The sequence below is a fragment of the Anomaloglossus baeobatrachus genome, chromosome 6 (genome assembly GCF_048569485.1).
Source record: "Anomaloglossus baeobatrachus isolate aAnoBae1 chromosome 6, aAnoBae1.hap1, whole genome shotgun sequence".
Lineage (NCBI taxonomy): Eukaryota > Metazoa > Chordata > Amphibia > Anura > Aromobatidae > Anomaloglossus > Anomaloglossus baeobatrachus.
The window spans coordinates 71687134-71759222 of record NC_134358.1 but is presented as its reverse complement, the minus strand read 5'-3'; the positions used below and the strand labels follow the sequence as shown (position 1 = coordinate 71759222).

The 72089-nt window shown below is 49.2% G+C and overlaps 1 protein-coding gene across 1 annotated transcript; it reads right to left on the bottom strand.

The window, feature by feature from the left end:
* Window positions 1-21957: 21957 nt before the first annotated feature.
* On the bottom strand, window positions 21958-67910 carry AZIN1 (antizyme inhibitor 1). Its single transcript, XM_075353029.1, has 12 exons — window positions 67636-67910; window positions 41016-41152; window positions 38984-39179; window positions 38476-38649; window positions 35099-35271; window positions 28715-28849; window positions 28113-28194; window positions 26264-26338; window positions 26012-26174; window positions 25648-25760; window positions 25356-25570; window positions 21958-22605 (listed from the first exon to the last, which is right to left on the bottom strand). The coding sequence occupies exons 3-12, from the start codon at window positions 39083-39085 to the stop codon at window positions 22503-22505; spliced, it is 1335 nt and encodes a 444-aa protein (XP_075209144.1). The 5' UTR covers window positions 39086-39179; window positions 41016-41152; window positions 67636-67910; the 3' UTR covers window positions 21958-22502.
* Between the last annotated feature and the right edge of the window lie 4179 nt (window positions 67911-72089).

The following is a 72089-nucleotide window of genomic DNA, read 5'->3' as shown; positions in this document are numbered from 1 at the left end:
TATGTTGCTACCTGAAGTTTTGCACAGGTGATGAAGACACCTTGCCATGCTGTTTCTATTATTAATTCACTAATCTATATATGCTTTCCCTCCCTTGACCGACTTCATGTTCATGCCTCTGAATGTGTGTGTCTTTTGTACCCCCCCTTACTTGTCGATTGTGCAAAAATTCTGATTAACTTTGTATTTGATTTCTTACTAATTTTGTGTTTGTCCTGGACTTAACCCTTTTATGTCCTGATCCACGAGTCCAAGTGCTGTACTGTAAGGGCTCATGCGCACGTAACTGCTGAATATTCTACAGCGATTTGACAGCACATCTGCGCTTCAAATCGCTGCAGAAACACTGCGTAATGGTTGCAGTTTTTTGTTTAAAAAAAGCCGATTTCATGTGCTATAGCTGCTGCCCCCCACCATAGACAGAGTGGGAGCTGCATCCATAGCGCACTCAGTAATTGACATGCTCATTTTATGAACGCACGGATTTGGGTCAAAATTTTAGCACACAAACCGCTGCGTTCAAAAAAGCAACGTGCACACATCTCATGCACAATCTACATAGATTGTGCAGGGGACGCAGGACGCATGCTTTTACACTGCAGTGCAATACGCAGCGTAAATGCATGTAATTACGCAACGTGCGCATGAGCCCTAACAAGACACCGCTATTCTAAAAAGTCAGTACATTTCTTCCTCTCTAAGGGCACGGGCACACTTTGAGTATACGCACTTTTGGTAACCTGTGTATCAGGACTAATTTTCACCTAGTCTGGGTGTGGGATCATTATTTTAAATTTGTCATTTGCTTATCATATTTGCAAAACAAATGGTAGTTTTGCGAGGATCTTGCTGCCAGAAATCGGAGGGAGAATACAGTGCTGCTCTACCTTTTCTTAGGTTTCACATTTTAACAACAGTGACATCTAGTGGTAAATGAAATCTTTTACAGTAGCATGGAAATACTGACTGCAGACTTCTAAATCCTCACACCTTGTGCATCACCCACTGTCAGGATTCTATGGTGCAGGTTGCAACATTGGATGGTCATGTGACCACAAGTATGAAATTTGGATACTTACAGCTGTGGCGCCCCTGAGACTCTGGTCGTCACAGGGCACTGTACCTCAGTTAAGGTGCGGTATTCATCTCAGGTAAAGGGGGGGTTAATCACTGGTGTTCCACATTCACACACTACATACAGCTTAGGAGCCTTCACACAGGGTGGTTGGCTCAGGAGTGAGAGAGGAACAAATGGGTTGGCTCAGGGTAGGCAGTGGGTGGCCATAACGATCATGGGACTTCTCGGTCACTGAAGCCAGCCACCTGGGGGAGCGGGTTCCACTTGGGTTAGAAATAGTCGCAACACACTCACATTAGGGGCAGACCCATCGGGACCATAGTTCTGGCAAGACATCTCGAAAGAACTTGGACTTTGCTGAGCCCGGGGCTTGGAGTGGGAGATTAGCCAGGGTACCTAACTGCTGAGAGGAGCACTCTAGAAATAGGACTCACTCTCTCTCAAAACACCGGTGGTGTCTCCTTCCCAGATCTGGAATCGACCTGAGCCCATCACGGCAGTGACGAGTGTGACTGGGCTGGCAGCTGAAGTTGAGTAAACTACACACTGCACCCGCAGAGACTGTTGGCTCGTCCTTACTGGCGCCACCGCCCAGTGCTTAGGTACCAACGGCCTTCACCTTCCCTCTTCATCCACCCAGGGCCCGTTCCGCCTGTGGGGAGCGATACCATCCCAGCTGCCTTAACACCTGCCCCGGCGAGGAATCCGGCAGTGGTGGCTACTCCTGGCCGCATACCACAGGTGGCGTCACAACAAGCTTTCCCGCTTCCCCCACCATTTACTGTACGCCTCGGGGCAACGGAACCGGGCAAGGCCACCCGTGACATCGCCTGACCCGACCAGTGACTGCCCGGCGATGAGTATGTTAACCACCTGCCCCGTGGGGCACTATATTTGGTGTCACGAACAGGATATCATGCCCATTAAACCGGGTACTGTGCGCCTACACAAGTGTTAAACTGGTTAATTTGGTGTTGACGAAAAACAAGTCGCCATTATCGGCAAAGCGCGTGAAAAAAGGAGGCGTGTCTTCATGGGCGGAGCCCAGATAAGCACGCAAAGAGCCCCGCTGATGGAAATTACCAGGAAACCCCGTGTCTCCAGCCAAGAGCAGGAACTGGTTTCCCCGGATAGACTGTACAGCTTATTGGAACTGCAACTCTAGATTTTGGAACTGAGAAAAGGCATGGCTGCTCTGACCAAGGTAATGTAGACCAAGCCAGGGACTCAGCAACCAGTGACCATTGACCTGGCTTCCGGTGCTTATCATCTCCCCTGGCGGCGACGCAGAAAGAACCAGCCGCCCCCAGTGACTGACCGTCACGATGTTGACGAGCAACCCATGTGCCGTCGTTGCGGCAAGTCAGGACATTATGCCAAAGGATGTCCAATGATCGTGCCAAGCCAGGGTGTCGGGACCGGCCCTCTGGAAACACCAGCAACCAAGCAAGAATAATTGTTAACCCCTTCACGACCGGCCGATTTTTCGCTTTCCATTTTTTTTTCGCCATTCTTTTTCTGAGACACGTAACTTTTATTTTTCAGTCAATTTGGTCATGTGAGGGCTCATTTTATGCAGAACGAGCTGTACGTTTAAATGAAACCATAGGTTTTACCATATAGTGTACTGGAAAACGGCAAAAAAAGTGCGATAGCACTATTGTTTTTGATATATTTTATTCACTGTATGGTAAAACTGATGTGTGGGTGTGATGCCTCAGGTCAGTGCGAGTTCGTAGACACCAAAGATGTATAGGTTTACTTTTATATAAGGGGTTATAAAAATTCGGACGTTTGTCTGAAAAAAGTGGCGCATGTTTTACGCCATATTCCGTGACCCGTAGCGTTCTCATTTTTCGGGATCTATGGCTCAGTGACTGCTTATTTTTTGCGTCTCGAGCTGACGTTTTTAATGGTACCATTTTTACGCAGATGCTACGTTTTGATCGCCTGTTATTGCATTTTGCGCAAAAGTTGTGGCGACAAAAAACCCTTCATTTTGGCATTTGGAATTTTTTTGCCACTACGCCGTTTACTGATCAGATTAATTGATTTTATATTTTGATAGATCAGGCGTTTCTGAACTCGGCGATACCAAATGTGTGTATATTTTTTTATTTTATTAACCCTTTAGTTTTCGATGGGGCAAAAGGGGGTGATTTGAACTTTTAGGTTTGTTTGTTTTAATTTTTTAAAACTTTTTTTTTTTTTTTTTTATTTTACTAGTCCCCCTAGGGGGCTATAGCGATCAGCTGCACAGCTGTAAACAGCAGATACGTGCACTTCCTGCTTCCCTGGCCTCCGTACAAAGCGAAAGTGAAAGTGGTTCATGTCTAGCACAGGAGTCATCACAAGACCCTGTGCTACCATGACAACGACCGGAAGTCACGTGATCATGTCACGTGACTTCCGATATCGGACGGTAAGTAAAACTTTGCCGCAATCACGTTTCTAATGGCACTGTCACGTATTGACAGCGCCATTTCAGGGGTTAAACGGCACAAGCAGATAACGATTCTGCTCATGCCTAGCAGGCACACATCTCAGCTGTGAAAATCAGCTGAGATGTGCGTCGATCGCGGCATGCTGCCGCCGGCAGACCGCGGGCAGTAACGTTGTGACCACTAGGACGTAATTTTACTGCCCGCGGTCGTTAAGGGGTTAATGTTTTTCATATGCAGAATGTTTTCTCATTGCTGATATTTTCTGACTTGAACTGTCTTGATGACCTGTGACTGGTATTGTTGAAAATGTTTGAAGTCAATGCTGCCTTCCAAAAATGGGAAAAGATGTTGTTTTTTTTGTTAACCTGTTACATGCATATAAAAATTGCGGTGTTAACTGTGCTTTGTTGCAGCCCAGGAGTGCTGTCATTTGCCGTGGGGGAATGTGGCATCCCTGAGGCTCTGGTCGCCACAGGGTACTGGACCTCAATTAAGGTGCGGTATTCATCTCAGGTAAGGGGGGGGGGGGAATTAATCATCGGTGTTACACTTTCACACAGTGTGGGATATTTCAGGGTTGGCGGGGGTGGGGTGGGTGGCCATAACGATCATGGGACTTCCCGGTCACTGAACCCTGCCCCCACAGGGTTCCACTTGGGGGTAGAAAGGCGCAACACACTCATATCAGGGGCAGACCTGTCTGGACCATAGTTCTGGCAAGACATCTCAGAAAGAACTTGGACTTTGCTGGGCCCGGGGCTTGGAGCGGGAGCTCAGTCAGGGTACCTAACTGCTGAGGTGGGAGGGGGACACACCCTAGAAATAGAACGCTCTCAAAACACTTGGTGGTGACCCCTTACCGGATCTCGGATCGACTTGAGCCTATCACGGCAGTGACCAGTGTGACCGGGCTGGCAGCTGAAGTTGTGATTAAACTACACCCTGAACCCGCAGAGACTGTGTTAGCTCATCATTCCTGGCACTGCCGCCCAGCGCTTAGGCGCCAACGGCCTTACCTTCCCTCTTCATCCGCCCCGGCCCGCTCCACCTGTGGGGAGCGATACCATCCCGCCTGCCTTAACACCTGCCCTGGCGAGGAATCCGGCAGCGGCGGCTACTCCTGGTAGCATACCAAAGGTGGCGTCACGACAAAGTCTCCCAAATACCCAGCTTCCCCCAGGCCTCAGGGCGATGGAACCGGGCAACGCCACCTGTGACATCGCCTGACTCAACCCACGACTGCCCGGCGATGAGTAGGTTAACCACCTGCCCCCCATGGGGTACTACACAGCCACATACCAGTTAGACATGCTCGACCTCAGTCAATAGAAGTGAATTCAGAGAGATCAAGAGTGTCTATTCGGTACATGACTATATATGCAAGTCACATACTGGCAGTCAGGCGACCGCCCGCTCTAACCAATCACCGATGAATCCTTACAGTGTGGTGGACACGCAGTGAGGATTCAGAAGTCTGCAATAAAAAGGAAACTCTTGAAAAACTCATTCTTATGGGATCTTCACTTTGCTCTTCATGAGCTTTTTTTTCTTCTCTTGGAGTGTTGAAAAAGATAGGGAAGGGGGTTGGAGTAAGAGCATTAAGTGCAGTAACTTATATGATGTGAACCCTGATGAAATTCTGCATCAAACTAGACAGTCAAATTAAAAGGTTACATAAAAAGCCCAAAACAAAAAAAAAAAATATTAGGTTGTAAAGGTTGAACTCCATGGGCTTGTCTTCTTTTAAGTTTAAGGGTTTATTTACATGAGCAAATAAGTTTGAACAATGCGATTGTATCTCACAACAATCAAATGTCAGACAAGTGAATTAAATGGTTAAATAGCAATAGCTACATTTTGTGCAGTGTTCACACAGACCTATCTATTCAGGTCTTTTGTCATTCAGATCGTTGAATTAGCAAAATCTCTAATTACTGAATGCAATTATCTTTTTTCACCCTCCTTATTTTGATGCAAAGTGGCTCAGTGGTTAGCACTGTTGGCTTGCAGTGCTGGGGTCCTGGGTTCACATCCCATGAAGGATAACATCTGCAAGGAGTTTGCATGTTCTCCCCGTGTATGTGTGGGTTTCCTCCAGGAGTTTTCTCCCACACTCCAAAGACATGCTGATAGGGAATTTAGATTGTGAGGCCCAATGGGGATAGTAATGATGTCTATAAAGTGCTGTAGAATATGATGGTGCTAAATTATGAGGGGAATTTGGACAAATCGTTCAGTTGCTCAAAGTATTCACATTCCACAATTATAGTAAAAGATGCTTTAGGATCAGACTGTTATCGTCCAATGTTAGGGCTCATACGCACGTTGCATAATTGCATGAGTTTGCGCTGCAGCGTAAATGCATGCGTCCACTGCACACACAATCCATATAGATTGAGACATGCGCATGATGCTTTTATGAACAGTAATTTGGGTTCTAAAATTTTAACCCAAATCCGTGCGTTCATAAAATGAGCACGTCAATTAATTTGTGCGCTATGGATGCAGCTCCCACTCTGTCTATGGTGGGGGCAGTAGACATCGCGCATGAAATGGCTTTTCTATACAAAAAAATGTCATCCATTATGCAGTGTTTGAGTGATTTGACACGCACATGTGCTGTCAAATCGCTGCAGAATATTCAGCAGGTACGTGCACATGAGCCCTTAGTGGGACTCGAGCTCTGTAGGAAGTCACTTCGTAAAATAATTTATTGAAGCAGATTAGTCTTGGAAAATTGGCTTTTTTTTTAACCCCTTCACGACCTTGGACGGATCTATCCGTCCAGGATCGTGTCGGGTTAAGCCCCGCCCCCTGCCGCGGGCAGGCGGCGTGGATCGGCACACATATCAGCTGTTTTCTACAGCTGACATGTGTGCCTACTAGCCGCGGGTGGAATCGCTTCCACCCGCGGCCATTAACCCCTTAAATCTTGCTGCCAAAGTCTGGCAGCAAGATTTAAATGCGCGCGGCCATGTTTGTTACTCACCGCCGCCCCCACCGGAAGTCACGTGTGTTATCACGTGACTATCGGTGGTTGCCATCGTAGCACAGGGTCATGTGATGACGCCTGCTGCTACGATGTTTCACTTTCATTTTCCCTCGGCCGAGAGCAGAGGGAAAACCAAAGTGACTGAATCTGCTGATTACAGCGGTATAGCTGTGATCAGCAGATAGCGATCAGCAATCGGATTGCTGATCGCTATAGCCCCCTAGGGGGACTAGTAAAATAAAAAAAAAAAGTAAAAAAAAAAGTTTTAAAAAATAAAAAAAAAAACAAAAAACCTAAAAGTTCAAATCACCCCCCTTTCCCCCCATTGAAAATTAAAGGGTTAAAAAATAAATAAATATACACATATTTGGTATCGCCGCGTTCAGAAATGCCCGATCTATCAAAATATAAAATCAATTAATCTGATTGGTAAACGGCGTAGTCGCAAAAAAATTCCAAACGCCAAAAGAAGGGAATTTTGTTACTTACCGTAAATTCCTTTTCTTCTAGCTCCTATTGGGAGACCCAGACGATTGGGTGTATAGCACTGCCTCCGGAGGCCACACAAAGCATTACACTAAAAAGTGTAAGGCCCCTCCCCTTCTGGCTATACACCCCCAGTGGGATCACTGGCTCACCAGTTTTAGTGCAAAAGCAAGAAGGAGGAAAGCCAATAACTGGTTTAAACAAATTCACTCCGAAGTAACATCGGAGAACTGAAAACCATTCAACATGAACAACATGTGTACCCGAAAAACAACCAAAAATCCCGAAGGACAACAGGGCGGGTGCTGGGTCTCCCAATAGGAGCTAGAAGAAAAGGAATTTACGGTAAGTAACAAAATTCCCTTCTTCTTCGGCGCTCCATTGGGAGACCCAGACGATTGGGACGTCCAAAAGCTGTCCCTGGGTGGGTAAAGAAATACCTCATGTTAGAGCTGCAAAGACAGCCCTCCCCTACGGGGAGGCAACTGCCGCCTGCAGGACTCTTCTACCTAGGCTGGCGTCCGCCGAAGCATAGGTATGCACCTGATAATGTTTGGTGAAAGTGTGCAGACTCGACCAGGTAGCTGCCTGGCACACCTGTTGAGCCGTAGCCTGGTGTCGTAATGCCCAGGACGCACCCACGGCTCTGGTAGAATGGGCCTTCAGCCCTGATGGAACCGGAAGCCCAGCAGAACGGTAGGCTTCAAGAATTGGTTCTTTGATCCATCGAGCCAGGGTGGCTTTGGAAGCCTGCGACCCTTTGCGCTTACCAGCGACAAGGACAAAGAGTGCATCCGAGCGGCGCAGGGGCGCCGTGCGGGAAATGTAGATTCTGAGTGCTCTCACCAGATCCAACAAATGTAAATCCTTTTCATACCGATGAACTGCATGCGGATAAAAGGAAGGCAAGGAGATATCCTGATTAAGATGAAAAGAGGATACCACCTTAGGGAGAAACTCCTGAATGGGACGCAGCACTACCTTGTCCTGGTGGAACACCAGGAAAGGAGCTTTGGATGACAGCGCTGCTAGTTCAGACACTCTCCGAAGAGACGTGACCGCTACCAGAAAGGCCACTTTCTGTGAGAGTCGAGAAAGTGACACATCCCTCAGAGGCTCGAAGGGCGGCTTCTGGAGAGTAACAAGGACCTTGTTTAGATCCCACGGATCTAACGGCCGCCTGTACGGAGGTACGATATGACAAACCCCCTGCAGGAACGTGCGCACCTGAGAAAGTCGTGCTAGACGCTTCTGAAAAAACACGGATAGTGCCGAGACTTGCCCTTTAAGGGAGCCGAGCGACAAGCCCTTTTCCAACCCAGATTGTAGGAAGGAAAGAAAGACAGGTAACGCGAATGGCCAGGGAGATACTCCTTGTGCAGAGCACCAGGATAAGAAAATCTTCCACGTTCTGTGGTAGATCTTAGCAGAAGTGGACTTCCTAGCCTGTCTCATGGTGGCAACGACCCCTTGGGATAATCCTGAAGACGCTAGGATCCAGGACTCAATGGCCACACAGTCAGGTTCAGGGCCGCAGAATTCCGATGGAAAAACGGCCCTTGGGACAGTAAGTCTGGACGGTCTGGTAGTGCCCACGGTTGGCCGACCGTGAGATGCCACAGATCCGGGTACCATGACCTCCTCGGCCAGTCTGGGGCGACTAGTATGACGCGGCCGCAATCGGATCTGATCTTGCGTAACACTCTGGGCAAGAGTGCCAGAGCTGGAAACACATAAAGGAGCCGGAACTGCGACCAATCTTGCACTAAGGCGTCTGCCGCCAGAGCTCTTTGATCGCGAGACCGCGCTATGAAGGTCGGGACCTTGTTGTTGTGCCGAGACGCCATTAGGTCGACGTCCGGCACCCCCCAGCGGCGGCAGATTTCCTGAAACACGTCCGGGTGAAGGGACCATTCCCCTGCGTCCATGCCCTGGCGACTGAGGAAGTCTGCTTCCCAGTTTTCTACGCCCGGGATGTGAACTGCTGATATGGTGGAAGCTCTTTCCTCTACCCACATGAGAATTCGCCTGACTTCCTGGAAGGCTTGCCGACTGCGTGTCCCTCCTTGGTGGTTGATGTATGCCACCGCTGTGGAGTTGTCCGACTGAATTCGGATCTGCTTTCCTTCCAGCCACTGCTGGAAGGCTAATAGGGCAAGATACACTGCCCTGATTTCCAGAACATTGATCTGAAGGGTGGACTCCTGCTGAGTCCACGTCCCTTGAGCCCTGTGGTGGAGAAAAACTGCTCCCCACCCTGACAGACTCGCGTTTGTCGTGACCACTGCCCAGGATGGGGGCAGGAATGATCTTCCCTGCGTTAATGAGGTGGGAAGGAGCCACCATAGCAGAGAATCCTTGGCCGTCTGAGAGAGGGAGACTTTCCTGTCTAGGGAAGTTGTCTTCCCGTCCCACTGGCGGAGAATGTCCCATTGAAGTGGACGCAGATGAAACTGCGCGAACGGGACTGCCTCCATTGCTGCCACCATCTTCCCTAGGAAGTGCATGAGGCGCCTTAAGGGGTGCGACTGACCCTGAAGGAGAGACTGCACCCCTGTCCGTAGAGACCGCTGCTTGTCCAGCGGAAGCTTCACTATCGCTGAGAGAGTATGAAACTCCATGCCAAGATACGTTAGTGATTGAGTCGGTGCCAGGTTTGACTTTGAAAAGTTGATGATCCACCCGAAAGTCTGGAGAGTCTCCAGCGCAACATTCAGGCTGTGTTGGCATGCCTCTTGAGAGGGTGCTTTGACAAGTAGATCGTCTAAGTAAGGGATCACCGAATGACCCTGAGAATGCAAGACTGCTACCACTGCCGCCATGACCTTGGTGAAAACCCGTGGGGCTGTCGCCAGACCAAATGGCAGAGCTACGAACTGGAGATGGTCGTCTCCTATCACGAAACGTAGGAAACGTTGGTGCTCTGTAGCAATCGGCACGTGGAGATAAGCATCTTTGATGTCTATTGATGCAAGGAAATCTCCTTGAGACATTGAGGCAATGACAGAGCGGAGGGATTCCATCCGGAACCGCCTGGCGTTCACATGCTTGTTGAGCAGCTTTAGGTCCAGAACAGGACGGAACGAGCCGTCCTTTTTTGGAACCACGAAGAGATTGGAGTAAAAACCTTGCCCTTGTTCCTGCAGAGGAACAGGGATCACCACTCCTTCTGCTTTTAGTGAGCACACCGCCTGCAGAAGGGCATCTGCTCGGTCGGGATGTGGGGAGGTTCTGAAGAACCGAGGCGGAGGACGAGAACTGAATTCTATCCTGTACCCGTGAGACAAAATGTCTGCTACCCACCGGTCTTTGACCTGTGGCAGCCAAATGTCGCAAAAGCGGGAGAGCCTGCCACCGACCGAGGATGCGGAGGGAGGAGGCCGAAAGTCATGAGGCAGCCGCCTTGGAAGCGGTTCCTCCGGTTGCTTTCTTGGGGCGTGACTGAGCCCGCCAGGAATCTGAGCTCCTTTGCTCCTTCTGAGTCCCTTTGGACGAGGAGAAATGGGTCCTTGCTGGAGCCTCGAAAGGACCGAAACCTCGACTGCCACTTCCTCTGTTGAGGTTTGCTTGATCTGGGCTGGGGTAAGGAGGAGTCCTTACCCTTGGATTGCTTAATGATTTCAGCCAATTGTTCACCAAACAGTCTATCTACAGATAGCGGCAAGCTGGTTAAACATTTTTTGGAAGCAGAATCCGCTTTCCATTCCTTTAACCACAAGGCTCTGCGCAAGACAACAGAGTTGGTACGGCTTGTAGAGTCCAGGACAGCGTTGATAGCGTAAGTCGCAAACGCAGACATTTGCGAGGTTAGGGACGCTACTCGCGGCACTGCTGGACATATGATAGAGTCCACCTGTGCCAGGCCAGCTGAAATAGCTTGGAGTGCCCACACGGCCGCGAATGCTGGAGCAAACGACGCGCCAATAGCTTCATAGACAGACTTTAACCAAAGGTCCATCTGTCTGTCATTGGCATCTTTAAGTGAAGCCCCATCTTCCACTGCAACTATGGATCTAGCTGCAAGCCTGGAGATTGGGGGATCCACCTTTGGACACTGGGTCCAGCGTTTGACCACGTCAGGGGGAAAGGGATAACGTGTATCCTTAAGACGTTTGGAGAAACGCTTATCTGGGTAGGCATGGTGTTTCTGGACTGATTCTCTGAAGTCAGCGTGGTCCAGAAAAGTACTCAGTTTAGGCTTGGGATACCTGAAATGGAACTTCTCCTGCTGTGCAGCTGCCTCCTCTGCAGAAGGGGCTGGGGGAGAAATATCCAAGTCTATTGATGGCCGCTATAAGGTCATTTACCATGGCGTCACCATCAGGAGTATCCAGATTGAGAGCGGTTTCAGGATTAGACTCCTGATCACCCTCCTCTGTCTCATCATGTAGAGACTCTTCTCGCTGAGACCCTGATCCGCGTGATGACGTGGGGGGTCTCTCCCAGCGAGCACGCTTAGGCTGCCTGGGACTGTCATCTGAATCAGAGCCGTCAGGCTGAGATGCCTGGGACCCCCTTGAAGCACTGATTAACTCCAACTGAGGGGGACCGGGGAACATTGCCGCAGCAGTGTCCATGGACTGAGTAACTGGCCTGGCCTGCAAGGTCTCTAGGATTTTTGTCATAGTGACAGACATCCTGTCAGCGAAAACAGCAAACTCTGTCCCCGTCACCGGGACAGGGTTCACCGGCGACTCTGCCTGGGCCACTACCACCATAGGCTCCGGCTGACGAAGTGGCACAGGGACCGAACATTGCACACAATGGGGGTCATTGTAACCTGCCGGTAGATTAGCCCCACAAGCAGCACAAGCAGCGTTCACAGCCTGTGTCTTGGCACCCTTGCGTTTTGCAGATGACATGTTGTCGTCTCCTCAGAGCAATAGGGGTATACAGCCAAGAAGCGACCTTACAGTGCAATATATATAGATATATCTGGTACAGGAAAAAGTACACCAAATAACACTGTGGCACTAGTGGGGCCAGCACGAATGTGCTGCTTACCGCCCGCTTAACGCGGGTGTGTGGTCGCCAGAAATCCCTTGTCTGGGTCTCCCAGAGCCTGTGTCCGTTCCCCAGCCAGACTGCATGCAGGAATGGCTGCCGGCGTCTCTGTGGAGGGGGGGCGGGCCCTGGGTGTGCTCAGACAAAAAAGCGGGAAACCTGCGTCCCACTGTGCCCAGTGAGAGGGCTGGAGCATGTAAATAAGGCTCCAGCCCTCGGCGCTGACGATTGCACAACGCCTGTCCCCTTCCCTGATTGACAGGGAGGGGGCGGGAACGAAGCGGAGCTAGGCCGCAAAAGCCGGGGACTAGATTTATAAGCGCCGCCGTCGTAAAAGCACGGTCGGCGCTGAGTCCCCGGCGCACTACAAGTCCCAGCCGCGCCGCCGCTCCCGGAGCGGCCGGCGCGGTAGTTCCCAACACATAAAGTCACTCAGCCAAGCTGCAGTGACTCAAACCCCAGCGCGCAGCGCTACTGTCCCCGGCGCACTAGCACACCCAGCAAGTCTGGAGTGTGCGCGGCCAGTCCATAGGGGGACACAGAGTACCTGAATGTTGCAGGGCCTTGTCCCTGAACGGTACCCCGGCTCCTTATCCAGCAGGTTCAATGGGTCTGTGGACGGAGCCCGGCCTCAGGGCTTGGAGGCCGGTAAGATCCCACTTCCTCAGAGCCCCTCAGGGGGATGGGGAAGGAAAACAGCATGTGGGCTCCCGCCTCCGTACCCGCAATGGGTACCTCAACCTTACAAACCGCAAGTGGGGTGAGAAGGGAGCATGCTGGGGGCCCTAGTATGGGCCCTCTTTTCTTCCATCCGACAGTCAGCAGCTGCTGCTGACTAAACAGTGGAGCTATGCGTGGATGTCTGACCTCCTTCGCACAAAGCAGAAAACTGGTGAGCCAGTGATCCCACTGGGGGTGTATAGCCAGAAGGGGAGGGGCCTTACACTTTTTAGTGTAATGCTTTGTGTGGCCTCCGGAGGCAGTGCTATACACCCAATCGTCTGGGTCTCCCAATGGAGCGCCGAAGAAATTACGTTTTTTGGTCGCCGCAAGTTTTACGCAAAATGCAATAACAGGCGATCAAAACGTAGCATCTGCGCAAAAATTGTACCATTATAAACGTCAGCTCGAGACGCAAAAAATAAGCCATCACTGAGCCATAGATCCTTAAAAATAAGAACGCTACGTGTTTCGGAAAATGGCGCAAAACGTGCGCCACTTTTATTGGACAAACTTGTGAATTTTTTTTAACCCCTTAGATACAAGTAAACCTATACATGTTTGGTGTCTACAAACTCGCACCGACCTGAGGCATCACATAGATACCTCAGTTTTACCATATAGTGAACACAGTGAATAAAATATCCCAAAAACTATTGTACGATCACACTTTTTTTGCAATTTTTCCGCACTTGGAATTTTTTTGCCGTTTTCCAGTACACTATATGGTAAAACTTATGGTTTCATTTAAAAGTACAACTCGTCCCGCAAAAAACAAGCCCTCATATGGCAAGATTGATGGAAAGAAGGGAATTTTGTTTACTTACCGTAAATTCCTTTTCTTCTAGCTCCAATTGGGAGACCCAGACAATTGGGTGTATAGCTATTGCCTCTGGAGGCCACACAAAGTATTACACTTAAAAGTGTAAGGCCCCTCCCCTTCTGGCTATACACCCCCAGTGGGATCACTGGCTCACCAGTTTTAGTGCCAAAGCAAGAAGGAGGAAAGCCAATAACTGGTTTAAAGACCAATTCAATCCGAGGAAACATCGGAGAACTGAACCATACCACATGAACAACATGTGTACCCGAAAAAACAGAAAAACCCCGAGAAAACAGGGCGGGTGCTGGGTCTCCCAATTGGAGCTAGAAGAAAAGGAATTTACGGTAAGTAAACAAAATTCCCTTCTTCTTTGTCGCTCCATTGGGAGACCCAGACAATTGGGATGTCCAAAAGCAATCCCTGGGTGGGTAAAAGAATACCTCATGATAGGGCCGTCAAACGGCCCTCTCCTACAGGTGGCCAACCGCCGCCTGAATGACTTATCTACCTAGGCTGGCGTCTGCCGAAGCGTAGGTATGCATCTGATAATGCTTGGTAAAAGTAAGTAGACTCGACCAGGTGGGTGCCTGACACACCTGCTGAGCCGTAGCCTGGTGCCGTAATGCCCAGGATGCACCCACGGCTCTGGTAGAATGGGCCTTCGGCCTTGAGAGAACCAGAAGCCCAGTAGAACTGTAGGTTTCAAGAATTGGTTCCTCGAGCCCCCGAGCAAGGGTGGATCTGGAAGCTTGCGACTGTTTACGCCGACCAGCGACAAGGACAAAGAGTGCATCCGGGTGGCGCAGGAGCGCCATGCGGGAAGTAGAACCTGAGTGCTCTCACCAGAACCAACAGATGCAAATCTTTCTGAAATTGATGGACTGGACGAGGACACAAAGAAGGTGAGGTGATATCCTGATTGATATGAAAATGGGATACCACCTTAGGGAGAAATTCCGGAACCGGACGCAGAACTACCCTGTCCTGGTGAAGGACCAGGAAGGGAGTTTGTATGAGAGCGTTGCTAGCTCGGAAACTCTCCTAAGAGACGAGACCGTTACTAGAAGGCCACTTCCCGTGAAAAACGGGAAGGGAGACATCCTTCAAAGGCTCGAAAGGCGGCATCTGGAGAGCAATTAGAACCTTGTTCAGATCTCAGGGCTCTAACGGCCGCTTGTACGGAGTGCTGAGAAGACAAACTCCCCGTAGGAACGTGCGTACCTGAGGAAGTCGTCGTTTCTGAAAAAATACAGATAGCGCTGAGACTTGTCCCTAAAGGGAACTGAGCGACAACCCATTTTCCTACCTAGATTGCAGGAAGGAAGGAAACATAGACGATGCAACCGGCCAGGGAGAAACACCCTGCGCCGAGCACCGAGATAAGAACATCTTTCACGTCCTGTGGTCAATCTTGGCGGACGTTGGTATGCTAGCCTGTCTCATGGTGGCAACCACGTCCTGAGGTAATCCTGACGACACTAGGTTCCAGGACTCAATGCCACACCATCCGGTTGAGGGCCGTAGAATTCAAATGGAAGAATGGCCCTTGAGACAGCCAGTCTGATTGGTCTGGTAGTGCCCCCGGTTAGCCTACCGTGAGGCACCACAGAACCGAGTACTACAACATCCTCGGCCAATTTGTAGCGACGAGGATGGCGCGGCCGCAGTCGGTCTTGATCTAGCGCAGTACTCTGGGCAACAATGCCAGAGGTGGCACCTAAGGTAGCTGGAACTGCGACCAATGCTGAACTAAGGCGTTTGCCGCCAGAGCTCGATGATTGTGAAACCGTGCCATGAAGCTGGCACATTGTTGTTGTGCCGTGACGCCATTAGATCGACGTCCGGCCTCTGTCAGCGGCGCCAGATCTCCTGAAACCCGTCCGGGTGAGGAGACCATACTCTTTCGGCCACACCTCAGCGACTTAGGAAGTCAGCTTCCTAGTTTCCACACTTGGGATGTGAATTGTGGATATGGTGGATGCCGTGTCTTCCACCCACATCAGAACCTGCCGGACTTCCTGGAAGGCTTGCCGGTTGCGCGTTCTTCCTTGGTGGTTGATGTATGCCACCGCTGTGGAGCTGTCCGACTGAAGTCGGATATGCTTGCTTTCCAGCCGCTGTTGGAAGGATTGTAGGGCAAGATACACTGCTCTGTGTTCAAGAACATTGATCTGAAGAGTGGACTCTTGCTGAGTCCACGTACCCTGAGCGCTGTAGTGGAGAAAAACTGCTCCCCACCCTGATAGACTCGCGTCTGTCGTAACTATCGCCCAGGACGGGGATAGGAAGGACCTTCTTTTTGACCAAGAGGTGAGAAGAAGCCACCACCGTAGAGATTCCTTGGCCGCCTGAGAAAGAACGACGACTCTGTTGAGGGACGTCGACTCCTCGTCCCATTGGCAGAGAATGTCCCATTGTAGTGGACGCAGTAAAACTGCGCGAAAGGAACTGCCTCCATTGCTACCATCTTACGTAGGAAGTGCATGAGGCGTCTCAATGTGTGCGACTGGTTCTTAAAGAAGAGCTTGCAGCCCGTAGTGAATGCTGTTTGTCTAGCGGCAGCTTCACTATCGCTGAGAGAGTAAGAAACTCTATGCCTAGATATGTTATCGATAGGGTCGGGGTCGGATCTGACTTTAAAAAGTTGATGATCCACCCAAAACTCTAGAGAGTCTCCAGCGCAACGTTCGGGCAGTGTTGGCATGTTTCCTAAGAGAGTGCCTTGACAAGTAGATCGTCTAAATACGGGACCACAGAGTGACCCTGAGAGTGCAGGACTGTGACTACTGCTGCCCTGACCTTGGCGAAGACCAGTTGGACTGTCGCTAGCCGGAAGGTAGAGCTACGAACAGAGGGTGTTCGTCTCCTATAACGAAGCGTAGAAACGCTAGTGCTCTGGATCAATCGGCACGTGTGGATAAGCATCCTTGATGCCTAATGATGCTAGGAAATATCCTTGGGACCTTGAGGCGATGACATGGCGGAGGGATTCCATCCGGAACCGCCTGGTGTCCACGAGCTTGCTGAGCATTTTTAGATCCAGAACGGGACGGAACGGCCCGTTGTTATAGGTACCGCAAAGAATTTGGGGTAAAAACCGTGACCTTGTTCCTGAAGAGGAACGGGGGTCATCACTCTTTCTGCCTATAGAGTGCACCCTGTTTGCAGAAGAGCAGCGGCCCGGCCGGGAGGTGGAGAAATTCTGAAGAATCGAGTTGGAGGACGAGAAGTGAGCTCTATCCTGTACCCGTGAGACAGAATGTCTCACACTCAATGGTCATTGACCTATGGCAGCTAAATATCGCCAAGGCGGGAGAGCCTGCTACCGACCGAGGCCGCAAGTCATGAGGAAGCCGCCTTGGAAGCGGGTTTTCAGACTGTCGCTTTTTTGGGCGAGACTGAGCCCGCTAAGAATCTTAGCTCCTCTGATCCTTTTGAGTCCACATTGGACGAGGAAAAATGGGACCTGCCCGAGCCTCGAAAAGGCCGAAAACCCCGACTGCCTCTTGCTCTGTTGGGGTTTGTTGTGTCCGGGCTGAGGAAAGGATGAATCCTTACCCCTGGACTGTTTGATGGTTACATCCAACGCTCACCAAACAGTCGGTCAGCAGAAAAAGGCAACTGGTTAGGCAACCTTTTTTGGAAGCAGAATCTGCCTTCCATTCACTTAACGAGCAGACCAGGCTCTGCTTAAAAACACGGAGTAGCGGAGGCTACCGCCGCACGGTTCGCAGAGTCCAGGACAACCTGAATCGCGTAAGAAACAAATGCAGACATTTGAGAGGTTAAGGATGCCACCTGCGGCACAGATGTACGTGTAACCGTGTCAATCTGTGTAAGACAAGCTGAAATAGCTTGGAGTGCCCCAAGGGAGAGAATGCCGGAGCCAACGGTGCGCCGACAGCCTCATAGATGGCTTTCGACCAGAGATCCATCTGTCTGTCAGTGGCATCTTTGAGTTTGCAGTTCCATCTCCCACTGCAACTATGGATCTAGCTACAAGCCTGGAGATTGGAGGATGCCGCTCGGGACATTGGGTCCAGTCCTTGACCAAGTCAGGGGACAGGGATAACGTGTATCCTAAGCCGTTTGGAGAAGCGCATATCTGGATAAGCGTGGTGTTCCTGGACTGCCTCTCTGAAGGCAGAGTGGTCCAGAAAAATACGTGAAGCTGACTCCTCCACTGGAGGAGCTGTGAGAAATAACCCACATTCTATAGATGGACGCTATAAGATTATTTACTATGGCGTCACAATCAGGTGTATCCAGATTGAGAGCGGTCTTAGGATCAGAATCCTGAGCCGCTACTTCCGCCTCATTACACAGCGAGTCCTTCTGTTAGGACCCTGATGAAACCGAGGCCGCTCATAGCGAGCCCACTTAGGCTGTCTGGGACTGACGTCCGTGCAGAGCCGTGACTCTGGGATGCGTGTGACATTCCCGGAGCTGTTAGTTATTCACACTGAGGGGGGCCATGGATCAATGATTCAACAGTGCCCATATTGTGAGAGACATGTCCGGACTGCTAGGCTTCTAGTATCATAGCCATAGTCTCAGAAAAACTGTCAGTAAATACTGCAGACACCGTCCTCATCCCCTGGCCATTAGTGCATACAATGGGAGTCTATGTACCTGCCGGCCGTATAGCCGTACATGCTGTACCAGCTGTATAGAAAAACATGTGGTTCTGCACCTTTGTTTTACACAGAGAATATGCTGATAACTCCTCCGCATAATCCAGGAGGGTATATACAACGTGCGACCAAACAGTGCAATGTATATAGTACAAGCATCTCTATAAGTGCACTTCTGCACTAGTGGGGTTAGCACCACAGGTGCTGCTTAACGCCTGTTACAGCGATTGTGTGACTATCAGAATGCCAGGGTCTTCCACACTTGTCTCTGTATCGTACAGAAACTGACACTAATGGCTGCCGGTGTCCTTGTAGAGAAGGAAGCCGTGGGCGTGCCTGAGAAAGTGCGGGAATCCGGATTCACAGTGCACACAGTGAGAGGGGTGGAGTATGCAAAACATACTCCAGCTCTCAGCTCTGCTCTATGCAGCGTCACGCCCCTACCCTGACTGTCAGGGCTGTGGGCGGTAACGAAGGGAGACTAGGCCCAGAAGCCGGGGACTCGAGTTAACAGCGCGGCCGCCGTAAAAGCGCGGGCCGCGCTGAAGTCCCCGGCGCACCACAAGTGTCAGCCGCGCCGCAGTTCCAGCGGCCGGCGCGACCGATTCATAGAAGTGGCCAGCGTCCCGCCCCTCTCCTGACTGGCAGGTCTGGGGGCGGGAACGAACGGAAGCAGGCCGCAAAAGCCGGGGACTCTAGTTATCAGCGCGGCCGCCGTAAAAGCGCGGGCCGCGCTGAAGTCCCCGGCGCACCACAAGTGCCAGCCGCGCCGCTGCCAGCGGCCGGCGCGACCGATTCCTGGAAGTGGCCAGCGTCCCGCCCCTCTCCTGACTGGCAGGTCTGGGGGCGGGAACGAACGGAAGCAGGCCGCAAAAGCCGGGGACTCTAGTTATCAGCGCGGCCGCCGTAAAAGCGCAGGCCGCGCTGAAGTCCCCGGCGCACTACAAGTGCCAGCCGCGCCGCAGTCCCAGCGGCCGGCGCGACCAATTCCCATAAGTGAGCCTGCTTCAGCAAAGCTGAATGAGGCCATGGCACAGGCGCCGCAGCGCTGATGTCCCCCGGCGCACTACAACACCCAGCATGCTGCGGTGTGAGCGCCAAATGCACGGGGACACAGAGTACCTTGAGGAAGCAGGGCCATGTCCCTGATGTACTCCGCTCCATCCAGCATCTTCTCCAGGGGCTGTAGATGGAGCACGGTCTCAGTGCCTGGAGACCGGTAAATCCCACTTCACCCAGAGCCCTGTAAAAAGGGATGGGGAAGGAATCAGCATGTGGGCTCCTGCCGCCGTACCCGCAATGGGTACCTCAACCTTACAAACACCTCCGACATACAGTGGGGTGAGAAGGGAGCATGCTGGGGACACTATATGTGTCCTCTTTTCTTCCATCCGACATAGTCAGCAGCTGCTGCTGACTAAAAAGTGGAGCTATGCGTGGATGTGTTGCCTCCTTCGCACAAAGCACAAAACTGGTGAGCCAGTGATCCCACTGGGGGTGTATAGCCAGAAGGGGAGGGGCCTTACACTTTTAAGTGTAATACTTTGTGTGGCCTCCAGAGGCAATAGCTATACACCCAATTGTCTGGGTCTCCCAATGGAGCGACAAAGAAAATAAAAATGTTACGCCTCACGAAAGAAGGGGAGCAAAAAACAAAAACGCAAAAACGGAAAGTGCCCAGGGGCTGAAGGGGTTAATTGAGTACTCATTAGAAATGCTGACAAAAAATACAATACTTTGTGTCCGTCACATCCATGTTTATTCTTTCATGAAGACTTGTTTTTTACCCCTTCACCACCAGCCCGTTTTCACCTTCCTGACCAGGCCAATTTTTCCAATTCTGACCAGTGTCTCTTCGAAGTATGAACTCTAACATTTCAACGGATCCCGATGCTTCTGAGATTTTTCTTTCTTTCATCACATATTGTACTTCATGTTAGTGATAGAACAATAGTTTTTGCGTTTGTGAAGAAAATAGGAAAGTTGCAAAAATGTTGAAATATTTATGCCCTTAAACCAGAGTTATGCCTCACACACTAGTGAATAATGTTTTCCACAAATGCACTTTTATGCATAGTTTTTCCTACCAAGAGACATGTTTGGACATACCCTAAAAAGGTACAGTCACACTTTAGCGACACTCCAGCGATCCCACCAGCGATCTGACCTGGTGAGGATTGTTGCTGCGTCATTACATGGTTGCTGGTGAGCTGTGAAAACAGGCAGATCTCACCATCGACCAGTGACCAGCCCCCAGCGACACATGGAAGCAATGCTGTGCTTGGTAACTAAGGTAAATATCGGGTAACCAAGCACTTTGTTACCCAATATTTACCTTGGTTACCAGCGCACACCGCTTAGAGATGACTCCCTGCACTTCTAACCAGAATACACATCGGGTTAATAAGCAAACAGCTTTGCTTATTTACCCGATGTGTACTCTGGCTAGAAGTGCAGGGGAGCCGGCACTGGGGCAGCCTGAGAGCGGCGGCCGCTAGTAACCAAGGTAAATATCGGGTAACCAAGCAAAGCACTTCGCTTGGTTACCCGATATTTACCTTGGTTACAGCTTACCGTAGGCTGCCAGACCCGGCTCCCTGCACAATTCAGATTGTTGCTCTCTCGCTGTCAAACACAGCGATGTGTGCTTCACAGCAGGAGAGCAGCGTCCAAAAAATGAACCAGCACTGTGTGAAACGAGCAGCGATTTCACAGCAGGTGCCAGATCGCTGCTCAGTGTCACACACAGCGAGATCGCTAATGAGGTCACTGCTGCGTCACAAAAACAGTGACTCAGCAGCGATCTCGCTATGTGAGAAGTACCCTTAGTAAGCAAAACAAAATAGAAATAAAAATCCCTTAATATCCTTGTGACCCCCTAGCACAACAATGCAGATAAGTTCCAGGGCTTGCAACAGAGAGGCTGCACAGCTAGCACCAGTGATAGCTAGCTGCATAATGGAGCCTTCTCTCGGTGGCTCAGTGGTTAGCACTGCAGTTTTGCAGCGCTGGGGTCCTGGGTTCAAATCCCACCAAGGACACTATCTGCAAGGAGTTTGTATGTTCTCCCCGTGTTTGCGTGGATTTCTTCCGGGTACTCCAGTTTCCTCCCACACTCCAAAGACATACAGATAGGGACTCCAGTGTGAGCCCCAATGGGGACAGTGTTGCCAAAGTATGTAAAGCGCTGTGGAATTAATAGCGCTATATAAATGAATAAAATTATTAATTATTCTCTGAATGGAGACTGAGCATGTGTATCTCTCCATTCCAGTCATCAGTGGGACTGCTGGAGTATAGTTAAAGTGCAGCATTTTTCTTAAGTTACTTATGGGACACATTCTTGACCCAGAATACCAACAGAGAAGCTCTGCACAGAGCAAACAGAAAATGCAGGGAAACGTCTGTGCTGAAGCATACAGAATTGTGAAGTTTAGGTTCAGTATTTTAGTTTAGTAAATACTTTACCCCTTTGTATGTACATTGTGTAAAGTATTCTACAGGATTAGAAACCGCTTTCTTCCAAACCACAGATCGTGTGTTATAGTGTGCTGTGTTTAGTAACAGGGCTGAGCTGTAATACCACATACAAACTTTGCACATGGGTAGCACTACTTTTGCGAGAAAAGAAAAAGCCATGTTTTCCTAATCCTGTATAACCCTCTAATATGCAACAATACATACAAAAAAAAAAAAAAAAAAAAGTCTATACAGCAAACACCAGCGGGGCCATCACTTGTGAGATGATCGCTCACAATTATCCAGAAACAAAGCCGTGAGTTCTACACAAAAGTTTATTGCGATCATGTTACGGTCAGGTTGAAAGAAAAAAAAGAAAAAAAAATGAAAAAAATACGATGTGATTTACATTTATTAAACTAATGGTCAAAGCACAAATTTACACATTCTACACACACTAGACATGGTCTATGTCACACACTGGTCTTTCACCGACAGGTTTCACTGGAGGAGACAATAAATTTACAAGACTAACAGGAATCCTTAGTATAAAAACTGTGTACTTATGTAAACTTACAAGGAACCCAAGGTCATGGTTTCCATCTCAACTAAGTCATCCATTTTGTTGCATATTTTATTTAGACTGTGCAGGGGATGGAGAAAGCTGGCACATGTATATGAAGACATAACTAACGCTTGCCCCAGTGTCATAATTTAGCTGCTTTTGCCTGGTCCCATTTTTTTCATGTTATTGAACTTCAAGTTTTGAATTGAGGTTAATTCGCGACGCGTCTTTTTCCAGTCTGGAATGTTGACCCGGCAGCTGAAGACTTGTACCTGTAGATTTCTAGTCCGTCTACTACTAAGTTGCTGTGGAGAAGTTGTCATCGCCGTACTGAAAACAAGGCACACACAGGCTCCTCAGCAAGGTGTCTGATGTTATCCCAGCATCTTGGATTTCATACCTAGGAGCAAACCAGATAGCGTTCCATTAATGTGACATCACTAACAAATTGTGACTGGTGAATACAAGGTAACCTAGCAAAATTCAATATAAATAGTACTCTGTATTCTATAAGGTGATCACATACAGTATCTATACAGGGAGATTAAAAAAAAAATGGGGCAAAATGCAAACCTCCGTATTCATAACCAAGCAAACAAAAAAAGGTTCTGTATGTTACAAATGTTCAAGGTAATTTCCATTGGTGACACGGCAGAGGACTGATTCAGTGCACGTTTGCCAGCATTATACATTGCAGGGTACTACATTTGGTGACATTGGAGGCCAGGGAAACATTGGTGAATCTACCAGAGAAAATATCAGTCGGGGATCTTTCAAATGACTATTTTCGGTCTGAGTCCTTTTAGTATAGGATAAAAAAACCAAGACACAGCACTCTTATTCAGTGCGGATGAGTTTTTCAGTGACCAAATCTGTGTAAACAATATAGAAATCTTCATACACTAGTTTTTACGGGTAAACAAAATACATGCAATACCGAGCCACAGCACGCTTTTTTTTTTACAGCTATATTGCAATTCTATAAAGATAGGAAACAACGTTATTCACTGCTGCAGGGGAAAAAATATGATTATATGATTGTTTGAACCTCCTTTAATAGTGGAGTCCATGTGTCAGGACAGAACTGGACCAGAGGCTAGGCATCTGTCACGTTATCAATAGAAATCACCTTGAACATTTGCAGTTTACAGATACAACTTGGATAAGTGTTTCCCATGTTAATAAATGTGTGATGTTCGGTTATGAAAACCAAGGCTTTTTGAAGAATAGAAAATAGATTCTGTAACAAAGGTGGCAAGGCGAGAAGGGTTTGAGAGAAAATGGCATGTGCAGACACTGTATAACCCAAAAACCAAACGTTACATGTAAATAGACTATATTGTCCTGTAAAAGTCCGGATCCATGCGGCTGCAGGCTGAGACTACCAGCACCCATTATCATAGCTGGGGATGAAAATCAGGGGGGACCGCACGTCGGTTTTTTTCAATTTATTTAAATAAAAAAAAAAAAAAAGCCGCATCACCAACAGCCACAAACTTCTGACAGGAGCGTGCATGCGTTTTTAGGTACACGCACGCTCATGCTCAGAACGCAGGCTGTGGCGGCTAATGTCATGTCAGACTTGTAAGAATGACAGCGCATCACTGGCACAGCCGCACACTTCTGACAGGAATGTGCATGTGTTTGTCTACATACACGCTCACGATACTGACCCGCAGACACTTACACTGCTTTCCCCGCCCACCAGCCGTCCTGACGCCTGTGATTGGATACAGTCAGCTGGCACACTGCCTGCCACTCAGGATTGGGGCGCGTCCAGCTGCAAACAATTATACACGCTGGTGGGCAAAACAATGAATATTGAATTGTCTGCTCTGGAAAAAAAAAAAAAAAAAGCATGACCCGGAAGGAGTGTGCCGCCATGACCGCGCCTCTGGCGAGTACACCGCGCGCTTCTATCCCCTCCACAAACGTTTTTAGGCTATGTGCCCACGGGGAAGTGTCCTGCAGTTATATCTGCAGCACATTCCGCAGGAGCTCCCAGAAAACCGCAGCACAACTTTGCCTGAACTAGCTCCAGCTGTCACATGACCGGAGCTCGTGCAGGCCCCGCCCACCAGCTGCTTCCTGCTCCTAGCTCCACTGCAGTCCTCTGCAGCGAGGGCAAGTGACCCGGGTGTCTACTATCAAGGCAGGTAAGTATGGGACCAAGGCAGATTTCCGCAGGTAAATCCGCAGGAATAATTGACATGCAGTTATGTGCGGCTGTGGGACATCCGCAGCCGCACATACCGCAGCGTGGACACAGACACTCCCCATGTCCCATAGAATAACATGGGGAGTGTCTGTACTTGCTGAAACCTGCGGATTTATCTGGAAAATCCAGATAAATCCGCAGCAAAATCCGCAGACGCAAGCTCCTGTGGGCACATAGCCTTAATCTCCGGATTCTGTCCCCATACTTATATGGGCACCAGAATCCAGAGCGGATCCGGATGTTTTGTTTAATCCAGCAGGGATCCGCCAGTTCCGGATTTTGGTGTATTCGATCAGCCCTAGTGCCATATTTATCCAGGATTCATGTAGTTTGATAAGTCCGACACATCCATACACTGGCATTCAATATCAAAAAGTGTCTGGACTTTTACGGTAGAGTGGCAAAATGGTAATTTGACAATTAGCTACATTCTGTATGGTCCTCGTTGACTCAATGCACCACACAGTGCAGATTGTGGATTTTTGGATGAATAAAAAGACCAGAAAAGGTGGTGAGCTGATGTCGCCCACATCTGTAGACTGTATAAAAAGAAGTTAGCCAACTTTGTGCCAGAAATTGGCACCCTAGTTTTGGAAAGTTAGACCAAGCCCTAAACCTGGTGGCAAGTCAAGACATTTTTGTGCAAACTGCTCCAGATTCCTGGCACATATAGCTTGTTTGATTGAGTCCGCTAAAGATGCAAACTCAACGCGGTTTGTTGTAGACTGGTGAATTTCTGCCCATCTGTTGGGCAGCACTAGGTACCACTCCCTCTGGCTAAGCTTGTTGCGAGAGTGGTCACAAATGGTATGCCCCCGAATCGTTCTGTACAACTAAAATGTAAAAAAAAATAAAAAAATGGGCAACTTTAAGAGCTTGCTTTCTTTGCCCGATAAGTTCCCCTTTGACACCTAATAATGCCACAATCTTACCAGTCACTGAATGACATGAAGTTGTACAGGGACGGCCGTTCAACATCTGAAAACACCGACTGTTCATTCATTGTACCAGATCCCATGTTCTCAAACACAATCCAGTCTCCGACATTCAGTTCAGGCAGAAGACAGTGATCCACAATTATGTCAAGTTCATCATAAGATGGGCCCAAGAGGCTGCTGGCAAACAAAGGCTCGTCTTCCTTGCACATCTGAAAACAATGACAGGTTATTAGCGATAGAATGAATGTCCGACATCTGGATTAGGAGGAAAGACGCGGCTGCTCACCTTATGCACTCTGGGGGCAGTGTTTAAGCTTTCAGATAGTTTACTTGCAAAAGAACCATAAACTCCATCATTCATGCAATAAATAAAAGTTGGTCCGTTACTTGTTTGCTTTCCTGAAATGGAAAAGGGAAGATCATGAATCATGATGGAGAAAAATGGATTAATATAAGATCAAGTGAATTGTTAAGATAAAAACCTTCATAATATTTGCGTTTAGCATTCCTCTCCACCACTATTTGGTGACCCATGTGTACGAGACAGAGGACCATCCCCCATACAAGTCTCAACCGTCAAGACAGAGAAGACTTGGTTTATTACACCTAGTATATCAAATTGTGCACTAGAAGTAAACTAATAATATTACCTCCAGGAAAATGTTGATCATGTTCAACTACTTTTTTTGCCATGATATTCACTGCGAGAGTAAATGCAGATGACACGTAATAGCTTCCAGGCTCTGCTATGACTCCAATTCCAGATTCCTCAGGAAAATATGCGTCTAGCACAGGGCTGACCGCCCGAGAAACCTACAAGACAAGCAGCTCAGGCTCAGTCCACAGCTTACACCAAGGGTAAATCTGGCAGAAGTGTAATCACATCCAGCATCACAGCTCACCTCCTGTAGCTGAAATTCATCCCCTGAAAATCCTCCACCAATATCCAGTATACTCATCTTAAAACCAAGCTCTTCCTACAAAAAGGGAAAAAAAAAAAAGAGCTTAAGTGTTATATATCGTATGTTTAGGATGACACCTCCGATTTACAGTTCTTTCAGTTCCTCCTAAAAATCTTTACACTAAACATTGTGTTAAAGAGATTGTGTCCTTACACTGTGGCATTTTCAGTGGTGATAGGGCTTTATTAAGATTAGTTTTTCATGTACACGTTTTCAGTATTCTTTCACGGCTAGAACTTTTACATATTCTAGTCAATGGTGAGATTGACCTGTCCATTTTCAAGTTTAATATTGATCTAAGGCAAAGATCAAACTCATTGATGCAAATCTATGGGTCATTCATTGAACCCCAAAAAAAAAAAACAAAACCACAAAACAGTACTTTGTTAGCCATGTACATCCCAATTTTTACACTTGACAGGAGAAGCTGGAAAAAACCTCACTCAAAAAATGTGTACCCCAAAAATATAATGCAAAAGCAACTAGATTTTTTGTTGGGTGGCACGGTGGCTCAGCAGTTAGCACTGCAGCCTTGTAGCGCTGGGGCCTGGGTTCAAATCCCACCAAGGACACCATCTGCAAGGAGCTTGTACATTCTCCCCGTGGGTTTCCTCCCACACTCCAAATGACATACAGTACAGACCAAAAGTTTGGACAAACCTCACGTCTAGAACAATTAAGAGGAGACTTTGTGCAGCAGGCCTTCATGGTAAAATAGCTGCTGGTAAACCACTGCTACGGACAGGCAACAAGCAGAAGAGACTCGTTTGGGCTGAAGAACACAAGGAATGGACATTAGACCAGTGGAAAACTGTGCTTTGGTCTGATGAGTCCAAATTTGAGATCTTTGGATCCAACCACCGTGTCTTTGTAGAAAGGTGAACGGATGGACTCTACATGGCTGGTTCCCACCATGAAGCATGGAGGAGGAGGTGTGATGGTGTGGGGGTGCTTTGCTGGTGACACTGTTGGGGATTTATTCAAAATTGAAGGCATACTGAACCAGCATGGCTACCACAGCATCTTGCAGCGGCGTGCTATTCCATCCGGTTTGCGTTTAGTTGGATCATTTATTTTTCAACAGGACAATGACCCCAAACACACCTCCAGGCTGTGTAAGGGCTATTTGACTAAGAAGGAGAGTGATGGGGTGCTACGCCAGATGACCTGGTCTCCACAGTCACCAGACCTGAATCCCATTGAGATGGTTTGGGGTGAGCTGGACCGCAGAGTGAAGGCAAAAGGGCCAACAAGTGCTAAGCATCTCTGGGAACGCCTTCAAGACTGTTTGAAAACTATTTCCGGTGACTACCTCTTGAAGCTCATCAAGAGAATGCTAAGAGGGTGCAAAGCAGTAATCAAAGCAAAAGGTGGCTACTAAAGAACCTAGAATATAAGACATTTTCAGTGTCACTTTTTTTTTTTTTTTTTAAAGTATTTCATTCCACATGTGTTAATTCATAGTTTTGATGCCTTTAATGTGAATCTACAATTTTTAGAGTCATGAAAACTCTTTGAATGAGAAGGTGTGTCCAAACATTTGGCCTGTACTGTACACATAGGGACTTTAGATTGTGAGCCCCAATGGGGACAGTGTACCTGACGTATGTAAAGCGCTGTGGAATTAATAGCGCTATATAAATGAATAAATATTATTCTATTGTTTTACAGCTCCTAAAAGCACATACGAAAAATTCCCAAAAATGTATCTGGTCTGGAATGGCAAGTGGCTGTGTCTTACACAGATTACACTAAAATAAAAGTGAATTTAAAGTAATAAAACACTTACTCCCATGTCGCACACACAGCGGGCATCAGATAAAGCATGACGATATGCTTGTGGATCTCGGGAAGAGCTGGAAACATGGAACCTGATGAAGTAAGACACGAGGTTCAACATATGGAATGAAACCGTAACTAATTAAACTAAAAGGACACCAAACATTTACACTGTAGAAATTCATTGTTAGCAGAAAGTTAATCTATGACGATAAACCACCACTGATCCAAAGCAATTACATACATAGAGGTCTATCAGATAGAGCATACAGATGTGTAAAGTGATTGGAAAAAAAACCAAAACATTCCCTACATGCATGATCACATCTGCAAAGCGCTGTGGAATTAATAGCGCTATATAAGCGAGTAAAATAAAAATACATGTAATGGCGGCATAAAACAATGTCATGTAGTAATGGGTGTTTAAAAGCTAAGGTCAACAAGCACAAATTTATGCCATGTGGAACTATGGGAACTTGTAAAGCTGAAACCCCCAAACAAGGCCTCAGGACAGATCCATTCATGCCCATTATCAGTCACAAGGAAACTGGAAAGGGATGTTAGTAACTAACGCCTCCGGCCAGAGATCGTCCCATGTCTAAGTGAACTTACTTTACACCAACCACTTGAACACTGTTTTCCTTAGCACATTCCAGGAGGTGCCTGCAGTTCTTCAGCGTGCTGCCAAACACCATGTTCATCTCTTCGCCACCACTCACGCCTTCTGTTGCAACATGAAGTAAGAGCCTAAGAGAAGGGGAAGATGATTGGGGCACAGTTGGTTTACATCAGCACATGATGTTTTGTAGTATGTTGACAAGCGTGCCACAGCTCGAGCGTCATCCTTGGAAGAGTCAAGAACTTAGTGAGAAATATTCCTGTATAGAGAGAAAACTAGCAATTAGGGCCCAAGACTGGGAGCTGTGAGTGGGACACATGGAATTACAGCAAACCATATTTCAGTACCTAATCATGGGTAGTTGCTGTAAATAAAAAAACAAAACAAAACAAAATAAAGTCCCAATGATTGTCCTAGGAGATGAGTCTGAAAAATACTCAAGCTCACTGGCCAAGACTTAAAGGACAGTATTCACATACTAAACTGCAAAACCCACTGCAAGGCAGCTCACAAAATCCACCCAAAGAGGACAGTTAATAAAATAATTTACTGATATTACAAGCAGAAAGTAAACTCATTACATCTTATGTTTTAAGCAGAAAACTAATTGTCCAGCGATTTGGAATTTCGAGACCAAGACTCTCCTCAGCTGCAATGCCAAACTATTCAGTCTCAACATTTTTCCACAGTGCAGTTCTACCACCCGTACATACATCAGACTAATTTTATTCTTCTCCGGTATTGTGACCTAGTGGGTTCTCTACTTGCTTTCTTACAGTAATTCATATACGGTGACAGCTTTGTGGCTGTACCTGTATTTTACCAATTGTGCAGTTATACTGTTTTGTAAAATATTCTCACCATCCCCTCAAAGTTGGTCAATTTAGCCTATGATCTAATATTAGGTTAACATATGTGATTATGGACGTTGATGGTAAAGAAGGGAATTTTGTTTACTTACCGTAAATTCCTTTTCTTCTAGCTCCTATTGGGAGACCCAGACAATTGGGGTGTATAGCTTCTGCCTCCGGAGGCCACACAAAGTATTACACTTAAAAGTGTAAACCCCTCCCCTCTGCCTATACACCCCCCCGTGCATCACGGGCTCCTCAGTTTTGGTGCAAAAGCAGGAAGGAGGAAACTTATAAATTGGTCTAAGGTAAATTCAATCCGAAGGATGTTCGGAAAACTGAAAACCATGAACCCAGAACAATTCAACATGAACAACATGTGTACACAAAAGAACAACAGCCCGAAGGGAACAGGGGCGGGTGCTGGGTCTCCCAATAGGAGCTAGAAGAAAAGGAAATTACGGTAAGTAAACAAAATTCCCTTCTCCTTTGTCGCTCCATTGGGAGACCCAGACAATTGGGACGTCCAAAAGCAGTCCCTGGGTGGGTAAAAGAATACCTCGGTAATAGAGCCGTAAAACGGCCCCTTCCTACAGGTGGGTAACCGCCGCCTGAAGGACTCGCCTACCTAGGCTGGCATCTGCCGAAGCGTAGGTATGCACCTGATAGTGTTTCGTGAAAGTGTGCAGACTCGACCAGGTAGCCGCCTGACACACCTGCTGAGCCGTAGCCTGGTGCCGCAATGCCCAGGATGCACCCACGGCTCTGGTAGAATGGGCTTTCAGCCCTGAAGGAACCGGAAGCCCAGAAGAACGGTAGGCTTCAAGAATTGGTTCCTTGATCCACTGAGCCAAGGTTGACTTGGAAGCCTGCGACCCTTTACGCTGGCCAGCGACAAGGACAAAGAGCGCATCCGAGCGGCGCAGGGGCGCCGTACGAGAAATGTAGAGTCTAAGTGCTCTCACAAGATCTAACAAATGCAAATCCTTTTCACATTGGTGAACTGGATGAGGGCAAAAAGAAGGTAAGGAGATATCCTGATTGAGATGAAAAGGGGATACCACCTTAGGGAGAAATTCCGGAATCGGACGCAGAACCACCTTGTCCTGGTGAAACACCAGGAAGGTGGGCTTTGCATGACAGTGCAGCTAGCTCAGACACTCTCCGAAGTGATGTGACTGCCACTAGGAAGACCACCTTCTGCGAAAGGCGTGAAAGAGAAATCTCTCATTGGCTCGAAAGGTGGTTTCTGAAGAGCCGTTAGCACCCTGTTCAGATCCCAGGGTTCTAGCGGACGCTTGTAAGGAGGGACTATGTGGCAAACCCCCTGCAGGAACGTGCGTACCTGCGGAAGCCTGGCTAGACGCTTTTGAAAAAACACAGAGCGCCGAGACTTGTCCCTTAAGAGAGCCGAGAGACAAACCCTTTTCCATTCCGGATTGAAGGAAGGACAGAAAAGTGGGCAAGGCAAATGGCCAGGGAGTAAAACCCTGATCAGAGCACCAGGATAAGAAGATCCTCCACGTCCTGTAATAGATCTTGGCGGACGTTGGTTTCCTGGCCTGTCTCATAGTGGCAATGACCTCTTGAGATAACCCTGAAGACGCTAGGATCCAGGACTCAATGGCCACACAGTCAGGTTGAGGGCCGCAGAATTCAGATGGAAAAATGGCCCTTGAGACAGTAAGTCTGGACGGTCTGGTAGTGCCCACGGTTGACCCACCGTGAGATGCCACAGATCCGGGTACCACGACCTCCTCGGCCAGTCTGGGGCGATGAGGATGGCGCGGCGGCAGTCGGACCTGATCTTGCGTAACACTCTGGGCAGTAGTGCCAGAGGAGGAAATACATAAGGCAGTCGAAACTGCGACCAATCCTGAACTAATGCGTCTGCCGCCAGAGCTCTGTGATCTTGAGACCGTGCCATGAATGCCGGGACCTTGTTGTTGTGCCGGGACGCCATTAGGTCGACGTCCGGCTTCCCCCAGCGGCAACAGATCTCTTGAAACACGTCCGGGTGAAGAGACCATTCACCTGCGTCCATGCCCTGGCGACTGAGAAAGTCTGCTTCCCAGTTTTCTACGCCCGGGATGTGAACTGCGGAGATGGTGGAGGCTGTGGCTTCCACCCACAGCAGAATCCGCCGAACTTCCTGGAAGGCTTGCCGACTGCGTGTGCCGCCTTGGTGGTTGATGTATGCCACCGCCGTGGCGTTGTCCGACTGAATTCAGATCTGCCTGCCTTCCAGCCACTGCTGGAACGCCTTTAGGGCTAGATACACTGCCCTTATCTCCAGAACATTGATCTGAAGGGAGGACTCTGGCTGAGTCCAGGTACCCTGAGCCCTGTGGTGGAGGAAGACCGCTCCCCACCCTGACAGACTCGCGTCCGTCGTGACCACAGCCCAGGATGGGGGCAGGAATGATTTCCCCTTCGACAAAGAAGTGGGAAGAAGCCACCACTGAAGGGAGGCCTTGGCTGCCCGAGAAAGGGAGACGTTCCTGTCGAGGGACGTCGACTTCCTGTCCCATTTGCGGAGAATGTCCCATTGAAGTGGACGCAGATGAAACTGCGCAAATGGAACTGCCTCCATTGCTGCCACCATCTTCCCTAGGAAGTGCATGAGGCGCCTCAAGGGGTGCGACTGGGCTCGAAGGAGAGATTGCACCCCTGTCCGTAGTGAACGCTGTTTGTCCAGCGGAAGTTTCACTATCGCTGAGAGAGTATGGAACTCCATCCCGAGATATGTCAGCGATTGGGTCGGTGTCAATTTTGACTTTGGGAAATTGATGATCCACCCGAATCTCTGGAGAGTCTCCAGAGCAATGTTCAGGCTGTGTTGGCATGCCACCCGAGAGGGGGCCTTGACAAGGAGATCGTCTTTGAGTGATGCACCGTCTGCCACTGCAACTATGGATCTAGCCGCCAGTCTAGAGATTGGAGGATCCACCTTGGGACACTGAGCCCAACCCTTGACTACGTCAGGGGGGAAGGGATAACGTGTGTCATTAAGGCGCTTAGTAAAGCGCTTATCTGGAAAAGCTCGGTGTTTCTGGACTGTATCTCTGAAGTCGGAGTGATCAAGAAACGCACTCCGTGTACGTTTGGGAAACCTAAAATGGAATTTCTCCTGCTGAGAAGCTGACTCCTCAATCTGAGGAGTTGGAGGAGAAAGATCCAACACCTGATTGATGGACGCTATAAGGTCGTTTACTATGGCGTCCCCTTCAGGTGTATCAAGGTTGAGAGCGGCGTCAGAATCAGAGCCCTGATCTGCCACCTCCGCTTCATCCTCCAGAGAGTCCTCATGCTGAGACTCTGAACAGTGTGATGAAGTCGAGGGAAGTTGCCGGCGAGCCCGCTTAGCCGGTCTGGGACTGCGGTCCGTGTCGGAGTCTTCACCGTGGGACCTATGAGTCGCCCCAGGAGCACTTTGCTGCGCCGACCGAGGGGGGTCTGAGGGAACTGATTCAACAGTGCCCGGGGCCTATGTTACAGGTCTGGACTGCAAAGCTTCTAGTATCTTAGCAGACCATTTATCCATAGACTCAGAAAGTTTGTCAGCGAATACTGCAAACTCTGACCCTGTCACCTGGACAGTGGCAGCAGGTGGTTCCACCTGGGCAGAGGGTCCCACCAGTGGCAGAGGTTCCGGCTAAGTGAGTGTCACAGGGGCCGAGCATTGCACACAATGAGGGTAGGTGGAACCTGCAGGTAGCATAGCCGCACATGAGGTACAGGTTGCAAAGTAAGCCTGTGCCTTGGCACCCTTGCTTTTTGCGGACGACATGCTGTTGTCTCCTCTTAGAGCAATCAGAGAGGGTATATAGCCAAAGCAATAGTGCGGCCGTACAGAGTAAATGTATACAATATAAGCATATAAATATACACTTCGGCACCCAGGGGGGCCAGCACCTAGTAACAGGTGCGGCTTACCGACCGCCCTCAGCGGTTGTGTGACCACCAGATTCCCTGCCTGGGCCTCCCAGAGCTGTGGAGCTCGTCTCTGAAGTTCTCCAGCGTCAGAAGAACTGATAGGAATGGCTGCCAGCGTTCTGAGAGGAGGGAGCCGTGGGCGTGCCTTAGAAAGTGCGGGAATCTGGTGCCCCACGGTGCTCAGTGAGGGGGGAGGAGGATACTAAGTATGCTCCAGCCCTCAGCGCTGACGTCCAGTGCAGCGTCCCGCCCTTCCCCTGACTGGCAGGCCCGGGGGCGGGAATATGCGGTACTAGGCCGCAAAAGCCGGGGACTAAAGTTAAAAGCGCGGCCGGCAAACAAGCGCGGTCAGCGCGGTAGTCCCGGCGCACAAACACACCCAGCAGCTGCTGCAGCGTCCATTAGACAGGCGCTCTATGCGCCGTCCCCAAGGGGACACAGAGTACCTCAGAGGAGCAGGGCCTGTCCCTGACGATACCCGGTCTCCTGTCCAGCAGATTCCCTCAGGGGCTGCGGAGGGAGCACGGTCCCAGTGCCTGGTGACCGGTTAGGATCCCACTTCACCCAGAGCCCCTAAGGGATGGGGAAGGAAAACAGCATGTGGCTCCAGCCTTTGTACCCGCAATGGGTACCTCAACCTTAACAGCACCGCCGACCAGAGTGGGGTGAGAAGGGAGCATGCCGGGGGCTTTGTTATGGGCCCTCTTTTCTTCCATCCGATATAGTCAGCAGCTGCTGCTGACTAAATTGTGGAGCTTGCGTGCATGTGTGCCTCCTTCAACACAAAGCATAAAAACTGAGGAGCCCGTGATGCACGGGGGGGGGTGTATAGGCAGAGGGGAGGGGGTTTACACTTTTAAGTGTAATACTTTGTGTGGCCTCCGGAGGCAGAAGCTATACACCCCAATTGTCTGGGTCTCCCAATGGAGCGACAAAGAAAGGCTATTGTTAGGCTATGTGCCCACTGGACAACGTACCCGTGGATTTTGCCGCAGGTCTGTCTGGAGGTTTACCGCAGCTGCTCCCCGGAATCCACAGCTATCCATTGCTGCGGTATTTCTGCGGAGTTGTTGCGGTAAGCCCTGCAGAAAGAGTGCCGATTTCATGCGGAATTCCCGCCCTCATCTCCATAGTGCAGGATCGAGAATTCCGCATGAATAATTGACATGCAGTTACGTGCGGCTGCGGGACATTCGCAGCAATTTCCGCAGCCACACATACCACCCCATTAATCGAGCACCCCCCAAATCCCATAGGGTAACACGGGGAGTGTCTGTAATTCCTAGAACCTGGGGATTTATCTAGAAAATCCAGATAAATCCACGCGTTTCCCACGGCAAAATCCACGGGTACATTGTCCTGTGGGCAAAACCTAACTGTAAAGGCAGTGCAATATTGGCCGCCAAGCACTGGTCTGCTGGTGGATTCTGCAAGATGCTCAGAGCTCACAGGACATAGTGCACATATAAACCTGCAGATAAACAGTCCTGACTAAGACTGGATTTTACATCCCATGACATCTGCCAGTCTAAGAAATCACGTATGAATGCGCCGCTCTAATGAAGGCACCACACCAGGTTGAATACTTACTTGGCATTGGGATGGTTGCGTGCAATTTTCTTTAATTCTGCTTCATTGTCACAAGTCATTATATTTACTCCCAGCTTGGCTGCATGTTTGATTTGAGCAATTTGTTTGCATGGATTACTATAAATCACATTTTCCATAGAGATGCCCAAGTCGTAGACCATTGTCATTTCATGCTGGAAAGAAAGGATACAATTCAGCAATCTCACAATAAATCAGTACATCACTATCTGAAGCTTTCATTAACAAATGCAAGATCTTGAACCTTTAGGCTATGTGCACACGGTGCGTTTTTCTCGGCGTTTTTGCGCGTTTTTCGGGTGCGTTTTTGGCCTCAAAACTGCATGACTTTGCTTCCCCAGCAAAGTCTATGAGTTTTCATTTTTGCTGTCCCCACACAGCGTTTTTTTTCAGCTGCGTTTTTGTGGTGACCACAAAAACGCAGCATGTCAATTATTCCCGCGTTTTTCACTGCGCTTTTCATCCATTGAGTTCAATGGGATGTTGAAAGACGCAATGAGAAACGCAAATAGCTGCGTTTTGGTGCGTTTCTAAGACCAAAAACGCAGCTATAAGCGCAGGAGGTGGGTAGTAAAGTGACGTGTACAGGAAGAGGATTCCTTCTGTCAGTATAGACAGAAGCATGAATCCTCACGGTACCGTCACCGCCGCGTCCACCTCCCGTCCTGTGCATGTATGCTGCCGTGCGGCGCCATGTACAGGCAGGAGGTGGAAGCGGCTGCGAAAACAAAAGTTAACAGTAGAATAAAAAAAAAAAAAGTTATACTCACCTGTCTGCAGCCTCGCGGTGCCATGCCCGCTCCCAGCTCCTGTCACGGTATCGCCACCCCCGCTCCGGCTGTATGCAGTCTCCCCGGGGCAGGACCTTGCTTGCAGGACCTGGCGATGGATCCCCTGATGCAGTCACCTGACGCATCAGCTGATCGAGTCTCGGGCTGACGCGGGCGCCCGGCCGGTATCAGCGGATGCGTCAGGAGACTTCATCCCTGATTACCGGCAGCTGCTGCAGCGATCGGACAGGATCAGACTCCCGCCCCATCGCTCCGGGAGCTGCCGGTAATTCAGCACATAAGTGAGTATTATTTTTTTTTTTTTTCTACTGATGCATCTGCTGATTGTATAATCGGCTTTTATACAATCAGCTGATGTATGATGGGATTCACATCCTTGAACCTGACAGATCATCTGATCGGTATGCTTTCCAGCAAACCGATCAGATGATATTGGATCCTGATTGGACGGCGCGGGACCCTGACCCAGGATTACTGCGGAGGGGGGTTTATTTCAATAAAGATGGAGTCACTAATTGTGTTGTGTTTTATTTCAAATAAAAATATTTTTCTGTGTTGTGTTTTTTTTTTATCTTTACTAGAAATTCATGGTGGCCATGTCTAATATTGGCGTGACACCATGAATTTCGGGCTTAGGGCTAGCTGATAATATACAGCTAGCCCTAACTCCATTATTACCTGGCTAGCCACCCGGCATCAGGGCAGCCGGAAGAGTTGGATACAGCGCCAGAAGATGGCGCATCTATGAAAGCGCCATTTTCTGGGGTGGCTGCGGGACTGCAATTCACAGCGGGGGTGCCCAGAAAGCATGGGCACCCTGCACTGTGGAGTCCAATCCCCAGCTGCCTAGTTGTACCCGGCTGGACTCAAAAATGGGGTGAAGCTCACGTCATTTTTTTTTTAAAATTATTTCATGAAATTCATGAAATAATTTAAAAAAAAAGGGCTTCCCTATATTTTTGGTTCCCAGCCGGGTACAAATAGGCAGCTGGGGGTTGGGGGCAGCCCGTACCTGCCTGCTGTACCCGGCTAGCATACAAAAATATGGCGAAGCCCACGTCATTTTTTTTTTTTGGGGGGCAAAGAAATCCTGCATACAGTCCTGGAAGGAGGATGCTGAGCCTTGTAGTTCGACAGCTGCTGTCTGCTCTCCTGCATACACTATTGGATGGAGGATGCTGAGCCTTGTAGTTCGACAGCTGCTGTCTGCTGTCCTGCATACACTATTGGATCGAGGATGCTGAGCCTTGTAGTTCTGCAGCTGTCTGCTCTTCTGCATACACTAGTGGAGAATGAAGAACACATTGAAGAAGGAAATGACATCAGACCTTTTTTTTTTGTTCACTGATAAAAAACGCATAAGGACGCAGTGAGCAAAAACGCAGCAAAACGCAGCAAAAAAACGCACCAAATCGCGGCAAAACGCGTGCGTTTTTTGCCGCGTTTTTTCGACGCAGGTGCGTTTTTGTGCGTTTTTAGCGGCCAAAAACGCACAAAAACGCAGCGTCAAAAAAACGCAGCGTGTGCACATAGCCTTAGGCTGTGTGCACACGCTGCGTTTTTTTGGTGGATTGTTGCCCAAAACTACATGTCTTTCCTTCTCACAGCAAAGTCTATGAGAATTCAGAAGTGCTGTGCGCACATTGCTTTTTTTTCTTGCAGTTTTTGGTGCACAATATAACTGCAGCATGTCAATTCTTTGTGCGTTTTTTGGGTGCTTTTCTGCCACAAGGTGCAGTTTTGTTTGTGAACAAGTTTTCTGCAGCGTGCACACATACGCTTACTATTCAGACATTTCAACAGCTGTCATTACCCCAACTGCATAATGCTGTAATTCACCACGCCCTAAGGTGATTAATAAATACTTTAGTAAAGGATTGCACTGATATTTTAGAATAACTTTGAGCAGCTACAAAAATGTTTAAAAAAAAAATTAAAGATTATTCTTTAGGTTTGTTTCAGACGTCAATGATTCTGGTGCGCATGTTTTTTTATATACATACCAGAATCACGGACATACGCAGACCCATCATAATTAATGTGTGCGCACACATCAGTGATTTCTTACTGACAATGTCTCCGTGCAGTGTACATGTGTGTCCATGACTGCCACACGGAGACAAGTCTGTTTTTTCTGGCATCACTGCTTTCCCACGGACCACACTATGATGTGATCTGTGAAACACGTACCAGAAAAAAAAAACTAACATTGAAAACAAACATTTTTAACTCACCCAGCTCCATTGACTCTCTGTGCAGCCTCTGCAGCTTCATGGCCGGCTCATCATGGCACGCATATTCATGAATGCAGCCAGAGCGGACCCGGAAGTAGCTGCAGAGGTGAGACACAGCGGCCGGATGCTGACGAGCTGGAGACTTCAGCACCACGGGCAGCATGAGCTGGGGTAGGTGAGTTTATCTCCATGTGCAATCAAGGAGCATCGATCACGGCACACGGAGGGACATATGCGCGTTTTACATTTCAGTGAAAAACGTCTGCCTTAAGCAAAGTATCGAGAGCCAGTTAGGCATTGCCTTCAGAAAACCGAGAAAGCAGAATTTACTCACTTTATTGGCACATATAAATCCAATCCCAAGGGCCGATAATATCTCCAAAACAGCTGGGGAGGAATTACACTTGACTGTGTAAAATGGCTTGATGTGCCCCATGGTATTTTGCCATTCAATGTGCTTCTTGACAATTTTCCCCAGGTCCGCAACAAAGAAAGCATTTTTTCCTGTCTGTTGGATAAAACAAATACACCTCATTCTGTATTGCAGAAACCATTACACTGTTAAATAAAAAAAAAAAAATAAAAAGATGAAAATATTTTTTTAGTACAGAACAGAGGTCGCCATCACTTAATGCAAAATGTTAAGTAACTTCACAAGTTCCTGTCAAGACTTGCACTTTGAATTTCATTGCAATTCTCTCCACAACGCTTTTAGGAAAGTTGTTGATGATGCCTTAAGGTATGAACGCGACGTGCTTACAAGGCACATACCTGAAAGCAGTCAGTCAACGTCTCAGTTCTAAGGGATGGATCAAAAAGGGACACAGATTGTGTAAACCTACCAGGGTATGCTCGTAGATATAGTTATTAACGACATCTGTAGGAGTCGCTGCATCATCCAGTAGGCCAACAGAGTAATTTGCATCTTCGTTAAATCCTTTCATCTCAGCCGTATTCCGCAAAGCCGACAATCATAAACCAAGAAACGTTAAAAAAGGGGTCTACCAGTCTTTTTGGGTCCGAAATATATGCAACAAACTAAAGAGAAAAAACAAAACCATGGATTAGGTTGTGTCACAGAATAATTGTATACACAGGCATTTTGTGATACATAGTGCAAAGAAATAAGTGCAAACTACATTTTTATGTGCATGCATTTACTTTCAACTCTTAGTTCTTTTGCCTTTTAGCTCTTAGTATTTGAGTCACAAGTTTTGTGAGGGACAGAAAAATCAGCATAGTCTATAGTACTATTCTTGGCGAAAATCAGACACCTGAATAAAATCAGAGAAACCCCAAGTTAATAGGGTTTGTCCAACATGGCAAAGTAAAAAAAAAATATATGGTGGTTTCCTAAAAAGAGCCACTCATTGGCTGGGTCCTCCCCGGAGGGAAATCTGGCTAGTTTCTGTGTCGAGACTCCTAACAGAGGCTCCACGGACTTGTCCATGTATAGCCATTATAGCAGCTTCTACTTTAGTACACTGGGCACAAGATCTTGTATTCTAAAAGGTCCAAGTCTAAGAATTAGCAGGGTTTCTAAAAAAGTAGCCAACACAATGAAATATTTCTTGCATACCAGTAACTAGCAAACAAAAAAAAATGTTCACTAGATTCTATCATACAAAAACCAGCAAGTCTGCACGTCGCCCCTACACAATGGTCGATGGGCACACCCAGGGTGTTCTATTTTAACTTGCCACAGCTTTCCTTATTCCCAATGGCATGTGCAGTGTGCCGGACACATCAGCAATTAAGACAAGCACGCTGTTAACAATCGCTGTCTGTATTGTGACTAGTCTGCATAACGCCTAACAATGACTGTCTAAAGACACTATGGACTCAAACGGAGAAAATGACCTACTGAATAAAAATAGCAGTGAGACCTAATCAGGGCTTTATTTTTAGAGAGAACGTAAATAGATGTATGATTTACCATGGAGTCACTTAAACAATGCAGAGACCGTGTTGTATCATAAAGGAATGTGCCCGAAATGGAATTCAAAGTGGATTATTCCAATTCTGTGCATTGTCTGGCACCAGCATACACCGTATTTTTCAGACTATAATACGCATTTGTTTAAAGTACCACTCAGTTTTTGTTTGATCACTGCTTGAGTGGTGCTTTAAATCCAAGTCCCATGCCCCCAGTCTTATACTCATCCTTCAGCATCTTCATCTGTTTCCAACATCACTCTTGAGATTTGTGACCTGCTGGCTGCTCCATTGTTTCATGGAACTGGAGCGGCGTGGGTAAAATGTGAAGCATTATAAGGTGAGTATATGACAGGGGACTGAAACACCACTCTAGTGCTGAAAATAAAACCTGCTAGAGTGGTGCTTTAAGAAGAAGACCACTTGCTAAAAAGTATGTGTGTCTTCTAGTCTGGAGACTGCTTCCTGTGATGGAGAAACCCACATCCCAATAACAGAACTGATCCCCTCCTGCTCTGCATAGATCAGTGTATATGAAGCTGGCAGCACCTGAACAGCAGGTGCATGAGCTGAAGGACCTACCAGCCAATTAATTCAAGGACCTTTGGGGTCATGTGCCTAATCACATGACCTAAAAGGTCTGAGTTCAGTGTGTGCATGTGTCTACATGGGCATATGTAGCAGAGCTGTGTGTACTACACAATGCTAGAGACCAACAATAGATCTTTTACCTCCTGATTCAACTCTAGTGCATTAGAATTAGTGATCATGACAGCTCCACTTCAGACCAGGGAAGTATTAACAGGATTTTTTTCTATTTTCTGCTGTCTAAATACTGTGGTGCATTTTATAGTCCAAAAAAAATAAAGAAATTAAAGGTTATCTTTATTAGGACGCTGCTCAATGGGACAGACCCATAGAGGACAGGTGGTCACTTACATGGACAAGTTAGGAGATGGAACCTCCTATCATCAGCTAGGCTGCCAAGGCGGCTCTGCGTTGAAGTCGAACTGCTCTCTATAGAGCGCTTTTCCTAGTCCTGCTGGATAGTTGTATGCTTTGTCTGAAAATCCGCCCTGAAGAGAAAAGAAAAAAAAAAATTTAAGACCATAACGCACACACATGCAATGAATGTAATCAGCCAACAGTCTGCAGTTATTTCCAGAACTACGCTTTTTTTAATCCAGCCAGAATCACTATGGTCAACAATCTACAGTACTTAGTGCTTCCCTATTAGCTGGATGGCCACAAGTGGTCATATGACCCAGTCCATGACTACTTTCTTGTGAATGCAGTGAGAACTCAAGGGACCACATTGCCAACAAGCCAAAGTGTACTAGAGGAGCATCTAATAGACCACCCAGTTAGTCTATTAAATATAATAGATGTCCTAGGAGGGTCTCAACACATCCTTGTATTAACATTTTGAAAACCATTTTAAACCTTATAACTTATAAAGTCTTCGGTTTCTGCGCTGACCAACTTTTTTACGTTAGTCTCCTATGTCACCTCTAGGGTGGTTTAATTTACACCAGCACATTACAGGAAGGGAGGGGAAAAGAAAAAAAAACAAAAAAAACCCCAAAACACGTGCTAATTGGGGGCAGTGTCCGGTTTTACTACCAAGTACCATTTATAAAGTGAATAGCCCATTCTTTTTTTATAGGATGAACTATGTATACCATAAGGGGCTACTCGGCAGGTCTCACTCCTGCCATGGAGCAAAGATCTGGAGGTGAATCCTCAGCACAAGTGCATCAGATTTTGTTATCACCACTTTCATGTTTGGAGTATAAACTGGAAAAAGCTCCAGGCGTATAAGCAAAACATATCCATAGCGTTCTATTCACCCGATCGGGGCAAACATGTGTGTTGTGTTGGGCCAAGTATAAGTCAATATTCTGAGATCAAGCTACTTCAAAACTGTGATAGTGTCCTTTTGTCACAATGGAAGCCTCTGTGTGTGACTGTATGCCTATACACTGGGATATGGCATAGCCCACAGTCAGGGATGTAGAGCTGCAAACTGGAAGTGCCCCCTCTAATATATGAGCAGTACCTCTTGCACATTTAAATACATCTGTACACCATAATATACCGCAATCTTACAGAATGAATTATACACCACGGTACTGCAAAATCACTAATATATCTGATACTAACTGTAAACTCTAATTAGGCATCGCATTTCTGGCTCTAAAGGAGTTAATAAAGGATTGACAGGACATTTGTCCATCAGGTCCAAAACATCAGTAAAAAGAAGGGAATTTTGTTTACTTACCGTAAATTCCTTTTCTTCTAGCTCCAATTGGGAGACCCAGACAATTGGGGTGTATAGCTTATGCCTCCGGAGGCCACACAAAGTATTACACTAAGGCTCTGTGCGCACTGGGAAGTGGAATTTTCTTGAGAAAATTCCGCATGCCCTCAAAGATTACCGCACCCGCGGTAAAAAACCGCGGGAAACCGCACCCGAAAACCGCATGCGGTTTGCCGCGGTTTGCTGCGGTTTTACCGCGGTATTATTCGCGGTATTGCCGCGGTTTTGCCGCGTGCGGGTTGGGATGTGCTTTATTGCATTCAATGCAATAAAGCACATTGAAGAAAAAAAAAAAAAAAAAAAAAAAAGTCATTTAATTCTGAGAGTAGATAGACAGAAGAATAGATAGAGGGATAGATAGACAGACAGAGGGATAGATAGATAGAGAGATAGATGACAGATCGCTGCATTTCCCACGGTCGGCAGTGAGTTCACATTACCGGCCGTGGGAAATGACCGGTAATTACCTCTGCAGTCTGCTGCTTTCATTCAGCCTGTGTCTGACAGTCGCGGCTGGATGGAAGCAGCGCTGGACGTCGGACCTGGATTACGCCGGAGCTTTGGTGCGGGAGGGGTTAATAAAATGGTGAACGAGGCTTGTTTGTTTTATTTAAAATAAAGGATTTTTCTGTGTGTGTGTTTTATTCACTTTACTTACGGGTTGATCATGTCAGCTGTCACATAGACGCTGCCATGATCAAGCCTGGGGTTAATGGCGGTGGTCCCCCACCATCATTAACCCCTTGTATTACCTTGTCACCACTGCTACACGGTGGCAAGAAGAGCCGAGGACACGCCGGCAGTGCCGCATATTGCATGCGACAGTGCCGGGGCAGCTGCGGCTGATATTCTCGGCTGCCGGAGGGGGAGTGAGGCGGGGGACATTATCCCTGCCCCTCTCCCTCCCCAGCCTGAGAATACCGGGCCGCCGCTGTGTGCTTACCTCGGCTGGAAGGTGAATATGCAGCGGAGCCCACGTTCTTTTTTTTCTATATTTCCGTTTTCTTTCTATGTGTGTTCTATGTGTCTGTGTCTATGTGATCTGTGTCTGTGATGTGTTCTGTGTCTGTGATGTGTGTGTGTTTACTCTGCACGACTTCCTGTTCCTGTAATGACATCACTTCCCTGCAAAACCGCAAGCAAGTGATGCACATTACCGGAGGTAAACCGCGAAATACCGCAGGGAATAACGCAGGAAAACGCAGTGAACCGCACAGAATTTGCTGCCTGCGTTATTCCCTGCGGGATTTCATGATTAACATTGAGTCAATGGAGGGAAATCCCGCAGCGATGTGCGGAAAAGAAGTGACATGCACTTGTTTTTGCTGCGGGATTTCCGCAGCAAAACACGCAGCTGTCAAATTCCGCCCAGTGCGCACAGGATTTTTTTTCTCCATAGGCTTTGCTGGTGATTCACTGCAGAGATGTTATCAACATTTTCTGCAGCGAAACATGCAGCAAATCCGCGGCAAAATCCGCGAAAAATCCGGTAAGTGCGCACATAGCCTAAAAGTGTAAAGCCCCTCCACTTCAGCCTATACACCCCCCGTACTGCTACGGGCTCATCAGTTTTGGTGCAAAAGCCCGAAGGAGGAAAAAATTATAAACTGGTTTAAAGTAAATTCAATCCGAAGGAATATCGGAGAACTGAAACCATTTAACATGAACAACATGTGTTATACAAAAACAGGGGCGGATGCTGGGTCTCCCAATTGGAGCTAGAAGAAAAGGAATTTACGGTAAGTAAACAAAATTCCCTTCTTCTTGGTCGCTGCTTATTGGGAGACCCAGACAATTGGGACGTCCAAAAGCAGTCCCTGGGTGGGTAAATAATACCTCATAATAGAGCCGTAACGGCTCCGTCCTACAGGTGGGCAACTGCCGCCTGAAGGACTCGCCTACCTAGGCTGGCATCTGCCGAAGCATAGGTATGCACCTGATAGTGCTTCGTGAAAGTGTGCAGGCTCGACCAGGTAGCTGCCTGACACACCTGCTGAGCCGTAGCCTGGTGTCGCAAGGCCCAGGACGCTCCCACGGCCCTGGTAGAATGGGCCTTCAGTCCTGAGGGAACCGGAAGCCCCGAGGAACGGTAAGCTTCGAGAATTGGTTCCTTGATCCACCGAGCCAGGGTTGACTTGGAAGCTTGTGTCCCTTTACGCTGACCAGCGACAAGGACAAAGAGTGCATCCGAGCGGCGCAGGGGCGCCGTTCGAGAAATGTAGATCTTGGCGGACGTAGGTTTCCTAGCCTGTCTCATAGTGGCAATGACCTGTTGAGATAATCCTGAAGACGCTAGGATCCAGGACTCAATGGCCACACAGTCAGGTTGAGGGCCGCAGAATTCAGATGGAAAAACGGCCCTTGAGACAGCAAATCTGGTCGGTCTGGCAGTGCCCACGGTTGGCCGACCGTGAGATGCCACAGATCCAGGTACCACGACCTCCTCGGCCAGTCTGGAGCGACGAGGATGACGCGGCGGCAGTCGGCCCTGATCTTGCGTAACACTCTGGGCAACAGTGCCAGAGGAGGAAACACATAAGGAAGCCGAAACTGCGACCAATCCTGAACTAAGGCGTCTGCCGCCAGAGCTCTGTGATCTTGAGATCGAGCCATGAATGTTGGGACCTTGTTGTTGTGCCGTGACGCCATTAGGTCAACGTCCGGCATCCCCCAGCGGCAACAGATCTCCTGAAACACGTCCGGGTGAAGGGACCATTCCCCTGCGTCCATGACCTGGCGACTGAGAAAGTCTGCTTCCCAGTTTTCTACGCCCGGGATGTGAACTGCGGATATGGTGGATGCTGTGGCTTCCACCCACAGCAGAATCCGCCGGACTTCCTGGAAGGCTTGCCGACTGCGTGTCCCACCTTGGTGGTTGATGTAAGCCACCGCTGTGGAGTTGTCCGACTGAATTCGGATCTGCTTGCCTTCCAGCCACTGCTGGAACGCTTTTAGGGCAAGATACACTGCCCTGATCTCCAGAACATTGATCTGAAGTGAGGACTCTTGCTGAGTCCACGTACCCTGAGCCCTGTGGTGGAGAAAAACTGCTCCCCACCCCGACAAACTCGCGTCCGTCATGACCACCGCCCAGGATGGGGGTAGGAAGGATTTCCCCTTCGATAATGAAGTGGGAAGAAGCCACCACCGAAGGGAAGCTTTGGTTGCCTGAGAGAGGGAAACGTTCCTGTCTAGGGACGTCGGCATCCTGTCCCACTTGCGTAGGATGTCCCATTGAAGTGGACGCAGGTGAAACTGCGCGAAAGGGACTGCTTCCATTGCTGCCACCATCTTCCCCAGGAAGTGCATGAGGCGCCTCAAGGGGTGTGACCGACCTTGAAGGAGAGATTGCACCCCTGTCTGTAGTGAACGCTGTTTGTCCAGCGGAAGCTTCACTATCGCTGGAAGAGTATGAAACTCCATGCCAAGATATGTCAGCGATTGGACCGGTGTCAGATTTGACTTTGGAAAATTGATGATCCACCCGAAACTCTGGAGAATCTCCAGAGTAACGTTGAGGCTGTGTTGGCATGCCTCTTGAGAGGGTGCCTTGACCAGCAGATCGTCTAAGTAAGGTATCACTGAGTGACCCTGAGAGTGGAGGACCGCAACTACTGTAGCCATGACCTTGGTGAAAACCCTTGGGGCTGTCGCCAGGCCGAACGGCAGTGCCGCGAACTGAAGGTGTTCGTCTCCTATGGCGAAGCGCAAGAAGCGCTGATGCTCTGGAGCAATTGGTACGTGGAGATAAGCATCCTTGATATCGATCGATGCTAGGAAATCTCCTTGGGACATTGAGGCGATGACGGAGCGGAGGGATTCCATCCGGAACCGCCTGGTCCTTACGTGTTTGTTGAGCAGTTTTAGGTCCAAAACAGGACGGAAGGACCCGTCCTTCTTTGGAACCACAAACAGGTTGGAGTAGAAACCGTGGCCCTGTTGCTGAAGAGGAACCGGGACCACCACTCCTTCTGCCTTCAGAATGCCCACCGCCTGCAGAAGAGCCTCGGCTCGCTCGGGAGGCGGAGATGTTCTGAAGAATCGAGTCGGAGGACGAGAGCTGAACTCTATCCTGTAACCGTGAGACAAAATGTCTCTCACCCAACGGTCTTTTACTTGTGGCAGCCAGGTGTCGCAAAAGCGGGAGAGCCTGCCACCGACCGAGGATGCGGTGTGAGGAGGCCGTAAGTCATGAGGAAGCCGCCTTAGTAGCGGCACCTCCGGCGGTCTTTTTAGGGCGTGATTTAGACCGCCATGCGTCGGAGCTCCTCTGATCCTTCTGAGGCCTTTTGGACGAGGAGAATTGGGACCTGCCCGCACCCCGAAAGGACCGAAACCTCGACTGTCCCCTCCTCTGTTGGGGTGTTTTTGGTTTGGCCTGGGGTAAGGATGTTTCCTTTCCCTTGGATTGTTTGATGATTTCATCCAATCTCTCACCAAACAAACGGTCGCCAGAAAATGGCAATCCAGTTAAGCACTTTTTGGAAGCCGAATCTGCCTTCCATTCCCGCAGCCACAAGGCCCTGCGTATTGCCACCGAATTGTCGGCTGCAACCGCCGTACGGCTCGCAGAGTCCAGGACAGCATTAATAGCGTAGGACGCAAATGCCGACGTTTGAGAGGTTATAGACGCCACCTGCGGCGCAGACGTACGTGTGAGTGCGTCAATTTGCGCCTGACCAGCTGAGATAGCTTGGAGTGCCCATACGGCTGCGAATGCTGGAGCAAAAGACGCGCCGATAGCTTCATAGATGGATTTCAACCAGAGCTCCATCTTCCACTGCAACTATGGATCTAGCCGCAAGTCTGGAGATTGGAGGATCCACCTTGGGACACTGAGTCCAGCCCTTGACCACGTCAGGGGGGAAAGGGTAACGTGTATTCTTAAGGCGCTTGGAAAAACGCTTATCTGGACAAGCTCGGTGTTTCTGGACTGCCTCTCTGAAGTCAGAGTGGTCCAGAAACATACTCTTTGTACGCTTGGGAAACCTGAAACGGAATTTCTCCTGCTGAGAAGCTGACTCCTCCACTGGAGGAGCTGAGGGAGAAATATCCAACATTTCATTGATGGACGCAATAAGATCATTCACTATGGCGTCCCCATCAGGAGTATCAAGGTTGAGAGCGGCTTCAGGATCAGAATCCTGATCAGCTACCTCCGCTTCATCATACAGAGAGTCCTCTCGCTGAGACCCTGAACATTGTGATGATGTCGAGGGGATATCATAGCGAGCTCGCTTAATCGGTCTGGGGCTGCGGTCCGTGTCAGAGACCTCACCCTGGGATCTCAGTAAAAACTGCAAACTCCGTCCCTGTCACCTGGACAGTGTTAACAGGTGGTTCTCCCTGGGCCGCCCTTAGCAGAGGCTCCGGCTGAGAAAGTGCCACAGGGGCCGAGCATTGCACACAATGAGGGTCAGTGGAACCTGCCGGCAGTATAGCCGTACATGCTGCACAGGCAGCATAGTAAGTCTGTGCTTTGGCACCCTTGCTATTTGTGGACGACATGCTGTTGTCTCCTCTGAGCAATACAGGAGGGTATATAGACAAAAATCAACAGTGCACCATACAGTGTAAAGTATAGTCTATAATCATGTAATCTATAAGTACACTTCTGCACTAGTGGGGCCAGCACCACAGGTGCTGCTTACCGCCTCTGGACTGCAAGGCTTCTAATATCTTAGCCATAGTCTCCTGAGGAGAGGAGGGAGCCGTGGGCGTGACCCAGAAAAGTGCGGGAACTGGTGCCCCACTGTGCAGAGTGAGGGGGGTGGAGTATGCAAAGCATGCTCCAGCCCTCAGTGCTGCCGTCCTGTACAGCGTCCCGCCCTTCCCCTGACTGGCAGGGCTGGGGGTGGGAAGAAAACGAGACTAGGCCGCAAAAGCCGGGGACTCGAGTTATAAGCGCGGCCGCCGTATAAGCGCGGTCGGCGCGGAAGTCCCCGGCGCACTAACAGTCCCAGCCGCGCCGCAGTGATAACAATGGCAGCGGCGGTCAGCGCGGCAGTCCCCCTACACGAACACACTCAGCGACGCTGAAGTGTGTAATGGCACAAACGCAGTCAGCGCTGCTGTCCCCGGTGCACTAGCACACCCAGCAATGCTGGAGTGTTGCTGTGCGCGGTCCCCACGGGGACACAGAGTACCTCAAAGTAGCAGGGCCATGTCCCTGAACGATACTCGGCTCCTATCCAGCATGGTCCTCAGGAGCTGTGGATGGAGCACGGTCTCCTGTGCCTGGAGACCGAAAGGATCCCACTTCACCCAGAGCCCTAATTGAGGGATGGGGAAGGAAAGCAGCATGTGGGCTCCAGCCTCCGTACCCGCAATGGATACCTCAACCTTAACAACACCGCCGACAAGAGTGGGGTGAGAAGGGAGCATGCTGGGGGCCCTGTTATGGGCCCTCTTTTCTTCCATCCGACATAGTCAGCAGCTGCTGCTGACTAAGCTGTGGAGCTATGCGTGCATGTCTGACCTCCTTCGCACAAAGCATAAAAACTGATGAGCCCGTAGCAGTACGGGGGGTGTATAGGCTGAAGGGGAGGGGCTTTACACTTTTAGTGTAATACTTTGTGTGGCCTCCGGAGGCATAAGCTATACACCCCAATTGTCTGGGTCTCCCAATAAGGAGCGACAAAGAAGTTCACTTTTTAAAGTGTCACGAGATGCTGCGAAGCAGCACACAAGATACACACCATCACTGTTCAGATGAGCATCACATTTACACAATCACTCACAGTCTAAATTCTTAGGAACAGCTTTAAAAACACTATAAAGCAAAGCAGTAATAAACGTCGAGTATTTTAATTGCAGAATGTAAAGGAAAAAAAACAAGTTTTTAAATTGCAACCAGATGAGCATCGAAATTATCAGATTTTTTTTTTATCACATGCAAAAACCCTGCAAACTAGACATAACCATAAAGGGAATTATGAAGGACAGTGCGCCCATAATATTAGGCTCGGACCCTCCACCATATACTTCCGATCTACAATGTACCCAAAACATGACAGTTTGTAACAGATTGCAGATTTTGAATGATAAAGTGACAAATCCTGAAATCATCCAAATGCTTAAAGAGTTAATCAGAGGAGACTATGGGGAGACTATGGTAAAAATAAACTTCTGACGGGGCACAGTATGAAGTGGTGAGTCGACAAAGTGCTGTGACTGTGAGGTTACATAAGCTACTACGGTATTACAGACATACCATTCATTCAAAGTAGTCAGCTAAGGCTACTTTCACACATCAGTTTTCTGTATTCAGGCAGTCCTTTTTTTTCCTGATCCAACGGATCCTGAAAAAAAAGTGAAAACCGTATCCACCGGATCCGTTTTTTTAACGGATCCGTTATGCTGGATCAGTTAAAAAACGGATCCGGTGGATCCGTTTTGCATCCGTTTTTGCATCCTTTTCGTCCGGTTTTTGGCTGGATTCGTTTTGTTAATTACATTGGAGCATGCTCAGTTTAGAAAAACGGATCCGGCGGCCGCATCCGTTTTTTACCGCATTACGCCGGATCCGGCGTCCATAGGCTTCTATTGTAAAACACGCCGTATCGCGCCGGATCCGGCACGATGCGTTTTTTTTGCCGGACAAAAAAACGTTGCAAGCTACGTTGCCTCCGGCCGCCGCTTTAACTAATTTTGCCGCATCCGGAAAAAAACGGATGCAATGCAAAGCCATCCGGTACAATCCGGTAACAATGCAAGTCTATGGGGAAAAAACGGATGCGGTACCGGATCCGTTTTACCCGTTTTTTTCCGGATTGAACCTGATGGCAAAAAACTGATGTGTGAAAGTAGCCTTAGCGATACCCGCAAATGCAGGAGCAGAAGGATGATCTTAGTGCTTTATAAATTACAAACTCCCCCACCCAAATTAAAAAAAAAAAAAAAAAAAAAGGAAGTGGCAAAGTGGGTTTCCTCTATCAAAACACAGCTGAATGACAAACCGAAGAAACCAGATGCACAACTCACAACAGCAGTGGCATGAGACAATTATCTGCAGATTTACAAGTCTAAGACGGCCGGCAAATCAGGCTCATGCCAAGCAAGCAAATAAGCAATGAAGTGGATGAAGATGCCAAATATGAGGGGAACAGGCAACAAGTGACTGGAAAGCATGCAATGACCACAGATGTCAGAAATCTGCTCCCCTGCCGATTATATAGAGAGGTGTTGGCTTTACCTCAGACATTTACAATGCCCATCAGCTGCCATGCTGCACAGAGATGTATGGATGAGATGCCTGTGCACTCCCGGCCCATCAGACGGAGAGTGAAACTGTACAAGAGACTGTCTACATTGTTAATTTAATGACAGGAAAAAGAAAAAAAACTAGATTGGGCTGGTCCAGACCGGAAACAAATCCCTCACCCCACCCTGCATTCCCTCTATTTGCACTGTTGCCACCAACACTGGCGGCATCATGCACACCGACCCAAAAAAAGATGTAAGAATGAAGATCTGACATGGAAAGCCGGCGCCACAGCAGGGCATGAACTTCAGTTAATTGTTCCAGCATCTCTGGATAATGATAACCCTTGATTCACCAAAAAAACAGGCGTGTAGAAAGCCAGGGTGTGCACAACATCCTAACCACTCATAACTCAGCCCTCCTGTTTCCAGTACATCAAAAACCTTAATCTCATTTGTCACAATGGTAAGGGTACCCTTTCACTAAACGGCGTACCAGCGATTCTGACCACAATAACACCTGGTCAGGATTGCTGGTGCGTCGCTACATGGTCGCTGGTGAGCTGTCAATCAGGCAGATCTCACCAGCGACTCTGCGCTTGGTAACCAGGGTAAATAACTGGTAACTAACCAAAGCGCTTTGCTTGGTTATCCGATATTTACCCTTGCTACATGTGCAGGAAGCCAGCGGTAAGCGGTGTACGCTGGTAACCAGTCTAAATAACTGGTAACTAAGCAAAGCGCTTTGCTTTGTTACCCGATATTTACCCTGGTTACCAGCGTACACCGCTTAGCGCTGGCTCCCTGCACACGTAGCCAGGCTACACATTGGGTTACTAAGCAAAGCGCTTTGCTTAGTTACCCGATATTTATCCTGGCTATCAGAGTACGCTGCTTACATAGAGTCGGTGCTCGTTTGTCTCCCGCCGTCAAACACACTGATGCGCGTTGCACAGCAGGAGACCAAAAAGCAAAAAATTAACTAGAACAGTGTGTAGCGATCAGCGATTTCACAAAACCTGTGACTCAGCAGCGATCTCGCTATGTGAGAAGAACCCCTAAATCAAAACTATCTTTTGCAGAACTGCGGTGACCTCCACCTGTTGGGGACATTAAGATCCACTCACAGCATCTATTTGTACTTCGTTACTCTTAATAGAGCAGTGAGTGTAGCTAGTGAGGACTCTGCACAATCACCATGCATTACATTATAGCCACAGAACAGTTTAATGAAGCAGTGTATGTTATACGTCTAAAGTGTTGCAACATTTCAGAGAAAACACTTTAGATCCAGAAAATACAGCACAGATGACTAGTCTGAGGCTTCTCACCCTAGACAGAATGAAGAAAAGCCATCCGGGATCTAGGAAGTTATGCCTCAATTGTTATATGACTGAACACTTACTAAAAACAGACGTCCCTTAAATGTTGAAATCTTGTAGAATTGTAAATGCAGCTCTGAAGTATATACATATGAAGTAGAACAAGAAACGCAAGTATAGCAAACATTCAGTGGGAATCAATGCTTTATACACTTTTTTTTGCACACAAGTTTAACAGATCTCAGTTAGGAACCTACAAAAAAAAAAAAAAAAAAAAAGTGACCAGCCCTCTGCCTCTTGAGGATGCTCTTGTCCATGCATTACATAAATATCTTATGATTGTTGTGTAATCTTTAAACCTGTGAATTTTGGGGGATGATTATTTGCCGGCCTCTAGCCTAAGTGATAACAGCTGACTGTGGGGCTTTGGGTTGCGAGCCACGTCCGACATCTGGATATGTAACCAGTTCTGCTACAATTCCTTTTCTGAAACTGCACTCACATAAAAGTCAGCGTTACAGCACATAATCTCCTTAGACTGCTCAAAGCTGATCACAAACATGTTGCTCCATTAGGTTAACGAGGAGTAACCCAATTACCTTCCTGTCTAGACAATTTATGTAGGCCAGAGAACCACAACACTAATTTGAATGTGCTCCACTATGGAAAGCGTGAAATATGCATAAACTGCTTAAAAAGCATTTCCCAGTCACGGACATCAGGAATATATCTCAGAAATGTTCTCTGCGACTTCCAATAGGTGGCGCTGCACTAGAGTTTGTCTCCTTTCCTGGAGAGACAATTCGTTAAAGGGAAGAAGTCACCTGTAAAAACGCTGCTATTAATCTGCCTACTACTATTACCGAACCACCAGGCCAGAGTCAGGACAGTTTAAAACTTCTGCAGGATAAGAGCATTTCATGTTCCACAGGATCCTAGGAGATAACAGGTCTCCCATATTATAAACAGTTAGATTTTAACCAACACAGTATGTTCAGGACATTTTACAGCAATATCAGAAAGTGAAGGGGGGGGGAGGGGGAAGAAAAAAGTGAATGTTCATCTCCATACAGCTAGGCCTGATGCATAGACTGGGTAAGACCTATGAATGGAGCCGACCATGGAGAAGGTTTGCATAGCCATCGTGGGAGGGCGGGGAATGATTTCTCCAGGCTTGGAACATGTCTGCTTCCACTGAACCTTGCTGTCGGCAGGCAAAGAACTTTAATCCTCCCGGCAGCATTCAGGTTTCAGTCACGTGTGTGCACCAGTTACAGCTGCCTCATTTCATACACAGCGGTGACTGAACTCTGAAGGCTGCCGAGAGGATTAAGGTTAATATTGCCATCTCCAAGATCCTATCCTAGTATGTGGTAGACTATCAAATAGCTCCAATTAGAAATGCAGTATAGTTCTCTTGATAAGACTTACCTCATGTACAGGACATGGCAGCTTAGTTATCCACGGTTATGACAACATACAACTAAATTACTATATGAGAGGACGTAGCCATGAATACCCAAACTGCAATGCCCTGCACATGCGGTAAGAGACGTAGCTAATCAGACCTATACTACATATCTACTTGGTGATATTTGCTAATATTATTGCACCTACTACATACTAGGATAGCATCTTGGAGATGGGAGTCTTTTACTGGCAGTCGAGCAGTGAAGACTGATACATGTAATGGAGCATTGTCCAACATAAAAGTATGGTTTTCTTGAATGATGCAGACTTATTACTACACCTACTACATATTTAGATAGGAAATTAAAGGGTATTCCTATCGCCAAGATCCTACCGGTAGTGGGGTTTAATATACAGGCGTTTGGCAAGTTTTTAACACTTAACCTGGAGATTAATAGCTTGCTTTTTTTTTTTTTTTGCAGGTGACACGTCCCCTTTAATGCTTTAGCTATTTTGTTAATATTCTTTGGCTAGAACACCTGAGGCTTATGAATCACACAAACCTCTCATCCATCTGGGATCACCACTAAAAATAGACCAATGAAGCCTACTACTATTACCGAACCACCAGGCCAGAGAGCCAGGACAGTTTAAAGCTTCTGCAGGATAAGAGCATTTCATGTTCCACAGGATCCTAGGAGATAACAGGACTCCCATATTATAAAACAGCTAGATTTTAACCAACGCAGTATTTTAAGGACATTTTTACAGCAATATCAGAAAGTTAAGGGGGGAGGGAGAAAAAAATTGAATGTTCATCTCCATAGGATAGGGCTGATGCATAGACTGGGTGAGACCTATGAATGGAGCCGACCATGGAGAAGGTTTGCAAAGCCATCATTGGAGGTCGGAGAATGATTTCTCCAGGCTTGGAAAATGTCTGCTTCCACCAGGAACAAAACTACCAAGAAAGTTTTAGGAAACAGACTATGTGTATGCACAATGCAGTAAGGGTAAAAATATGGTCCAAATCAACAAAATCTAGGGATAAACTTTTATCATTATATACATCAATTTTCTTCTATACCTGGTTTCAGTTTCTCATCATCTCCAATGTTTGTTCAAATATAAACTGTTCTCATTCATTAACAGCACTGTTTAGGCGCAGAGGCCAAAAAGCCGGCACAGACGCCAAAAAGCCGGCACAGACGCCAAAAAGCCGGCACAGACGCCAAAAAGCCGGCACAGACGCCAAAAAGCCGGCATAGAGGCAGTCTTGCTCTCCCCTTGAGAAGTGTATACATTATGTTCAGACTTCAGTGACATTGTAGCAATCCATCACAAGTGAATTGTATTCACCTCAGCCAAGAGGTAGTGTAGCATGTGCAGGATAACCACTTTTTTATAATTAGGAAAAAACAATATACATGGAGCATTAAAATACAACATCAAATGACTATATTTACTATGGGGTTTGTCAAGTTTCTGTTGGCGCCAGTTATATCCATGCTGTACTGCATCGCTAAAAATCCGAGGATTATCAATGCGGATGAGTGATGTCTTTCTAGGGTTTGGAGCCACTGTAACTAAAATTGCTCATTTACGCACTGCAAATCCATCCTTAAAGTGGTTCTCTGGGCACACAGTACTGATAGTTTTGTCAGGGTCTGATGACCATCAACCCTGGAAAATCAGCTGTTATTTTCTACAGCAGCAGCTGGATGGAAAGACTTTGAATGGCCCTAGTAACTCCGCTGAGTGCAGCAGCCTCTGGATATGCCCATTCTTTCGGACAGAAGATGATCTGCAGTTGCTGGTGACATCCAGCAGAGGACTCAGCACAGCTCTATGCTAAGTTTTTAGATTTGTTACCAACTGTAAATAGGTGATCGGTAAAGTATGTCAGGTGATTGACTGCTCTATCAACCAAAATCACATTTTACTAAGACATTAAAACAAACAAAATCAGTATCAGTGTTACTATACTTATTCAAATGTGGGTTTTATGACCATGCTTTCTGTGAAATCCATAGTAAAAGTCTGCACAAGAGCACGGTACAGGTACAATCACCAGCATTCTCTAAAGGGGTTAACCAATTTTTATTGTCTATCTGCATGATCAAAAAAAATGGCCAACCCCTTAAATTTAGAAGCAATTCTTCTTTTCTTTTTTTGCACCTATAATTGTCTAAGTTTTTCATTCATTTGTTTGGTTCTGTAAACTGCTACAGATCGGGCTGTGCTGAGGGTAGACCAGAGCTTCCCAAACGGAGGCAGCCGCGAGCTGCTGGACAGGCAGATTTCATACAAGTGACTATGGTCAGCCTGGGTCTGTATGGCTCCAGCAATATATTTTAGTTGAGTACCACAACTGACTTCCTTGCCTCAGGAGCTTAAAGGGAACCTGTCAGGTCCAATACCACAAGCAGTTCTGGGGGCATATTGCTAATCCCTGCCTATCTGTCCCTGTATCTCGTAGCATAATTCTCCATCTATGCTACTAGATACAGGGACAATTAGGCAGGGATTAGCAATATGCCCCCAGAACTGCTCGTGCCTCTGGGTGCAGATTGGACCTGACAGGTTCCCTTTAAAGTGGCAAATTCAGATTTTCAGTGCTAGCGCAGACTTCCATGGTGTGTCAGGGTCCTTTTTACATAGCCAAGTTCACATGTCCACTTATCACTTAAGAACGTATCCTTGGGGTATGTGCACATGTTGAGAATTTGGTTGCAGCAATTTCTCAATCTCTTGGCAGTGCAAACCGCATGTTTTTGATTGTTTTCAATGGTGAGAACCGCAGGCAAAACCACTGAAAGAAATTGACATGCTGCACATATTCTGCAATAAATCGGCAAAAAAAAAACATGCACTACACTTCAGGTCTCATTGACTTCGATGGCATAAGGATTTGATTAAAAAGGAAAAAAATCATTAGATCACTACTGTCACAAACCACCGGGGGGGTCACTCAGAAATCCCCCGCGCTGGCTACCAGTACGTCACACTCGGGGGGTAACAAGTGGGGGTCACCCCTCCTTTATACCTCCCGACCGACAGACAGAGCACGTGACGCGCTCTCTAGCGCCCCTCTTATAGTCAGGCCAATTATGGAATTGCCCGACCATAAGCAAGGAGGCCGCTATACTACTTATGCCGATTATTGAAGGGTCCCCGGTGAGAGTAGGGTATATATTCCCCCGACCTCCGCGGGCGGAATATATAATATCTTCCCGAATCTCACTGGCCTCCCCACAATAATCCTTGGCACAACTCGCTGCCACCAACCGCTTCACGGTAACTATTAGCCGAACACACAGACGTGGGATTCAAGATCGAGATAACAGAACAGCCCAGGATTAATTATATAATTTAATCGCCTAAAGCACACTAGAAACTACAATATATACAATAGGGAATCTACAGAATATACAGTTATGTCAGAGTACAGTTACAGATAAAGCATGGTTTACAACAGGTATGCAATTCAATCAGTTACCTTGTGCGTCTGGCCACAGGGGGGCGCTGTAGACCAGGTTTCCAGGAACTCTCTCACAGGTCTGTCCCAACCAGGCCCCCGAGCAGAAGAACCCTGGAAAATGGCCGAAGTAGGGTTATCAACCTGGGCAGATCCAGGTCCCCTCCTACCTTAGTGACCTCACAGGGAAGCACTGCCACTCCCCCTGCATGGATCAGAATTATCCAGCAAAGGGGATTTTGGCTATAACTTTGCCTGGGAGCGTCGTAGGCAGACGCCAATGCTCTCATTGTGACAGTTATGAATTTAGCTACAGAACGAGGGGACTCATGACCTGTCTGCCAGTTCCCCATTGGCTGATATCACGCCTGGGGCATTTCCCAATGTCCTGTTCCCATAAAAAGGGGGTGCCGGCATCGTCCACATGCGGAGACACCATTTTTATGGTTGCCATATTTATCGGAAATATGGCTTGCGAGATATGAACCATTTTTTACTGGAGTCGTTCTGTCTGGCTATTTCCAGAGCCTTGCTAATTAGATGGCAGCTCCTACTACAGGGTGACGGCAGGGAGCCATCCTGTGTCCATTGTCCCAAAGCCACCTAATTTCCATATCACAGGACATGGCCATGGAGTTTGTTGCTAAACCAGTTGTGTGAAGGGAAGGGGGTAGTGACACCAGGAGAGGGCTTCCTGACATGACTTGAATGTCATGATTTATCGTCATATCTCCGGATTTACCTCACACCTCCCCCCTTTTGAGGGCGCTAGGGGGCAGCACACACCGGTGTTCCCCCGTGCGCCCGTCCGCGACCTCTCCTTGTCGGGACAGCCCGTCTGCGTTACCGTGGTCACGGCCCCTTTTGTGGCGAATGGTGAAGTTGTATTGCTGGAGCGCAAGGCTCCATCGCAACAATCGCCCATTCGTCCCAGAGACGGTGTGCAACCAGCTGAGGGGATTGTGGTCCGTCTCCACGATGAAGTGGCGCCCGTATAGATAGGGTTGCAGACGCTGCAGGGCCCACACTATGGCCAGGCACTCCTTCTCCATCGTGGAATAGGCCACTTCCCTTGGTAACAGCTTCCTGCTCAGGTACAAGACTGGGTGCTCTTGGCTCGCAGAGTCCACCTGGCTGAGCACCGCACCGAGGCCGAAGTCACTGGCGTCGGTCTGTACTACAAACGGCCGCGTGAAGTCGGCTGCCTGTAGCACGGGCGGGCTGGACAGGGCGTCCTTTAGGGCCCGGAAGGCTGTCTCGCAGTCCACTGTCCAATCGACTGCAGAGGGCAGCTTCTTCTTGGTGAGGTCCGTCAAGGGCTTTGCCAGGCTACTATAGCATGGAACAAACCTCCTATAGTACCCAGCGGTCCCCAAGAAGGACATCACCTGCTTCTTGGTCCTGGGGGTGGGCCAGGATGCGATGGCTTCCACTTTCTCAGGCTCGGGCTTCAGTGTTCCCCCGCCTACCCGGTGACCGAGGTACTGGACCTCGCTCATGGCCAGCTGACACTTTCCCGGCTTGATGGTCAAACCTGCCCGGTGGATCCGCCTGAGCACCTGTGCTAGATGCTCTAGGTGGTCCTCCCAGGTGGGACTGAAGACGGCAATGTCATCCAGGTACGCGGCCGCGTACCCTTCAAGTCCCTTGAGCAGGGTGTTGACCATCCGCTGGAAAGTGGCAGGGGCATTCCTCATCCCGAATGGCATCACCGTGGACTCGTACAGTCCAAATGGGGTAATAAAGGCAGAGCGTTCCCTGGCCTTGCGAGTCAGGGGGATCTGCCAATATCCCCGGCTCAGATCCATGATGGTCAGGTACTGAGCCCCGGCCAACTGATCGAGCAGGTCATCGATGCGTGGCATTGGGTACGCATCGGCGACCGTGACAGCATTGAGCCCCCTGTAGTCCACGCAGAACCGAGTGGTTCGGTCCTTCTTAGGGACGAGGACTACAGGCGAGGCCCAAGCGCTGTTGGATGCCTGGATCACCCCCAGCTCCAGCATCTCGTCAATCTCCTGGCGCATGTGTTGCTGCACCTCCAGGGAGACCCGATATGCTGAACGCCGGATCGGGGGATGATCCCCAGTGTCCACGTGATGGACAGCCAAGTCAGTCCTTCCGGGCTGGTTGGTAAACAACCCCCGGAAGGGGTGTAGGGTGGCCCACAGCTGGGACCGTTGGTCCTCCAAGAGCTGGTGGCCAACCTCCACATCCTCAATGGATCCGCCTGCCCGGACCTGGGCTAGCATATCCAAGAGGGTTTCCGCTTCTCCCTCCTCGGGCAGGTTGCACACAGGGAGTGCACATGCCTCCCGCTCATGATGTGCCTTCATCATGTTCACATGGAAGGGCTTCCGCCTTCCACGGGCAGGGTCCAGGGTGACCAGGTACGTCACAGGGTTGAGCTGCTGGTACACGAGGTATGGGCCTTCCCAGGCTGCCTGAAGCTTGTCCTGTGGTACGGGGACCAGTACCCACACCTCTTGACCCACTTGGTAGGTCCTCTCACAAGCGTTCTGGTCGTACCAACGCTTCTGATCGGCCTGGGCTTGAGCCATATTGTCGTGTACCAGTTGCGTCAAGGCCTGCATTTTGTCCCGGAAGCGCATGACATACTCGATAACCGACACTCCAGGGGTGGCCAAATCCCCTTCCCAAGCCTCTTTCACCAGAGCCAGGGGGCCCCGCACACGTCGCCCGTACAGGAGCTCAAACGGTGAGAATCCTGTTGAGGCCTGTGGAACCTCCCGGTAAGCAAATAACAGGTGTGGGAGATACCGCTCCCAGTCACGCCCATGGGAGTCGACCAACATCTTAAGCATCTGCTTTAAGGTGCCATTGAACCGCTCGCACAGGCCATTAGTCTGTGGATGGTACGGGCTGGCCACCAGATGTCGCACCTGGACTTGCTTACAGAGGGTCTCCATCAGCTGGGACATGAATTGGGTCCCCCGGTCAGTGAGCATTTCCTGGGGAAAACCCACTCGGGAGAAAATCTCCAGCAATGCGGTGGCCACCTTGTCAGCCCGAATGGACGACAAGGCCACGGCTTCTGGGTACCGGGTGGCATAGTCCACTACCGTCAGTATGAAGCGTTTCCCGGAGCTGCTGGGGATGGCCAGCGGGCCGACCAGATCCACAGCCACCCTCCTGAAAGGCTCATCGATGATTGGCAGAGATACCAGTGGGGCTTTGGGGCGTGGCCCCGCCTTCCCCACTCTCTGACAGGTTTCACACGAACGGCAGTAGGCAGCCACATCGGCCCCCATTTTTGGCCAGTAGAAATGCTGGTTTAACCTGGCCTTGGTCTTAGCGATCCCTAGGTGTCCGGCCATCGGAATCTCATGTGCGATCCGCAACAACTCCGTCCGGAACGGATAGGGTACCACCAACTGTCGGTCCCTGGGCCACGCCTCCGGTGAACCCTGCTGGACCGTGGCCCGGTACAGCCGTCCTTGGTCCCAGACCACTCGCTCCGGGTCCGAGTCCGAGGGAGGCTGTGCCGCCTGCTCCTTAAGAGCTTTCAGGCTGTCGTCAGCTTCTAACGCTGCCTGAAACCCCTGACTAGATGTGGCCAGAATCGACGAGACTGTCACATCTTCAGTCAGTACCCCGGGACCTGTGTCCTGGCCTCCACCTGACTCGGCTGCCACTTGGTCAGAAGGGGAAGAGCTATCGGACCTCCGGGAGGCCCCTTGGCTCCCAGCACTCCCACTGCGGGTGACAGCGGCCACAGCCGCTGCGACCGTGGGTCGTGCCTGCTCCTCCTCCGTTCCTGACCAAGTCGCCGGTTCAGGCAGACCTACCTGGCTTCCTGACACCCCGGTTGTGGGGGAACCATGCACCGAGATCTTACCTGGGAGCACTTCCGCTCCTGGACCGGCCCCAATCTCACCTGCCTGTTCCCCTCCTGCAGCAACAGAACCCCGCTGTGAAATCTCTGGGGACCCCACATTTGCTGTGGTAGCCCCCACCCCACACACTGGTCCTCCCCCTGCAGCACCCTGCTCTCTGCTTATCCCTGCAGAGGGCAACAGATCCCAGCTCACTGGCTGGTTACTTGTAGAGGCATTGTCACACCTTTCTCTGACCCCCTCCCCTGTCACAGCTGCAGCTGCGTGTGTGTCTATGGTGTCTGTGCAAGCAGAAATATCAGAGTTCACTCCCTCCTCCCTTACATCATTCATAGATAACACATTAACATTGTCCGGAGGCACGTCAGCACTGGCTGAAGGTTCAGCCTTTGGGGCGGGGCCAAACTGGGAGGTTATTTGCCCCAAATCTGTCCCAAGTAGCACGTTTGCAGGGATCCGATCAGTTACCCCCACCTCCCTCACCCCTCGCCCTGCGCCCCAGTCCACATAAATGTTAGCAACAGGCAGCGCCGGGTCAATGCCTCCAATCCCGGAGACAGCGAGGGTTTTTCCAGGGATCAAGTCTTGGGGGGACACCATCTCAGGCCGCACCAGAGTCACTTCCGAGGCGCTGTCTCGCAGTCCTATGGTCACAGACTGGCCGACGGTGACAGGTTGGAAGCTGTCCAGGGACCTACCACCACCCCCACCCACACAATACACCTTGGGCGGCCCTTGGGACGGGGACGGAGCCGGGGCCTTGGGACGCTGAGGGCACATGGCCTTGAAGTGTCCAGGTAGGTTGCACTGGTGGCACCGTCTTGGTTCCGCCACGGGCCTGGAGAGGGGAGTTGAGGGGGACACCCCCTGCAGTCTAGGGGCAGGTGGGGCAGTCGCAGAATTCATCTTACCCCCTCTCCAGGTGCTGCTGGTGGCCGCTCTCCTGGCCTCAGGGGCCCGGTTGTTGGTGTAGTCATCGGCAAGGGCAGCTGTAGCCGTGGATCCCTTTGGCTTCTGGTCTCGGATGAACTGGCGGAGATCCTCAGGGCAGTTCCACAAGAGTTGCTCCGTGATGAACAAGTCCAGGATCTCCGGTCCGGTGGAAAGCTGCAGGCCTTGGGTCCAGTGGTCGGCAGCTCGGGCAAGTGCCCGCCGGTGGTCAGCCCAGGAGTCCTTTGGTCCCTTCTGTAGGCTCCGGAACTTCTTGCGGTAGGACTCCGGGGTGAGGTTGTACTGTTGGATCAGGGCCCGCTTGATGGTGTCGTAGCCCTGATCTGCCTCAGCAGGCAAGTCCCCAAGGATATCCAGGGCCTTACCCCTTAAACGGGGGGTCAGGTATTTGGCCCACTGGTCCTTGTTCAGATGGTGCTGCAAGCAAGTCCGCTCAAAAGCAGTCAAGAAAGAGTCCAAGTCTCCATCCTTCTCCAGCACTGGGAAGTCCTCAACACGGACCTTTGGAAGTTTGGTGTCTTGAAGGTCACGTGTGGCTGATGAGGGCCGGAGCTGAGCTAGCTGCAGCTGGTAGTCACGCTCTGCCTGGCGCTCTTCACGCGCTGCCTGCCGCTCTGCCCTGCGCTCTGCCATGAGTATCTCGTAGGTATCCCGGTCTCCAGCCTGGAGAAGGGCCATAGCCATTTGAAGAAGGCTATCCGAGCCTCCCAGGCTCGGTGGAATGGCACGTGGTGATCTGCGGCCCGCTGCGGAGCCTGGTGATTCACTGTCCATTGCAGAGCGGAGGGCTGGCATCTGGCTCGTTGAGGACCCTTGGGCGAGCTGCTCCTCATCTTGTCCAGCAGTGCCCGGTTGTGCAATGTCCTCTGCAGAGCTGTTTTCTGGCGTCGAGCTCCTGGAGGACTCGTGGGCAACCTCCTCATTGCTGTCCACAGCACCGTCCTCCCTCTCTTCGGCTCCTGCTTTAGCATTGGCCAGTTGCATAGCTCTGCTCCTGGTGCCATCAGCCATTCTTGCAGACTTTTGGTCACTGACACAGAACTGACACCTGATGCCTCCACACACCTTACAGTATCTGCACTCTGACACTCTAGTGTTGAGCTAGTCTGAAGACCCCAGCAGCCACAGCTGCTGCAGGCAGTCTTTAGTGTCTGGGAGTATGGGTCTCACACTCACACACACTATTATCTCGATCCCACCGCTATGCCACCAATATGTCACAAACCACCGGGGGGGTCACTCAGAAATCCCCCGCGCTGGCTACCAGTACGTCACACTCGGGGGGTAACAAGTGGGGGTCACCCCTCCTTTATACCTCCCGACCGACAGACAGAGCACGTGACGCGCTCTCTAGCGCCCCTCTTATAGTCAGGCCAATTATGGAATTGCCCGACCATAAGCAAGGAGGCCGCTATACTACTTATGCCGATTATTGAAGGGTCCCCGGTGAGAGTAGGGTATATATTCCCCCGACCTCCGCGGGCGGAATATATAATATCTTCCCGAATCTCACTGGCCTCCCCACAATAATCCTTGGCACAACTCGCTGCCACCAACCGCTTCACGGTAACTATTAGCCGAACACACAGACGTGGGATTCAAGATCGAGATAACAGAACAGCCCAGGATTAATTATATAATTTAATCGCCTAAAGCACACTAGAAACTACAATATATACAATAGGGAATCTACAGAATATACAGTTATGTCAGAGTACAGTTACAGATAAAGCATGGTTTACAACAGGTATGCAATTCAATCAGTTACCTTGTGCGTCTGGCCACAGGGGGGCGCTGTAGACCAGGTTTCCAGGAACTCTCTCACAGGTCTGTCCCAACCAGGCCCCCGAGCAGAAGAACCCTGGAAAATGGCCGAAGTAGGGTTATCAACCTGGGCAGATCCAGGTCCCCTCCTACCTTAGTGACCTCACAGGGAAGCACTGCCACTCCCCCTGCATGGATCAGAATTATCCAGCAAAGGGGATTTTGGCTATAACTTTGCCTGGGAGCGTCGTAGGCAGACGCCAATGCTCTCATTGTGACAGTTATGAATTTAGCTACAGAACGAGGGGACTCATGACCTGTCTGCCAGTTCCCCATTGGCTGATATCACGCCTGGGGCATTTCCCAATGTCCTGTTCCCATAAAAAGGGGGTGCCGGCATCGTCCACATGCGGAGACACCATTTTTATGGTTGCCATATTTATCGGAAATATGGCTTGCGAGATATGAACCATTTTTTACTGGAGTCGTTCTGTCTGGCTATTTCCAGAGCCTTGCTAATTAGATGGCAGCTCCTACTACAGGGTGACGGCAGGGAGCCATCCTGTGTCCATTGTCCCAAAGCCACCTAATTTCCATATCACAGGACATGGCCATGGAGTTTGTTGCTAAACCAGTTGTGTGAAGGGAAGGGGGTAGTGACACCAGGAGAGGGCTTCCTGACATGACTTGAATGTCATGATTTATCGTCATATCTCCGGATTTACCTCACAACTACTCTGATCAATGACCTTTTTTATGGGGTAATAGTCAGTTGACTCATCAGCTCAGTGCACAAATCCCGGTGGCTGGTGTCCACGTGTAGAATCAACCATAGGAAGGGTTGGAATCCGCACCATTCTATTCTTTATTTCATGGCTTCTTAAAAGGATTTACACCATCATGATATTAAAAACATGAAACACCAAACGCAATTCGAACAAGAAGACCGTTCTTACCCGTTTTTTTTGCTTACTGAATCAGTTTCAAATGAAATATAATGGATCCAGCAGAAATCAGTTTTGTTTTTTTTTTTTTTTAACACTGACAAGTTGCGTTTGCATAACTGTTTTGCTAACAGATTGCTGTCAGAGCTGTTCCTGGACATGTTAAGTTAGCCTTAAGGGTGCTTTACACGCTGCGACATAGCTAACGAGATATCGTCGGGTCACGTCGTTAGTGATGCACATCCGGCGTCGTTAAAGACATCGCAGCGTGTGACATTAATGAGCGATCACCGATCGCAAAAACGTCAAAAATCGTTGACTCATCGCTCCCTTTCATAATATCGTTGGTGGTGCATGCCGCTGGTTGTTCGTCGTTCCTGCGGAATCACACATCGCTGTGTGTGACACGACAGGAACGACGAACATCTCCTTACCCGCTCCTTCCGCCCGCCCGCTTCTATTGGACGGCTGCCGTGTGATGTTGCTGTGACGCCACACGAACCGGCCCCTTAGAAAGGAGGCGGTTCGCCGGCCAGAGCGACGTTGCAGGGCAGGTAAGTCCGTGTGACGGGTGTAAGCGATCTTGTGCGCCACGGGCAGCGATTTACCCGTGACGCACCACCGACGGGGGCGGGTACGCTCGCTAGCGATTTCGAAGCGTGTAAAGTGCCCTTTAGGCTGAGGTGTGTAGGAAGGTAAAGCAATGAGTCCAGCAGGCTGTTAGGCAGGGCTGTGCAGCCTATGAACATGAGTTTTTATGATGTTTGAACAAAGATACCTTTTTACAGAAGAACAGAGTTCTGGATTCATCACTAACTTAGTATTAGTCTGTGCACCTGTGAATCCATCAGGCCCCATTACTTGAACATTTGAGAATCCCCGGTCTGGATGGTCACAATAGCACACCCCTTTTGGCACCCCATGATCAGGCCCTCAGGGGTCAATACACGGCACGTCACACTTGAGCTCGACTAATCAAGATTGAAGTAAGAAGTGCAGAATTCACCAGGTCAACCTCTTAAAAGTGTTAATCTGTTTCAACATACCTCAACCCCAGACTGCACGTTACTATAAAGACGACCGGGTCCACTGACAAGTCTTGGCCGCAGCCATAAAGTATGATTAATTTGCCAGTGAAGCTGGTGGAGACTGTAGAATTCTAAAAGCAATATTTTTAGTGTTAGGTCGGATTTCTGCCACCAGCTAATGTCTATTCTCACTGGGCCAGTGGGTGCCTGGTTGCCCCCCAATCCCAGCTGCCCGAACCCACCGATCAGCAAGTTATCACCTAAACAGTGGAGGGGTGATTGTGTTTGCACCGGACAGGCCCTTTAAGAACTTATATGTCTGACACTTTGGTCCTTAAGGCGGTGTGTGCACACTTTTTTTTTAGTTTTTGGCCGCAAATATGCACCGGCGTTTCGGTGCATATTTGATCACTGCGTTTTTCCGATGCATTGCATGGGTGAAAAACGCAGGGAAAAAAAAATTGACTTTTTTTAAAGCTCAAAAACGCAGCTAAGAAAAAAAAAAAAGTTGTGTGCGGACAGCAAAAATGAACACATACTTTGCTGGGGAAGGAAAGTAATGCAGTTTTGAGCCTAAAAACGCACCTGAAAAACACGCAAACACACAAGTGTGCGCCTAACCAAGAAGCGATCGCGACCCCCCCGCCGCCAGAAAGCAATCGCGACCCCCCCCCGCCGCCAGAAAGCAATCGCGCCCCCCCGCCGCCAGAAAGCAAACGCGACGCCCCCCCGCCGCCAGAAAGCAAACGCGACGCCCCCCCGCCGCCAGAAAGCAAACGCGACGCCCCCCCGCCGCCAGAAAGCAAACGCGACCCCCCCCCCGCCAGACAGCAATCGCGACCCCCCCCGCCGCCAGACAGCAATCGCGACCCCCCCCCGCCGCCAGACAGCAATCGCGACCCCCCCCGCCGCCAGACAGCAATCGCGACCCCCCTGCCGCCAGAAAGCAATCGCGACCCCCCCCCGCCGCCAGACAGCAATCGCGACCCCCCCGCCGCCAGACAGCAATCGCGACCCCCCCCGCCGCCAGACAGCAATCGCGACCCCCCCCGCCGCCAGACAGCAATCGCGACCCCCCTGCCGCCAGAAAGCAATCGCGACCCCCCCCCCGCCGCCAGACAGCAATCGCGACCCCCCCGCCGCCAGACAGCAATCGCGACCCCCCCCCGCCGCCAGACAGCAATCGCGACCCCCCTGCCGCCAGAAAGCAATCGCGACCCCCCCCGCCGCCAGAAAGCAATCGCGACCCCCCCGCCGCCAGACAGCAATCGCGACCCCCCCGCCGCCAGACAGCAATCGCGACCCCCCCGCCGCCAGACAGCAATCGCGACCCCCCCGCCGCCAGACAGCAATCGCGACCCCCCCGCCGCCAGACAGCAATCGCGACCCCCCCGCCGCCAGACAGCAATCGCGACCCCCCCGCCGCCAGACAGCAATCGCGACCCCCCCGCCGCCAGACAGCAATCGCGACCCCCCCGCCGCCAGACAGCAATCGCGACCCCCCCGCCGCCAGACAGCAATCGCGACCCCCCCCGCCAGAAAGCAATCGCGACCCCCCCCGCCAGAAAGCAATCGCGACCCCCCCCGCCAGAAAGCAATCGCGACCCCCCCGCCGCCAGAAAGCAATCGCGACCCCCCCGCCACCAGAAAGCAATCGCCCCACATACCCTAGAGCTCACATTAAAGTACGGCGGGAATACACGTTCAGTGTTTTTTTTATTATAGGACACTATAGATGTGGGGTGTGACGTGCCACAAACCCACACAGTAAGGTGTGACCCTAACAAATTAGTTTTTACCATTCAGCACTTTACATGGTGCAACAGACCAAAAAGCCATTTATGGCACAAGTTTACCTCACAAAAACCATTAAGGTACATATGTATACACAGACATGTGACAAGCAGCCATTGCAGGAGTCCAGGTTACCACAATCACCCCAAAACACAAAAACCGCCAGAAACTCGACGTCCTGACAACCACCTGCCAGCAGGAATTTTAAACTTCCCGCGCTGTAACAAACCCCGCCCACTGGGCTAACCACGTGACATCCCTTTCCCCGTGCGCGTGCTTCGGAACATCCGGGTTACGCGCCGCGTTCTCCCCCTCACACACACATGTATCTAACAGTCACCGGGGTGGTAAATACCGGGGCGCACACTAGAGGGCGCCACTACAATGATTCAGTCACGATACACGGAAGGGTTCATGGCCGCGGAGACCAGATACCCCCGTAATATAAAAATACACGTCACGACACAGCGCGGCCAGCCATGTACTTACGTGAGGTAACGGCCCAAAGGATTTGGGAAATCGTCTTCTCTTTTTAGGCGGAATTTTTAAAGAGTGGTGTGGGAACACAAGGTAGAAATCAGACTGGCGCCTTTTGCCATAAGCCCAAAGGGAGGCACGGGCGAGAACCGGGTCAGCAGCGTCGCTGGTTAATCCGTCAATGCAGAAGAGACAGAAGCCTGAGGAGAGTCTGGTGCGCGCGGTGCCTGCGTGTAAATGGAGGAGAAGTCAGACAGGATTGAGCCAGCCGGGGCCGGCTATGAGCGAGCTCCTTATATAGAATCCGTGCAGGGAGGGCGGAGTTTAGTCATGACGTACGAATTTCAGGGGCGGGGCTAACTGCTATGATTGGCTGAGGCTGCGAGTGACGTACACGTTGAAGACTGGAGATCGCCATGTTTGGAGCTGGCAAGAGAAAGGGCAAAGCGGTTGGAGTATGAGGACACTGGACAGGACCGGCAGCGGCTGGACAGTGTGGGCTCAGGAGACCCCTCCTCAGACGGACAATAATGAGCAGACACTACATAACGTATTTGCTTATATCTCCTGCTTTATTTTTTTTTACAGTGATAAATGATGGGTTTTAACTTTTTTTTCTGCAAGTTTTAACTACCATGAGACATTGTTGCAGTCTTGTAATGCAATGTCTCATGCAATCAGTGAGCAAGCAGATCCAGGACATATGAAGGCAGCTTATAGAGGTTCACTATGTAGAGAAAGGCTTCTTTTTTTTTTTAAAAGCTCCACTCGTGCTCTATCAGCCAGGCTGAAATATGTGACAGTGCCACAAAAAAGAGAACAGGATGCAGCCAATCACTGCCCAATCCAAAAGGAGGAGGACACCCAAGGTACCATTCCCTATCCCCCTCCAGGACAGTAAGCCACAGCGAGAGGCCGGGACACTGACTTCTCTTTGCCGAAGCCCAGGGAAAGCCAAAATTGTGCTCCTGGCATCCACCAGGGCTGCCACCCAAGTGACACCAGACTGGCTCCTTTTCCCAAGGAGGTGAGCCCCAGGTAAAGCAGGGGGGGGAGTGGAATCGGATGGCCAAACACTCCCCCCAGACCGTTCAGGAGGGACCCTCTAAGGGAACCGCATCCCGATGAGTACTATGTAGAGAAAAGTATTCGGATGCCTCCTAAATAATTGAATTCAGTTTTTTTTTTCAGCCCCGTTACCCCCTTTGTATAACACCCAACCCCTCGATATGCCATCTGCCTTTACCAATGTGACAATGACTGGTGGTGCAGAGCTCACTGATACCGACGCAGTCCTACTATAGGAACCACCAGGGTAACAAAGCTGTTCATAACATTTCTTTCTTCCTAGCTCCAAATATTTGTCTATTACCTGTGACTGGTAATATTGAGAAATGGAAGGAACCGCATCAACTCAGCCACGAAGTGGAGACCCCCGTAACGTAACAGAGCGGAGGGGGGGGGGGGGTTGGGGGCTCGAGTGCTGATGAGCAGAGGGCAGAAAAGTCACCAACGCTCTGCTGACCCCATAACTGTAGAGTCCAGACCTCTGGTATTAATATCACCGCAAAAACAGCGCCCACCGAGAGCTTCATGGCCTAGCTGCTACCTGCAACCGTACATCACCAAGCATAATGCCAAGCGTCAGATGGAGTGGTATAAAGCCTCCACCACTGGAGTCTGGAGGAGACGTGTTCTGTGACGGATCACTCTTCTCTATCTGCATCTGGTGGATCAGTCTGGATTTGGTGACCAGTAGGAGAACGTTACCCGCCTGACTGCATTGTGCTAGCTGTAATCTGGTGGAGGAGGGATAATACTATAGGCTTGTTTCTCAGGGCTCGGCTTAGGGCTCTTAGTTCCAGTGAAGGACAATCTTAAGACATTTTTGACAACTTTAGGTTCCAAGTTTGTGAGAACACTTTATGGAAGGCTTTTTTCTATTCTCCATGTCACAAAGTGCATACAAACAAGGTTGGAGGAGTTTGGTTTGGAAGAACATGACCTGCCGCACAGAGCCCAGACCTCAACCTCATCTAACACCTTTAGGATGAACTAGAACAGAGATTGGGATCCCAGCCTTGTTCAACATCGGTATCTGACCTCACAAATGCTCTTCTGGATTAATGGGCAAGAATTCTCACAGACACCTCAAAAATCTAGTAAAAAAGTCTTCCAAGAAGAGTGGAAGATGTAGCTGCAAATGGAGCAACTCCACATAACTGCCTAATGATATACTATGGGAGGTCATAAAATCTCCTGGAGGTGTACTTTTACTTTTGCCCATAATGTGTGCTTCAGGCTCAGGGGTTTTTAGTCCTGGGGTACTGAGTTCAAATCCCACCAAGGACAACATCTGCAAGGAGTGTGTATGTTCTCCCTTTGTTTGCTTGGGTTTTCTCCGGGTTCTCTGGTTTCCTCCCACACTCCGAAGACATACTGATAGGTAATGTAGATTGCGAACCTCAATGGGGGCAGTGATGATCGCACCTGTAAAGGCCCCTTTACACACTGCAACACCGCTAGCGATATCGCTGTAACGTCACCGGTTTTGTGACGTAATAGTGAACTCCCCAGCGGCATTGCAGTGTGTGACATGCATCAGCGACCTGGCCCCCGCTGTGAGGAATATAAGTGCTGTGGAATATGATGGCGCTATATACCGTAAGTGAGTAAAATAAATAAATAAATAAAATGTGGCATAAGGCCTGCGACACACATCCGTGCCTCCGATACTTGTGTGCCTTTTTTTTTCACGTACCGGAGACACGGGCCCACATGGTCCTATGTATTGTTATTGTTTTGGACACACGTAAGTATTCTGGAATGGAACGTGTGTCCGTTCTGTACTTACTTGTGTCCGGTTTTTAAAACCGCTGACATGTCCGTGTTGCTCCAGCAGCACGGGTGTCACACGGCCCGCACCCGTACCACGCGGATGTAGTGTGGATGCGGGCCCGTGTGACACGCGCCGGAGAAAGACACGTGTCAGTGTAAAAATAATAAAAACAGATACTCACCTCCACCATACCTGCACTCTCTGCCGCGGATGTCCCCTGCATCCAACCCCCAGTGAATTTGAACAACCCATCTTCTTCACTGGGGGCCGGAAGCAGCGTCAGCGGGGCGTGGCCTGTGCCGGACGCTGTCATTCAGCACCACAGACAGCACCGGATGATGCAGGTAGGCGGGACTTTCCGTTCTCCGTGTGTTATAACGTATAACACACGGAGAACACGTACGTGTCACAAAAACGGCACACGGGGACAAAGCCACCCCTTTAACACGTACGTGAAAAAAACGTAACGTTTTGTCACGTAAGTGTGGCAGAGGCCTAAAGGGAAGAGATAAGAAGAGTGATGACACAAACCATGACACTGGTTTGCTTGTCTCAAGTACAATATAGTGGTATGCAAAAGTTTGGGCACCACTGGTCAAAATTCCTGTTATTGTGATCAGTTAAGCAAGTTGTATTTTAGGCAAAAAAAAACCCCAAAACAATTACATTTTAAAAGTAACATAAAAAGGAAAATGGGCCGATGCAAAAGTTTGGGCACCCTTGGAGATTTGTGTGCACTGTGCTTACTCAAAATTGAATTACAAATCTTGCTAATTGTTTTATTAGAAGATCATTCTGACAATCTGATGTGTGATTCATTACTCAACATGATAAAACCTTCTATGGTCAGCCATGCTTTCTGCAGGAGAAATGTTGTATTGTATGCTATTAGTTAATTTAATTGGAAAACTATATACCCAGCTGTCCGAGTGTATGAGAACAGAAGCTGTTATCTCACAACATACTTTGTCAAAGGAATGCCATTAAAGGGAATCTGTCACCAGGTTTTTTCCACCTTATCTGAGAGTGGCATAATGTAGGGGCAGAGACAATGATTCCAGTGGTGTGTCACTTACTGGGCTGCTTAAGTGTAGTTTTGATAAAATCATTGTGTAATCAGCAGGAGATTATCATTAGATGCCTACTTGGTGTGCAACAGTTAGTCCAGCATATTCATGAACTTTGTATAACTACTAGATCTGCAGCAGAGAAAACAGTGATTTTATCAAAATGACAGCAAACAGCTCAGTACGTGACACATCGCTGGAATCAGGGTCTCTGTCTCTACATTATACTGCTCTCAGATGGGAAAGCAAAAACCTGGTGACAGATTCCCTTTAAGGCCTCTGCCACACACACGTGAAAATCGCGCACGTGCCGCGAGACACGTATTTTCCTTGCGTGTTGCGTTAGATAAGTACGTGTCTCCGGTACGTGCGGGCCACGTGTGCTATCCGCGATAACATACGGAGAACCGGTAATTTGCATACTCACGTGGTCATTGCTGCTGTCCATGGTGCTGATCTTCGGTCTCCAGTCCTGCCGATTCCCCGCTGCTGCTGCTTTTGGCCGCAGTGAAGTGAATATTAAATGAGCGTAATGAGCGACGGTCGGAAGCAAGTGACAG

Excerpts from the sequence above, each read along its gene's own strand:
- AZIN1 (XM_075353029.1), bottom strand. The coding sequence starts at position 39,085 with ATGAAAGGATTTAACGAAGATGCAAATTACTCTGTTGGCCTACTGGAT. Across the intron at positions 35,272-38,475 it reads GATTTATATGTGCCAATAAA|CATGAAATGACAATGGTCTA; the intron begins GTGAGTAAATTC and ends CTTTCTTTCCAG. Across the intron at positions 25,761-26,011 it reads TGATCAACATTTTCCTGGAG|GAAAGCAAACAAGTAACGGA; the intron begins GTAATATTATTA and ends TTTCCATTTCAG.